Genomic DNA, 72,089 nt, shown 5'->3' with positions numbered 1-72,089 from the left:
CATGGAAATTTTCTTCTTTCATGATAAATTCCTCCATAGAGAGATAATTTTCTGGTGCCCTAGTTCCTTGTTTTTTTTTTTTCACTTTTACTCTTTCTTTAAAATAAATTTGTCAATTTGGTCAATTTTCGGTGCTCTTGTCATGTCCCCCCCCAATATTTTGCTATAGATCCACCTTTTTAATCAAGGGTCAGCTTATATCCGGTAGAGATATTATTGAGTCAAGTCAGCTAACGGCTTATTTCTCTGCTTTTGGGAAAACCACTGTTGCATTTAATTTTCTAGCGCCTTCTGATCCGGATTACAAGCCCTATTTGGGCCCGGCTTTTTGAAATAAACGAGAATTGAGCCCTTAAATGTGTTCAAAATATGTAGGTTTGGCTCTACCCTACAAGGCACTTCCTCGTCAGGTCCAGATGATATTCCTACTAAGGTTATCAAGTTGTACTTGCTATTGCCTCACCCTTACCCGAGCTTGTTGAGGCTCCTTCTGATTTTGGTATTTATTAAATAAAAAAACAAGTTCTTGAACTGCAAGTACGGAGTGACATTAAAACCTAAAACGAACAGAAATTATTTTGTATATGAAAGGAGTTGTCCCCTCCTCAACGCCCCGCTCTACGCTAAAGTTTGACTCTTTGTCACATCTCTACTTATTAAAAGAATTAAAAAACGTTAGCGTAAAGAGCGAGGCGTTGCGAGGGGACAACTCTCTTCGTATACGGAATAATTTCTGTTCGTCTTAAATTTTAATGTCGCTCTTTACTTTCAGTTGAAAAAACTTCTTCTTTATTAAATTTCTGAACGTTTTTGGTTTCATGCAAATTTTGATTTTCGCTCACCGTACATGAATAACTAAAATGAAATTTGCGTATTAATTTTTTTTTTTTTTGGGGGGGGGGATAAATGGCCTTCTCATAGTTTTGATCGGACGATTTTGATAAGAAAAAGGTTGTGGGAGGAGCCCTAGTTGCCCTCCAATTTTTGACTACTTAAAAAGGCAACTGGCACTTTTTATTTTTTACGAACGTTCTATTAGTAATAAATATAAGTAACTTACGAATTAACTTACGTAGCGAACTTTTATATTGATATGTTTTCATTGTGTATATAAGAGGGTTCGCCCCCTCATCAATACCTCGCTCTTTAATCTATAGCTTGAATTTTGTCCCACTTCTTTAAGAATGAACCCTTAATCACAAAGGCCATAGAATAAATAGTTGAAATTACTAAAAATACTTTAGCGTAAAAGTTCACGTTTAGTTCACAGTTCACATTTAGCAGTCAATGGATAAATTGTCTGACTGCTTTTGCCCGGATACAACGGTCGCTATGCTATGTTGTAGACTTATGTGCAACCAGCTGTTGGGGTGGCGCTTCGCGCCACCCCAACAGCTAGCCAACCCAACACCTAGTTGGTGGGGGCACTTTGCGTCCCCCCAAGCCCCTTCACGCGCGTAAGTTGTTAAGCGCCATATTAGTTACGCGCCATTGTAGTTGTATCCCTGTGTCCCACCTGTGAATATAGATATATATATATATATATATATATATATATATATATATATATATATATATATATATATATATATATATATATATATATATATATATATATATATATATATATATATATATATATATATATATATATATATATATATATATACTAGCTGTTGGGGTGGCGCTTTGCGCCACCCCAACACCTAGTTGGTGGGGGCGCTTCGCGCCCCCCCCAAGCCCCCCCGCACGCGTAAGTCGTTACGCGCCATATTAGTTACGCGCCATTGTAGTTGTGTCCCTATGTCCCACCTGTGAATATAGATATATATATATATATATATATATATATATATATATATATATATATATATATATATATATATATATATATATATATATATATATATATATATATATATATATATATATGTTTTTTAACTACGTAAAACTTGCGAATATACAACATTCTTTGCTGTCCCATTGTCTGTGCATATAAATAGATTGTCAGGTTTACCGACTCTTGAACATGCAACATATAATGGTCCATGGGAAAACAATCCGTATTCAGATCTATACCTCATGATTCTAATGATTGCCCTTGAGCTTTGTTGATGGTGATTGCTAATCGACCATTCCCTGAGTCGCCATCGTCATTTATATATCCCCCTGTGCACCCCGGCGTCCCCTTTGTAGTTATGTCCCTGTGTCCCGGTCGTCATTTATATTCCCTGTGTCCCGGTCGTCATTTGTGTCCCGGTGTTCCAGTCTGTGATTTCTCTTTGAGTGTCCCGGGCGTCATTTATATTCCTTGTGTCCCGGTGTCCCGGTCGTCATTTATATCCCCCTGTGCCCCCCGGCGTCCCCATTGTAGTTGTGTCCCTGTGTTCCGGTCGTCATTTATATTCCCTGTGTCCCGGTCGTCATTTGTATCCCGGTGTCCCGGTCTGTATATACATTCGTTTTTTAGTTTTGTTTTTCTCCTTTATTTTTTTCCTTTTTTCTTTTTTTTCTTTTTTAGTTTATTTAGATTTTTAGATTTTTTAGTTTTTTTATTAGTTTTTAGTTTTTTTGTAGTTTTTACCATTTTTTTAGTTTTTTAGTTTTTTTTTTTACTTATGTCCTGGTCGTCATTTATACTCCCTGTGTCCCGGTCGTCATTTGTGTCTCGGTGCTTTGTTGATTGCTAATTTATATTATATTTATATTTATATTTTTTATATTTATTAATATTTTTTAGTTTTCTTTTCCTCTTATTTTTCAGTTTTTTCCTTTTTTTTAGTTTTTTCTTTTTTAGTTTTTAGTTTTTTTTTGTTTTTTACCTTTTTTTAGTTTTTTTAGTTTTTTTAGTTTTTTAGCTTTTTTAGTTTTTTTATTAGTTTTTAGTTTTTTTTTTAGTTTTTGCCTTTTTTTAGTTTTTTCAGTTTTTTTTAGTTTTTAGTTTTTTACCTTTTTTTAGTTTTTTTTTAGTTTTTTAGCTTTTTTAGTTTTTTTTCTTTTTAGTTTTTTTTGTAGTTTTTACCTTTTTTAGTCTTTTTTCTTCTTTTGTATTAGTGTGAAATAATTCAGACGTCATATGCGGACAAACACGACGTCACTCGACAGACAGACAGACAGACATAACCCACAAACAACTTATTTTTATATATATTTATTCATATTTTTTAGTTTTCTTTTTCTCTTTTATTTTTCAGTTTTTTCCTTTTTTTTAGTTTTTTTCTTTTTTAGTTTTTATTTTTTTTTAGTTTTTTACCTTTTTTTAGTTTTTTTTTTAGTTTTTTTAGTTTTTTTGGCTTTTTTATTTTTTTATTAGTTTTTATTTTTTTTGTAGTTTTTGCCTTTTTTTATTTTTTTCAGTTTTTTTTTTTAGTTATTAGATTTTTACCTTTTTTTAGTTTTTTTTAGTTTTTTAGCTTTTTTAGTTTTTTTTTAGTTTTTAGTTTTTTTTTAGTTTTTAGTTTTTTTTTTTTAGTTTTTTTTAAATATATATATATATATATATATATATATATATATATATATATATATATATATATATATATATATATATATATATATATATGTTTTTAACTACGTAAAACTTGCGAATATACAATATTCTTTGCTGTCCCATTGTCTGTGCATATAAATAGATTGTCAGGTTTACCGACTCTTGAACATGCAACATATAATTGTCCATGGGGAAAACAATCCGTATTAATATCAATACCTTATTATTCTAATGATTGCCCTTGAGCTTCGTTGATGGTGATTTCCAATCGAACATTCCCTGTGTCCCGGTCGTCATTTATATTCCCTGTGTCCCGGTCGTTATTTGTGTCCCGGTGTCCCAGTCTGTAATTTCTCTTTGAGTGTCCCGTTCGTCATTTGCATTCCCGGTGTCACGGTCGTCATTTGTGTCCCGGTCTGTAATTTTGTCAGTCAACAAACATGACGTCAGTCGACAAACAACTTCATGACGGCATAATGCTCAATCTTTATAATGACGTCAGCCGACATACAAACATGACGTCAGTCAACAGACAGACAAACAACTCATTTTATAGATATATATAGATAATATCGTGATAATTGCTTGGATTAATTGTTAGAATATAATCTTGGATACAAAGGAGTGAGTTCTACGTTCGAGATAGTCCCTGAGGAATCCGGATGTGGGTTTTAGCCATGTCCTTTTAACGGTTTATGCAAACTGCACGCTCTAAACTAGCTTGAGTAAAAAATAAGTTTTTGCAAAGGTAGGCGACTTATATTATTTTGATAAAGTCAGAATAGGAAAGAAAGCAAGACCCAAACGCAACCGGAGAGAAGCTGAGTTATTGAATCCGGTTATGAATTCTAATAGTAATTCGGATACAAGTGTCAATGCGGACTGCCGGAAAACGACTGCAGAGAATATCATTAAAATCAAACAGTTCGTGGTAACGAACTGTAGTAAGGAGAGACCCGGCTCAATAGTAAACGAAACTCTAAAAAACGAAATTTCGATGCTAAGAGATATATCAAAAGAATCGGATTTTTATGCTGATTTTAAATATATAAGTTTTATCAAATTTAATCTTTGTTATCAAAAGTTACGAGCCTGAGAAAATTTGCCTTATTTTGGGAAATAGGGGGAAACACCCCCTAAATGTCATAGAATCTTAGCGAAATCACACCATCGCATTCAGCATATCAGAGAACCCTAGAGTAACGAACTGTAGTAAAGAGCGACCCGGCTCAATAGTAAACGAAACACTAAAAAACGGAATTTTGATGCTAAAATATACATCAAAAGAATTGTATTTTCATGCTGATTTTAAATATATAAATATTCATCAAATTTAGTCTTTGTCATCAAAAGTTACCAGCCTGAGAAAATTTGCCTTATTTTGGAAAATAGGGGATAACACCCCCTAAAAGTCATAGATCACACCATCGCATTAAGCGTATCAGAGAACTCTGTAGAAAAAATTTCAAGGTCCAATCTACAAAAATGTGGAATTTCATATTTTTGCCAGAAGACAAATCACGGGTGCATGTTTATTTGTTTGTTTTTTTTTTCCCAGGGGTCATCGTATCGACCAAGTAGTCCTAGAGCGTTGCAAGAGGGCTCATTCTAACGGAAATGAAAAGTTCTAGTGCTCTTTTTAAGTGACCAAAAAATTGGAGGGCACCTAGGCCCCCTCCCACGCTAATTTTTTCCCCAAAGTAAACGGATCAAAATTTTGAGATAGCCATTTTGTTTCGCATAGTCGAAAATCATAATAACTATGTCTTTGGGGATGACGTACCCCCCCACAGTCCCTGGGGGAGGGGCTGCAAGTTACAAACTTTGACCAATGTTTACATACAGTAATGGTTGCTGGGAAATGTACCGACGTTATCAGGGGGATTTTTTTGGTTTGGGTGTGGGGTTCAGAGGAGGGGGCTATATGGGAGGATCTTTCCTTGAAGGAATATTTCATGGGGGAAGAGAAATTCAATAAAAGGGCGCAGGATTTTCCAGCATTACTATTCAAAAAAAAATGAAAATTTAAACATGAAAAAGTTTTTTCAGTTGAAAGTAAGGAGAAGCATTAGAACTTAAAACGAACAGAGATTTTTACGCATATTATGGGTTCTAATAATACTTTAGCATAAAGAGCGAGGTATTTAGGAGGAGATAAATACTTCGCTCTTTATGCTAAAAATGTTTTAAGTAATTTCAACTATTTATTCTACGTCCTTTCTGATTCAGGGGTCATTCTTAAAGAATTGGGACAAAGCAAGATTTAGCATGAAGAACGAGGTATTAACAAGGGGACCAACCTTCTCATATATATAGTCAAAAATATAAGAATATAAAAGTTTGTTACTTAAGCTAATTCTTAAGTTATGTATATTTTGTACTAATAAAAACGTTCGTTAAAAATTAACAGATCTAGTTGCCTTTTTAAGTAACCAAAAAACTGGAGGGTAACTAGACCTCCTTCCCCACCCCTTATTTCTCAAAATCGTCTGATCAAAACTAAGAGAAAGCCATTTAGCCAAAAAAAGAATTAATATGCAAATTTCATTTTAATAATTCGTGTACGGAGAGCCAAAATCAGACATGCATTAATTCAAAAGCTTTCAGAAATTAAATAAAAAAATAAGTTTTTTGAAATTAAAGTAAGGAGCGACATTAAAACTTAAAACGAACAGAAATTACTCCGTATATGAAAGGGGCTTTTTCTCCTCGACACCCCGCTCCTTGTGCTAAAGTTTGATTCTTTCTCGCAACTCTACTTTAAAAAAAATAAAAAACTGTAGCGTAAAGAGCGGGGTGTCGAGGAGGAAAAGCCCCTTTCATATACGAAGAAATTTCTGTTCGTTTTAAGTTTTAATGTCGCTCTTTAATTTCATTTCAAAAAAACTTTGTTTTTTTATATTTAATTTTGCAAATGGTCCAATCTATTAATGTGAACTTGGAAACCCTAAAGCAGAGTGTACTTGAAATTCAGCATGACTTGGGTACAGTTAACAGTCGTGTTATGGTGCTAGAAAATAAAAACAGTGGAAAGGACAATGAAATTGCAACAGTGAAATCGAAAGAAATCGAAAGCTCTGCAAAGTTTTGTAAAGGCCCAGTCACAGCTGGGCTTTCGAGCCCAGCAAGAAATGCAATAAGGAAATGAATGTGGTTGTGTCCCAGTCTCTTGTTGACAAAATCGGGACAAGCTGCACAATTTGCTGTTTTGGGGCCTTAATGATGTCCCCTTGAATGAGGCTGCATCTCCGGTTTCCGAGGTGATTGTAGATGGTTTGTCACTCTCACCATTCACTGTGGCAACTGATAAGTTTCCACCATTCACTGTTCCAAGAATTTCGTTAAAATTAAGGTGGACAGTGTCCAAGCGCGTTTCTTGATTCTAAGCAATTCGAAAAAATTAAAAGGGAAAGAGTTTGGTGTTAATAAATCTCTTTTTATTAGGTTATCTTTATGGTTTCGTTACGGACAAACCAAATACGGCCTGTTTCTTTTTTTGTTTGTTTTTTTCTGAGATGGAAAGTGTCATTCTTTTGTTGTTTATTATATTCTATTTTGTTCTTGTTTAGTTATTTTTTTTTGTTCTTTTTTGTTTTTGTTTTGTTGTGGAGGTGATGCGATATTACTTTTTGTAAAATAGTATGAAGATGGTTGATGGTGATCGTGGCACCCCGGGCAACAGCCGTCTTAAAAATTTGGAAGTTTCATTTGTGGATTTTGGTAGTATGCTTACGGAGCAGCTCCACCGGAATTATGACAATGGGATTGCTGGTCAATATGTTTCTTGTAATTTAAAGTACCTATTTAAAGATGGTTTGTGGTCCAGGTATAGTGGTGGTGATTCTGAAGATCTCAGAATTTTCCACCTTAACTGCCAGGATTTGAATTCATCTTTTAATTTTTTAAGTGAGATATATGAACTTTCCGTTTTCCAGGTTATTTGTCTCACAGAAACATGGCTAAATGAGCAAAACTCTGCTCTCTTGGATATTCCAGGGTATACACTTTATCATAGGAATCGTCAATTTTGACAACATGGAGGAATTAGAGCTTATACACGGAGTGATATCGAGGTTTTGGTAAGAAGTGATGTAGTGCTGTATCACGAGATGTTATTTTAGCCACTTATCCTTCAGCTCAGGCTTAAGCCAAAAGATTTTTATGTTGTTGTACTATATAGACCACCATCTGGGTCTATACCGGCCTTTATGGATATTTTGGAGGAACAGTTTGATAAACTACCTACTGGTTTCCACATATTCTTCATGTTTGGGGGCTACAGCTTTGCATGTCATATCGTTTATTTCCCACTTTAATATTTGTACGCGTGTTACCACTTTAACGACAAAGCTACTTGATAATATTTTTTCAAGTTCTAACTTTTCAGATCCATGGGTTTTTGTTACTGATGTTTCTGACCATTTTGGAATTCCGGCAAGTTTTAAAGTTTGTTTCCCAAGGCAGCAAGGCCCTAGACTAAAAATGAGTATGTTACCTTTGCTCTACCAGAGTAACCTAGAAAAGTTTAAACAAGAGATTTCTAATGTTGATTGCAATTATATAGTTGACAATCTAGAAGATATTAATATAAGTTTTCAGAGATTTTATGATACATTGATCTCTGTTGCGAGTAAAATTTGTATAATGAATCGAACAAGGTCAAGGAGAAAGATACCTAAAAAGATAACAAGGTACAAGGTAAAGGCTGTCACCTAGTCTTCTGCGGTGCATAAATAAGAAAGACCAGTTATATAGGGATTCAATAAGGAATGAAAATGATCCAGTTTGCACTAGAATTTATAAAACTATAGAAATGCTCTTAATAAATTTTTGAGAAACGAGATAAAAAAATATTTTGAGTGTTAATTTAAAGATACTTGTGGTAACCCAGCTAAAACATGGAAAATTATTAAAAGTGTTATATCTTCAACAGATTCGGTTCTGCCTGATGAAGTTACTACAAATGATGGGTTAAAATCGAATTAGCCTGATATAATATTTAATGCCCTTTTGGAACATTTTGCAACTGTTAGGGCTCGATTTTTTCGTGCTACAGTAGCTTCTGATAATGATCCTCCACTTGAGACTTTTATGAGTACTTCTGTCGATGTATCAATGTATCTAAGACCTGTCACTCGTGATGAAATTCGTAAGATTATCTTTGAGATGAAAAGTCCTTCGACTGGGAGTGATTCCATTAACCTTCTTGTTTTAAAGACTGCGTTTCCAAGCATTTCACATATATTTACGTCCCTTATTAATACTTGTTTTAAGCAAGAAAAGTGGCCCAATATTCTTAAAATCCCTAGGTCAACTCCTGTGCTTAAGGGTGATAACAAGAATGATTTGAGGAATTATAGAGCAATTTCATTATTTCCTGTTGCTTCACGATTTTTAGTAAAAAGTATTAATATTAGAATTTATGAGTATTTGGAACGTCATAAACTTCTACATCCAAATGAATTTGGTTTCACGAAGGGTAGAACAACAGAAATGGTGATTTCATTTATTACTACTATGATTAATAATGCTGTTGATAAAAAGCTTAGGGTAGCGGGTATATTTTTGGACTTAATTAAGGCGTTTGACAGTGTTGACCATCGAATATTATTAAAAAAATGTGAATTTTATGGATTAAGGGGTGCCAGATTGGGTTTGCTTTGCAGTTATCTTCATAAAAAACAAGAGTATGTCAATGTACATTGATTTTTGTCTAGTAAAAAAAATTTTAATTGGGGGGTTCCCCAAGGATCCGCACTAGGTCCGACTCTGTTTTCAATTTTTATTAATGATCTGCCGCATGTTGTGAAAGCATCTGGGCATGCTCTGCCCAGAATTAACGACTTTGTTGACAACTGTCCGAGTAAGATCCAAGTTACTATGCCCTTATTTGGTGATGATACAAGCTTCGTGTGTGTTGCCCCTATGGAACAACTGCTCATGTCAATGATAAATGCAGAAATGAGCAAGATTTGTACATGGCTTAAAATAAACCACCTTGACCTGAATATAGATAAGTCAATTTTTTTCCTGATTCACTGTTACATTTTGTATTGCTCGTCAATTTGGCTTGGTACTTTTCCCTCGATAGTTTGTTCAATCTCTGTGGTCCAGAACAATACTATCCGAGTTTTTTGTGGTGTTGGGAACCAAGAATCTTTGAGGTCTGTGTATAGAGATTTAAATATAATGCCTACAGCTGGATTACGTGATTTTTATATATTAGTATTACAGTGAGAGCCTTCTTGATTGTCTTATAGGGATATTTTGTGAGAAGTCTGATGTTCATCACCATATTACTAAAATACGAGGTAATACTGAGGTTTCTCAAATAGTTTCATGTTGGTGTTCTTTTTCACTTATTGACAGAGCTTCAATACTTAGAAATAAATTGAGTATAGATATCAAGGAAATAGGTAGCTTTGGCCATTTAAGTCTGATTTATTTGTGAAGTTGCTCGGTCGGTATACTTTGGAAACCGATTAACTAAAATGAATTTTCCATAGGTTATTCATTTGTAATATTTATGTATTTTTTTGTTTGTAATTTTTTGTTGTCTTGGGGTCACGCAAGGTAATGTATTGCTTATGTTTCTTTTTTATTGTTTTTGATTTCGGTATATGGTCTCATTCTCCGTAATCTCTCTTTATTTTCCTTGAATTTAGCACCGCCTCGCAAGCTTCGCTTACGTTGTGCTATTGACTAAGAAATGTTTATTTTTGATAAAATTGTTCTAATACTACTACTACTAGTGAGGTATTGAGAAGGTGACGAACACCCTTATATACGTAATAATTTCTATTTGTTTTAAGTACTAATACTGCTCCTTACTTCCAGTTGAAAAAAAAACTTTTTCTTTTATTTATTTTCTCATTTTTTGTTTTGTTTAAATGATGTTAGAAAATCCTGCACTCCCTTCATGGAAATTCTCTTTCCTTATGACAAATTCCTCCATGGAAAGATCCTATAAAGTAACCCCCTTCCCTCAACCCTCCCCCCACCACAAAAAAAGATTCCTGAAAACGTCGGTACACTTTCCAAAAACCATTACTAAATGTAAATTGAATATCAGAAAACAAGTTTTTTTTTTACTGAAAGTAAGGAGTGACATTAAAACTTAAGACGAACAGAAATTACTTCGTATATGAAAGGGGCTGCATCCTCATCAACGCCCCGATCTTTACGCTAAAGTTCGACTCTTTTTCTCAATCCTACTTTACTAAACAGTAAAAATCGTTGTCATAAAGAGTGGGGCGTTGGGAAGGGAATAGCCCCTTTTATATACGAAGTAATTTCTGTTCGTTTTAAGTTTTAATGTCGCTCCTTACTTTCAGTTAAAAATCGTTGTTTTTTTATTTGATTTCCGAACGTTTTTGAATCAATGCATGTTTTAATTTTGGCTCTCCGTAGAGGAATAGTTAAAAAGAAATTTGCATATTCATTTTTTTTTGTCTAAATGGCTTTCTCATAGTTTTGATCGAATGATTTTTAGAAAAAAGGAGAGGGGAGGAAGCTTAGTTGCCCTCCAATTTTTTGGTTACTTAAAGAGGCAATTAAAACTTTTTTATTTTTTATGAATATTTTTAGTAGTAAAAGACATACGTAACTTATATATTAGCTTGCGTAACGAACTTTTGTATTCTAATATTTTTATTACATATATTAGGGGGTTTACCCCCCCCCCCCCCCGTCGGTACCTCGCTCTTTACACTAAAGCTTAAATTTTGTCCCAATTCATTAAGAATGCCCCTGAATCACAAAAGCCGTAGAATAAATAGTTGAAATTACTAAACATACTTAGCGTAAAGAGCGAGGTATTAGGAGGAAGTGAGCCCCTCGTAATCGTAATAATTTCTATATGTTTCAAGTTTTAATGCTGCTCCTTACTTCCAGTTGAAATAACTTTTTCGTATTTATTTTTTTATTGTTTTTTTTTTAATAATGCTAGAAAATTCTGCGCTCCCTTCATGGAAATTTTCTTCCCCAATGACAAATTCCTCAATGGAAAATTCCCACAACATCTCCCCCTCTTCTCAACCCCTCCCCCAACCAAAAATTCCCCTGAAAATGTTTGTACACTAGCACTGGTCAATGCTCGTAACTTGTAGCCCCTCCTACGGGGACTGTGGGGGAGTAAGTCGTCCCCAAAGACATAGTTATAAGGTTTTTCGACTACGCTGAATAAAATGGCTATCTCAGAATTTTGATTCGTTAACTTTGGGAAAATAATTAGCGTGGGAGGGGGCCTAGGAGCCCACCAATTTTTTTGAAAGGGCACTAGAACTTTCATTTCTGTTTGAATGAGCCCTCTCGCAACATTCTAGGACCACTTGGTCGAAAATATCACCCCTGGGGGAAAAAACAAAAAGAAAAACAAATAAACAAAAAAAAGGCATCCGTGATCTGCCCTCTGGCAAAAAATACAAAATTCCACATTTTTGTAGATAGGAGCTCGAAACTTCTAGAGTAGGGTTCTCGGATACGCTGAATCTGTTGGTGTGATTATTGTTAAAATTTTATGACTTTTATGGGGTGTTTCCCCATAAATAAGGCAAATTTTCTCAGGCTCGTAACTTTTGATGAGTAAGACTAAACTTGATGAAACTTATATATTTAAAATCAGCATTAAAATGCGATTTTTGATGTATCTATTGAAATCAAATTCCATTTTATTGAGTTTTGGTTGCTATTGAGCCGGGTCGCTCCTTACTATACTTCGTTACTACGAACTGTTTGACAATGGTCAAAGTTCATAACTTGCAGCCCCTCCCCTGGGCACTGTTGAGGATTAAATCGTCCCAAAAGACATATTTATTAGGTTTTTCGACTATGTTGAACAAAATGGCTATCTAAAAATTTTGATCTGGTGAATTTGGGAACAAATGAGCGTTGGAGGGAGCCTACGTGCCCTCGAATTTTTGGTCAATTAAAAAAGGTGCTAGAGCTTTTATTTTTCGTTAGAATGAGCACTCTCGTGACATTCTAGGACCACAGGGTCGATATGATCACCCCTGGGAAAAAAACAAACAAACATGCATCCGTGATCTGTCTTCTGGCAAAAAATACAAAATTCCACATTTTTTAGATAGGAGCTCAAAATTTCTACCAGAGGGTTCTCTGATACGTTGAACTTGATGGTGGGATTTTCGTTAAGATTCTATGACTTTTACATGTATTTCCCCCTATTTTCTAAAATAATGCAAATTCTCTCAGACTCGTAACTTTTGATGTGTAAGACTAAACTTGATGAAACTTACATTTTTAGAATCAACATTAAAATACAGTTCTTTTGATGTAACTATTGGTATCAAAATTCTGTTTTTTAGAGTTTTAGTTACTATTGAGACAAGTCACTCCTTACTACAGTTTGTTACCATGAACTGCTGGATAATTTTGAATCACTATTTGTAGTTGGATCCGTTCACGTTTGTTGATGTTTCAAGGAGACACTGATTAAAAATGGAACAACAGGCTTTACTACAAAGGTCCTTGTAAAATTTTGACGGTGAAACTTTTGAAAAGGAAGGCAATATTTACTTTAAAGTTAAACCTGATGAGATCGTCAAATGCAATATTGACAATTCAAATTCCAGAAGCAAATTTAAGGAAAACTTTTTTTATATGCTTAATCCAATACTTACTGTAAAAACTCGTTAAAATATTTTAGGGTCTTCATTATCTGCAAGGGGAGCTTTTTTTATTTTTACCAAGCTCACTAGTCCCACTTGAATATAAAACGTTAATTTTTAATTTTTAAAATTAACGTGTTTAATTTTCTGATAACAAGCGCTGGCATTACCAAGAACTCTTGCTAGAGTGACCAGTCTGAGTGGCTGTGTTCAGACAAACATGGAAATAGAATCTGAAAAAAAAACTTTCAGCAATACGGAAGATCTAAAGATACTTTCATCTATAGGGCTTGGGAAGAGACATAACCTTTTAGGCTTCGTTATTGGGAATCCTTTTGTTAAGTAATAACGATTTTCTATTTCTAAAGCCTACTTTTTTGTTCTTTGATCAGTTCGTCCTGGCTTACTTTTATTTTAGCTTAAAACCAAATGTTTTCCCAGTTCTTTGCTGTCTTACATATGCTAAGACCTCTAAAATCTGATTTGTCAAGATTGTATTTAATATTTGATCGGAATTAGCTTTTCCTCCAATTTGTTCTTCTTAGTTCATTTTATTTTTCAGTAGTATCACATCTGATATAAGTCTTTTGATTTGCCTTCTATAACTAAATTTGACTTCGTCCATGTTTTTGGTTTTCATGTTTTCGATCATTGAGATTCATTTTCCGTCTTTTCACTTTGGTGCTTCGTTACCCACCAAGCATTGATAACATCGTTAAAATATTACCAATTCTAATATCAATATTATTCAACCAATCACTTGGTTCTTTTTTAAAATTTTTTTAAACATTTTGTAAAAGAAGAGGGGGGATCGGTTTCTTCAAAGAAGTTTGTTGGGCACATTTTATATTTTATTGGGTAACTGAAGCAGTCTTTGTATGTTTACTTTTTTTGAAAATCTTATTTCTGGTAATTTTTTCAATTAAAGTAAGTATAATCACTATTGAGGAACATTCCTTATTGGCATTGCTGTCAAAATGTACTATCATTATTTAAGGCCTTTTCAGTATTAGATTATGCAACACGGCTTGAATTGTCAATGTATAAACCTGAAATTGGCTGGTAAATTACAGATTCGTGACTGTCACCAGTTAATCAAAGGATGTTAACCAATTGGCAACCAACTCGTTACGCTCTGACAGATCCTTGAACAACAAACGAAACAAAATCAACCAAACAGTTCGTGGTAACGAACTGTAGTAAGGAGCGACCCGGCTCAATAGTAAACGAAACTCTAAAAAAATTTTGATGCTAAAAGATACATCAAAAGAATCAAATTTTTATGCTGATTCTAAATATATAAGTTTAATCAAATTTAATCTTTGTTATCAAAAGTTACGAGTCTGAGAAAATTTGCCTTATTTTGGAAAATAGGGGGAAACACCCCCTAAATGTCATAGAATCTTAACGAAAATCATACCATCGCATTCAGCATATCAGAGAACCCTATAGCAAAATTTTGACTAAAGTTTGACTCTTGCCACAATTCTGCTTTTTAAAACAATTAAAAGCTTTATAGCGTAAAGAGCGAGGGATTGCGGAAGGGACAACCCATTTCATATACGGAGTAATTTCTGTTCGTTTTAATTTTTGATGTAGCACCTTACTTTCAGTTTAAAAAACTAGTTTTTTTTATTTAATTCATAAAGGGACGGCATTTTTGTTTTGATGCGATGAAAAATGTAGAGATGATTTTTAAGACATGTCCCTGTGTTTCATCCAAGAGTCCCACCGACACCTTCACCCCTTTATACGAGCCCTCATAAACATTAATTTTTGCCCCCTTGGAAAAATATCTGTGGAGGCAAATTTCCTTTTAAGACATGGATCATGATTTTTTTTTTTATGAGGTAACTTTTATTTTTTGTGACTTTTATTGTATTTTTTTCGGGGGGAGGGGGAAACAAAGAATAGCCCCTGAAAGCAGAACATATACATATTCTCAATTCATTTTTCCAGTCTTAACAAAGTCTTAAACCTCATACTAAAATGTTTTTTTTTATGCTCAAGATGGAGAACAGTAATTCTCCAAAACATTTTAGTTATGGTGATTTTAAAGGCTACCGTTTTCATTTCAATTCGAATTCATTCTTGGTGGGCTTGGGCTATTTTTCGAAAATGCAATGTATTGTTTAGGCGACAAACTTTTATGATTAAGGTCAGTCGACATGCTAGATTAATATAAATAAAGAAAAACCTTTCTGAAATGGCTTGGATGAAAATGAAAATAAACAATAAACAAGAGGTATTTAAGAATGTTTTGAAAGTATTTTTTCTAAAAAAGAAATTTTTGCCATGGTTTCCGGAATTTCAATATATTTTTTCGTAACAAACCTTCATCGTTAACGTCAATCGACATTATCAACATAAATAAATATATCAACATAAATATATCAACATAAATAAATAAAGAAAAACTATTTTGAAATGGCCCGTGTTAACATAAAAATAACAAAAAACAAGATATATTTAAGAATGTTAATCTTGAGACTTTATTGTCGCCGAAGTATGTATGTGTGATTGATATGTGACTGTACTGTAAATTGGTTTTATATATTATTCCTAAGTTTATATTTAGTACTAGCTGTTGGGGTGGCGCGAAGCGCCACCCCAACACCTAGTTGGTGGGGGCGCTTCGCGCCCCCCAAGCCCCTCCGTGCGTTTAAGTCATTACGCGCCATATTAATTACGCGCCATTGTAGTTGTGTCCCTATGTCCCACCTGTGAATCGACCATTCCCTGAGTCGCCATCGTCATTTATATATCCCCCTGTGCACCCCGGCGTCCCCTTTGTTGTTATGTCCCTGTGTCCCGGTCGTCGTCATTTATACTCCCTGTGTCCCGGTGCTTTGTTGATTGCTAATCGAACATTCCTTTTGTCCCGGTCGCTTTCTCTTTGAGTGTCGTCATTTATTTAGATTGTTTCTCCTTTATTTTTCAGTTTTTTTCCTTTTTTTAGTTTTTTTTTTCTTTTTTAGTTCTTTTAGTTTTTACCTTTTTTAGTTTTTTTTAGTTTTTTAGATGAAAATTTTTTTTAGTTTTTTTCCTTTTTTTCTTTTTAGTTTTTTATTGGTTTTTACCTTTTTTTTAGCTTTTTTAGTTTTTTTCGTTTTTTCTTTTTACTTTTTTTTTTAGTTTTTATCTTTTTTATTTTTTTTATTTTTATTCTTAATTTTATTAGTTTTCTTTTTCTCTTCTATTTTTCAGTTTTTTCCTTTTTTTTAAGTTTTTTTTTAGTTTTTAGTTTTTTTAGTTTTTTTTTCCTTTTTTTCTTTTTAGTTTTTTATTGGTTTTTACCTTTTTTTTAGCTTTTTTAGTTTTTTTCGTTTTTTCTTTTTACTTTTTTTTTAGTTTTTATCTTTTTTATTTTTTTTTATTTTATTCTTAATTTTATTCATTTATATATCCCCCTGTGCACCCCGGCGTCCCCTTTGTAGTTATGTCCCTGTGTCCCGGTCGTCGTCATTTATACTCCCTGTGTCCCGGTGCTTTGTTGATTGCTAATCGAACATTCCTTTTGTCTCGGTCGCTTTCTCTTTGAGTGTCGTCATTTATTTAGATTGTTTCTCCTTTATTTTTCAGTTTTTTTCCTTTTTTTAGTTTTTTTTCTTTTTTAGTTCTTTTAGTTTTTACCTTTTTTAGTTTTTTTTAGTTTTTTAGATGAAAATTTTTTTTAGTTTTTTTCCTTTTTTTCTTTTTAGTTTTTTATTGGTTTTTACCTTTTTTGTAGCTTTTTTAGTTTTTTTCGTTTTTTCTTTTTACTTTTTTTTTAGTTTTTATCTTTTTTATTTTTTTTTATTTTTATTCTTAATTTTATTAGTTTTCTTTTTCTCTTCTATTTTTCAGTTTTTTCCTTTTTTTTAAGTTTTTTTTTTAGTTTTTAGTTTTTTTAGTTTTTTTTCCCTTTTTTCTTTTTAGTTTTTTATTGGTTTTTACCTTTTTTTTAGCTTTTTTAGTTTTTTTCGTTTTTTCTTTTTACTTTTTTTTTAGTTTTTATCTTTTTTATTTTTTTTTTATTTTATTCTTAATTTTATTAGTTTTCTTTTTCTCTTCTATTTTTCAGTTTTTTCCTTTTTTTAAGTTTTTTTTTTAGTTTTTAGTTTTTTTAGTTTTTTAGTTTTTTTAGTTTTTTTAGTTTTTTTAGTTTTTTAGCTTTTTTATTTTTTTTATTAGTTTTTAGTTTTTTTTGTAGTTTTTGCCTTTTTTTAGTTTTTTCAGTTTTTTTTTTTAGTTTTTAGTTTTTTACCTTTTTTGTGGATCGTCACCTGATCCACAGATCCACAGATCCACAGATCCACAGACAACTTATTTTTATATATATAGATTGCATACGGGGCAAAGCTTTTTGAGGTATCATGGATTCTCTTTCACCGCACAAAATTGGATACTGAATCTATGCAAATTGCACATCATTGATGATGCAACATCAATGACAACATCAAAGTCGATGATGCAATATCGATGATGCAATATCAAGGATGATATCAAAGACGCCAAAATAGAATCATTTGAAGCCTCACAATCTATCGGAGTAAGAGAATCATTATCATTGATAAGCATTAATTTTTGGGAAATAACTTTAAACCCAAAGCAAAAACAAACCTTTTACTTCAGTCTGAATTAGTTTATTGGGTTAGTGAGTGCTTAGGCGTTCATTGTGGGACAGATAGTTTCACATCAAATGGTCAGGACTAATGTTTTGAAAATAGCTAAGAAATTAAGAGTTCCGCTTTAATAAAAATTAGGCTTCAACTTTCTATACAAAAATATAAAATATTTCAAAGAATGCTCACAACTAAAGTAAATTTAACAAAAAAATATTTAACATTATGGAAGTTGATTATTTTCTTGTGTTACTATAGGTGTATTATTTACATTGTTCATCCTAGATTCTACTTCATCGCTTTCTCCTTCAGCCTTGTAATTCCAGGATTGTTCAGAGCCGGATCCAAACATAAGGAAGAAAATCGAGTCTGCTGCTAACACACTGCCAGCCATAATAAAGACGGCCGACCAGGCTTCAAGGGTTTGCTGCAAAATAAAGGTAAAATCAGGATAAAAACTGAAAAGTAGTAAAAAGGAGAAATAACAAACAAGGCGAATCGTGCACGTTGTCCTTCTGAAGGAAATTTTTTTCCAAATCCAATTAAAAAACATTTGGCACCAAAGTTTGCAAAACAATAGCAAAATTAAAAAACGAATAAGCATAGCTGAAAAATTAGGACTAAAGCAAAACACTAGAAAATTATTAGCAAGGCTCTATCTCTACCTCCACCCCTACCTCTAGTTGTTATTTATGGCGGAAAAATCTGGTAAGGTCCTTACATCCAAATAAAGTCTAGGATTTTAAATCAAGATACAAAAAGAATTGAGCCAAATTTTAAAAGCTGTGAAACATTGCATCAAACAAAAATTACTACTAAAAATAATTACAGTCCAAGATATTTAAACGTGAAAACAGTTAGATCCCCGGTGCTTTTACATGGTTCTTATTGAGGTTAAGTACTTGGTAACACAAATAGTATATAACTCCCAAGTTGAACACGTGAAAGTAAAATTCCTGTAAGAGTTTTATCAATAGTAGATGTTAAAGTGTCGAGTACCATGTTTAAACCGTTCTATCTTCAAATTAAATCGATGTGGAGCTTCCAATACCACGCATTTGTAATATTTGCGTATTTTTTAGACAGACCCACATTTGGTATCTATAATTAGGTGTTTGCAACAAATTACATTCATAGAACTATCTGTAAACTCTTAGATTCATTGCAAACTTAAGCTATTTGAAAACTTTGCATGCTGACCAATGGTCTGCGTAGCATAGGCATTGACCTTTCGACTCCCTGCCTTCGGTCGGGAGTGTATTGCACAGTTAAAGGTAGAACCATCTGACCCTTCTCGTGTTTTCCTCCATATTTCATCACATTCATCAGAATGCCATTCATTCTGAATGCGACTATGGGCCTGGACAAGGCTCGAATGTGACCCAAGTAAGTAAGTAAGTAAGTACATTTCATCACATATCCATTTCGAGCTAGGTCAGCTCTCGGCTGAGCTTACAAAGTCATACGGCTGACCCCTGTTCCAAACCAAATAACCGCCAACACCAGGACTCGAACCCCCGCCCTCAAGGACAATGGATTTCGCGTGTAATCTTTGGTTATAAACCACTATAACATTCTAAAAACTTACAGATTCAAAGTTCTTGGATATATAAAAGCACACAAGCGCACTTTTAACTACGGACTAAAAACCAAAAATCAAAATCAAAATATTACAAAGGAGTAAAGTAGAAACAGACTTACATTTTCATCTGTCATGAATCCTACCAGGACTGGGCCCAGCCAGGAAACCAGCATAGATACACCATTTGTTATTCCAAACAGAGTCCCTATGGGAAAAATGTTATCATAAAATAGATCAATAAACATTACTAATTATATTGTTAGCTGAGTAATTTTAAGAGCCAATAAGAAATGTATAGAAGAAAAGCCGAATATCCTCCCATCTAAAGCTTTTTCTAAGCATATACCAATAACCAAATTTGAACTTTTCATGACCTGACCAATAAACCAATGAATCTAAGAAATGTCTTGGTTGGAAAAGAGAGTTTCAAGGCTTTACATAAAACAGATAAGGCAAGATACCTGCAGACTTCTTTTATTACAAACTCTATTTTTGATTGTATAATAAGTTACTAAAAGATGCAAAAACAATCCTGGGTTAGTACTAATATGCCATCTACCTAACAGGCTACATACAAACATAAAAAAATATAGATTCTATTCAATCGAAAAGGAATTCTATTCAAGTTACTTAAAAAAAGGAAAAGAACAAACAGAAGAAAGGAAGAAATGCCAAAATAGATATTGCAAGGCCTAAAATAGGTAGCATATTACGGAAAAACAAAATATATAAAATTCATTGATCAAAATTCATTGAACTAACATGTGGCCATACAACGATAATAAAAATGGAAATCATCCGTGAACAGAACAAGAAAAAAACAAATACGTGAAAGCATCTTAATGACAGCAAGTGCAAAAAAAATTGAATAAAAATTGCTTTAGCAATAATATTTTTTTTAACATTTCATACTAATCAGAGATTAATAAACTAAGTTAAAGAGGTGACTAAACCTGTTCATTTTGTGAATAAACTAGACATTCAAAAGCACTTAAATTTTGCAGGAGTATGAAATTATGTCTAGTGACTTGTAGACATGCTAATCAGCTAACCGAACAAAAATTAATATTAATGAAAGGTTTCTCTTAAATTATATATATTTTTAATTGAAAATTAAATCCTAGAGGAAAAACCGGTCGAGTAGTTTTATTTCACTGTCAAAAACCAGCAGAAAAGGTGATAAGTAAAAAGAGTTTCAGTCGTTTTTATAGTTTTCTTAAAGCATCAATGGCAGATAAACAGTATTTTAACCGTTTGTATTGGTTAAATAGTAAGTTACATAGACAATTATACCTCAACAAAATAGAAAAGGTTCGGAGTTCATTTTCTAATGAAAGTGAGCTTCTTATTTAGTTACACAGTTTGATGCAGTAGTTGGGTTAACTTGTAAAAAAGGAGCGTTGAAAAAATCTAAACAAAATCAGAAAGCAAACGATACCAAATAGCAAAGACTGCCATAAGAGCTTCATAATTTTGAAACAGTTGAAAGAAAACTTTATAAAAAACTGTAATTTTCCGCTTTAAGTATTTTCTCGAAAAGGGTCAAATGGCTGAAATTTATTTTTATATTCCAGGCACTTTAAGGGAATAATACCCCAGGTCAGAAGGCAACCCGCTTGTAAAATTCTGAACAATAAGCTCAGGTCTAAAAGGCAAAAATAAATGATAGGAGACCAAATTACCTGAGAAACTGGGTGCTATATCAATGTGGTTAATGAGCCAGCCACCGTAATTTCCAGCTTCAACAACTTGTGATAACATCAGCATTGCAATAATTAATTGAATGTTACATCCAGCGCCTGCCATTACAAAGAGGCATAGTGCTGGTCCTAAATGACCTAAAAAGAAAATAAGTTTTAACATTTTTTTGACGTAGAAAAAGACATCCTCGCTGGATGAAGTTACGTATCCAGTTTACTCATTCTTTAAAATTATAAATATATTTCCGACCTCTATACCAATAGTGAGTTTTATGTAAGTTACTAAAGACCCCCTTCCAAAAAAAAGTAAACTGAGCGACAGCTATATACTCAGCCTTAAAGCAAAAATTATTTATTGAAAAATACAACAGGTGGTAATACCTACGAAAAGTAAACCGTCTTTGAGCAGAAAGAAAAAAATTTGTAAAGCTTTCTTCCATACTCTGAGGAAATCTCTAGTGCTAGAACTAATAGTAAAGCTAGAGAACTAATTTTTACTATTCTGCAAAACTGAAACTGCAAAACTTTTTACTAAAACTGCATTTTTAAGTGGAGCGATTGGTAGCACTAGCTTCTTGCACTGAGGCTAACCTTGACGAGAATGCGGTGAAATTGTTCGCGGGAAGGATACCCAAAACAAGCCAAGTTTGTACGTTTAGGCTATAGAAGGGAAATTGGACGGACAGATTGCTGAGACGAGAAATAATTACACTCACAATCCTGCAAACGCAAGAACCTAAACGAAAATCAATATTCAACAAACTTTTGATAACAAATAAATAAACTTGAAACTTAAACTAGGTAATATCAACCCAATTACCAATTAGAGTCCATATCTTTCGTACTGCAACTGTGGACAGCCATTTCTTCTTTTTGCATAAATCGGCGAGTGGATACAATATCAAAGTAGAAACCCATGATAAGAAATATGGTAGAGCCAGGATGACAGCATTCTAAAATATAAATTAAGTAAGCAAAGAACGAACTAAAAGGCAAGGCCTTTATCGTTGTTTTCGGATTTTTGACAAAATATAAATAGAGTTTTGTGCTGAATAAGGTTTTGATTAAATTCTTTTTATGAGCAGAAACATCAGCCCCAGACAGATATCCTCTTATATTGGGTCGTTGCTTCAGAAAATGAACAATCTTATCAAATGAACGATGATTATATCTATGTTTGTTTGGGCCCCAGGAATGTAAATGTTGTATTTTTTCTGTATATTATTGTTGTTGTTTTGCAAAATACGATTGATGAAAAATACTAAGAGTTTTAAGGAGTGAAAACAAATTTCTTCAATGTTTCAATCCATCTAGATTGTTTTTTGCATCGTAAAATGACAGCGCGGTAATTTTCAGAATATAGAATATCGGAAGAGATATCGGAAGAGATATTCTGTATATCTCTGTATCGATGTTGTATATAGAGATATTCTATATACAATATAGAAGATCAGAATATTGGAAGAGACTGTTTCCGATAAAAATTTACAGATATGCATGCATACAATTATTGTAGTAATGCACTTAGCAAAATGTATCAACGCAGTGATGACTAAATATGTAGAAAACGAGGGGTTTTGAGATTCTTATGACACTAATATACTCTGGGATTATCATTTTGTCAAAGATCTTATTTTTTTGGTGTCTCAACCTATTCTGGGGTATAAGCTATTTGGTAGAACTATTTTAGGAATATAGTCTTTGAATATCCTGGAGACACTTCCAAGTCAAATAAACTAGTAAGTAATATCAGTACTAGGAGGCATCCAGCCTCGAAATTTGGAAAATATCCAAAAAAATGTACCACAATGACGTTGTACGTAGACCGGGATTCTCAATCTGTTTTGGGCCATGCCCCACTTAGGCATTTCTACCTGATACCTTTCCCATAATTTTTAAATTTTTCTAATTGAAAATTTTAAGTGTATTCACTTGAAGAAAGCTTCAAAAGACATTATGTACAAATATTATAGGTAATGTATAATATAGTTATGTATAATGTATAATATAGGTATAATATATAATAATGTATAATATAGTTTTGTTTATGAACAAAAGGTAATTCGTTCGGGCCGTCCTCTTGGTGTATTTTATACTAGTTAAAACATATCCCGAATACAATACGCTTTATACAATGCATGGTGTCATTACAAAACTATCAAGTGGGTTTTTGCTCTTTTAATGTACATGAATGTAGACATTTTTTTTACCATTGAGGCTTTAAATTATAGGCAAAAAAAGGCTGAATGTCCTGCCCACGGCCCACCAAAATGTTGTCATGCACTACCTGTGGGGCCTGAACCCCACATTGATATTCACGGATATAGACCCATCGAGTCAAAATTGGATTTGTTGTGAAGTATTTAGAAAAGATAATAACTTAATAACTTTCGAAGTAAAAATCTTAAGATATATAGTAAAAGGCTAACTAGAAGGACATCCTTAGTTTTGACCAATATTAGTACTCCAAATGAGTATATCCATCCGATCCTTGTCGTCTGTGTCTATTCCAAGTACTTCCTTTCTGAACTCTAATAGTGATTATATCATAAACAAGAGGTAAGAGCTCATATGACACTTGTGACGAGGTTGGAAGAGCCAAGAGCTCATATGCTCACCAGAGGCTTAATGCCGGTTGGGATTTAAAATAAAAGCTCTGCGACACGAGGTCCTTCTAAATATAAAAAATCATTAAGATCTGATATCCCATTAGTAAGTTAAAAATATCTCAGTTTTTAATTTTTCCTCTCCTTTCAGCATCCCAGATGGTCGAATCGGGGAAACAAGTCAATTTGTGCATGTCCTTAACACGCTTACCAATTTTCACTAATGGACTCTGGAATTATCATTTTGTCTAACATTTTGTCATCTCATCCTATTCTCTGGTATAAGCTATTTGGTAGAACTATCTTAAGAATATAGTCCTTGACTATCCTGGAAGCACTTCCAAGTCAAATAAACGAGTAAGTAATATTAATGCTAGGATGCATCCTGCCTCAATGTTTAGATGATTACTTTTGAACACCTTATCATTAAGATTTATGCCTAAAATTATCAATTAATAAAGCATGTTGAGAAATAAAAACATTTTGCTGAACCTTGCACATAGATAAAATCCTTACTGTTTTTGTTACTTAAGATGGCTAAAATTGGAAGAATATCAAAAAATGTAGCAATATGACGTTGTATCTAGACTGGGGATTCCCAATCCGTTTTGGGTCATGCCCCACTTAGGCATTTCTATCTGATACCTCTCTCGTAATAATTAAATCTTGTTAATGAAAATTTTACTTGTATTCACTTGAAGAAAGCTTCATGGGATATTAACTTGGTATTTTATTTGGGCCTACCTCTTGGCATATTTAACGCTAATTAAAATATATTCCAAATACAACACGTTTTATACAATGCTTGGTTTCATTACAAAACTATCAAGTGGGTTTTGCTCTTATAATGTAAACGAATGTAGACATTTTTCTACCATTAAGGCTTTAAAGTATTGTCAGCCAAAGGCTGAACGTCCCGCCCACGGTCCACAAAATTTTGCCATGCGGTACCTGTGGGGCCTGAACCCCACATTGGGAATCACTGATATAGACCCATCGAGTCAAAATCGAATTCATTCACTATTCATGCGCAAATGAGGATTTTTTTTTATTATAATGTTTTTAAATCAAGGAAAACCCGTTTGTCTTTCTTATGGTATTTTGACGATTTCCCGTATTAAATTTTTCCTTAACATTTTTTTTTGTACAAGATTTCTATTTTCTGTAAAATTGAATTTTTATATTCAAGCTCAGCATAAACAATTATATGTTGATGGATTTGTTCTAGTCCAAAGTTCGTATTCTCTGAGTTTTGGTTAGAGGAAGGGCATCTTGAATCTCCAGTCTCTGATAACTGCATTTTGATATTTTCCTATATTTTTAGAATTGTCACAAACTAGCGCTTTGCTGAAATTACAAGTGACTATTAAAGAAACGCGATGCTCTCTCAAGATCCAAATATATTATGTCGATGTTGCACAAAACAGACAAATTTGAACCCAAGGTCGTAATAGCAAGGTCCAATGTCTTAATACCTTATTTTGTTTTCAGGTAAAAATGAAGACGGTCCTTTTGTATGGAGTCAGCCAATTCAAGCGTTGATCAGCACCAGCTTTCTCTGGGGTTATATTACAACCAATATTCCAGGTGGTAGATTAGCAGAAGTGGTTGGTACAAAGTATCTTCTTACCGGTTCGATGCTGTTAACATCAGTTTTGACCGTTCTTGTACCTCCTGCGGCCTATCTTGGATGGCAATATGTTGTCTTTATTCGAGTTTTGATGGGGATTGCCCTGGTAAGTGTGCTTTTCTTAGGAATTATTTTTTAACCCTAGCAGACAAAAACACAGGGGAGGGGCTCCAATATTCCTTGCCAAATTTCTTAATTTTATTTAACTTTTGGTGACTTCTTTTTCCAATTTTAAATTGAAATATTTTTCATTGCTGACCTTTCAATTTTACAATTTGTCGTCTTTCAAATCAATGTGAATTGTATTCCAATGGCAAAGTATGATCTACAATCTCAACAATCTAATTCACTCTGTCTATCAATATATAGTCAAAAGCGTCATGTCGATTTGCCGGTTGTATTACAGCTTAGATACCAATAAAGTTATGGAAACTCGATTTTTTTTTGGGACACAGTGCGCGGTAGCAATGCTAGCGGCTGGAGATAGGAAACTTGCAGTCTGAATCTAAGAGTCGGAGCAATTGAACTGACCACGTATGCAACAAAACAAAATTCCTTTCCCGCCTATGGTGTTGTAGTACGATCTACGTGTCGGAGCGTGGGCTTGGAGGAGGTGCCAAGCTCAGAGCTCTGTACCAAAAGCTTCTCATGGGCAAGATAGGAGTTATCATAACTGTATTGGTATTTAAGCTGAAGGTTGTATGTATTTTAGGTATCCCGTAGTAGTGCACCCAAGGAGATTTTTAGGGAGAGAGTTTTGGCTCAAGCTTCATCATACTGAATAATAAAATAGGAAATTTTGGCTCTGCAGATAATGACTGCAGACATCCTCTTTCGTTTAACTTTGTACGGAAAATTTTAGTCATATACTGTCAATCAATCATTAGCAATAAAGCATTTTTAACTAGAAAAAAATTACCTGTATTTTTATATGTTCATTATCTTTCTGATAATGATCAGCATTGGCATTTCAGAAATAAGAAATCGGTCAATCTTTTGGTACTTTGGAAATGCTTGTTAGGCTATATTTTAGACCAGGCTATACTTTATAATTACGAATTGAGGATACAAGGAAATATATAGCATGAGCTTTAAAACTGAGCAATTGGGCATAAAAAAAACGCACGTCATAGAGAGTTATGGCTGTAGCTCCCTCATACTGAATAATAATACAGGAAATTTTTGGCTGTGTAGATACTGGCTGTAGAAATCCCCTTTCGTTTACCTTTGCACGAAAAGTTTTAGTGATATATTGTCGATAAATTATTAGCAATAAAACGTTTTTTACGATCATTCCTACCATCATCTATGTTGAATTTTATTATGGGTGGTAAGGTGATTAGGGAAGGAAGGGTGGGTTCGGGAGGTAAGGGTGGGCATGGGGTAAGGTGGGGTCAGGAGGAGTGAAAGGGGGAAGGGACAGTTGTATATTAATGTTTAAGAGATATTGGATTTGTTATTATAGGTAAGTAGATATGTGGACTTTCGCACGAATACAGACCCTCATAGGTTTTCCTCAGCGCGAAAGCGTTGTGTTTTATTTATCTATTTGTGAATGTTGAAATAAAAGACTTGAACTTGAAAACTTGATCAAACTTGCTATTTTAGAATTAAGAAATTGGTCTTGATCATTTTGTTTTAATCTTTTTTCACTTTGAAATGCACATTAGGGGAGTTAAAACCTGTCAATGCCACACATATAAACCAGTAAATATATATCTGTAATTACAAATTAAGGATAAGGAAATGCTCAATATGAGCTTAAAAACTAAACAATTGCTGAGACAAGCACACGTCTTAGTGAGTTGGCCAATAGTTTCTGCATTTTTCACCAAAAGCACTTATTTGTTTTTACAGGGTCCATCATTCCCGTCTATGCACCCAATGATAGCAAAATGGATCCCACCTACAGAGCGAAGCACCATTTCAGCGCTGGTTTATGGAGGTAATTATTCTTATATGTTCCACACAGAATAATTTTCTTTTCAGTTTGTATAATTAGAGCTTTCTCAGGAACGCTTTATGAGCCTTCTAAGCTTATTTTTTGTTTATTTTGCCAAGTAAATGGTAAATAGTATAGGTATATCTATCTTTTTGACTATATTTTAATATCTCAGAAATGCCAACAAATCTTATCCCAAAATAGAACATGTTTGTCATGGACTACTGTTCCTTGAACTCATGTACTTTCAAAATCTTGCTTTTTTTTGTCTTACCTACAATATCTTGGACGAATGAAATTTATTTAAATTTGTCTTTTTTTACCTGTTTTGGACTTAACACTACTTTCATAAATTTGTGCGGATATGCCTATAATTACATATTTTAGAAAGTAAGACACAGCGTAAGATCTACTTTCTCATTTTCCTGTTATCTGATCAAAATATTTCAAGATAGGCTGGGATAACCTTTAAAGTGTAATTGAAAAATTATAACTGAAACTAATTTGATTCTTTCTACCAATATCTGAATTAAACTACAGAGCTGGACGATGTGAACAGTAAATATTAATTAATAAAAAAATTAGTGGACTTTGCATCATAACATACGAAACTAAAATGTTACTTCTAAAAAGAATTATCACTCGATGGCTTTTTGCCAAAACCACTGTTTTGTAATATATCATAAAATGCCACCAGTAGAACAGTTTTTTACTATTTTGATTTGCTTAAAAACGTTTAATTAAAGTGCAAATGACTTAATTAAACTATAGTTAAAATTCAAATTTCAATTGATACCACAAAATAAACCCTTTCCTTATTTTTCGAAAAACATTCTTAAATTCGACATTTTGTAGATAGGGATATGTAAATTTCGCAATAAGATCCCTTTTCTAAGGATATTTTGCCAAAACCACTGTTTGCCAAAAACTTTTTGCCAAAACCACTGTTCTGTAATATATCATAAAATGCCACCAGTAGAACAGTTTTTTACTATTTTGATTTGCGTAAAAACGTTTAATTAAAGTGCAAATGACTTAATTAAACTATAGTTAAAATTCAAATTTCAATTGAAACCACAAAAAGACCATACAAAATAAACCCTTTCCTTATTTTTCGAAAAACATTCTTAAATTCGACATTTTGTAGATAGGGATATGTGCCAAATTGTGCCATTGTGCCAAAACCACTGTTCTGTGATATATGATAAAATGCCACCAGTAGAACAGTTTTTTACTATTTTGATTTGCGTAAAAACGTTTAATTAAAGTGCAAATGACTTAATTAAACTATAGTTAAAATTCAAATTTCAATTGAAACCACAAAAAGACCATACAAAATAAACCCTTTCCTTATTTTTCGAAAAACATTCTTAAATTCGACATTTTGTAGATAGGGATATGTGCCAAATTGTGCCATTGTGCCAAAACCACTGTTCTGTGATATATGATAAAATGCCACCAGTAGAACAGTTTTTTACTATTTTGATTTGCGTAAAAACGTTTAATTAAAGTGCAAATGACTTAATTAAACTATAGTTAAAATTCAAATTTCAATTGAAACCACAAAAAGACCATACAAAATAAACCCTTTCCTTATTTTTCGAAAAACATTCTTAAATTCGACATTTTGTAGATAGGGATATGTGCCAAATTGTGCCATTGTGCCAAAACCACTGTTCTGTGATATATGATAAAATGCCACCAGTAGAACAGTTTTTTACTATTTTGATTTGCTTAAAAACGTTTAATTAAAGTTCAAATGACTTAATTAAACTATAGTTAAAATTCAAATTTCAATTGAAACCACAAAAAGACCATACAAAATAAACCCTTTCCTTATTTTTCGAAAAACATTCTTAAATTCGACATTTTGTAGATAGGGATATGTGCCAAATTGTGCCATTGTGCCAAAACCACTGTTCTGTGATATATGATAAAATGCCACCAGTAGAACAGTTTTTTACTATTTTGATTTGCTTAAAAACGTTTAATTAAAGTTCAAATGACTTAATTAAACTATAGTTAAAATTCAAATTTCAATTGATACCACAAAAAGACCACAAAAAATAAACCCTTTCCTTATTTTTCGAAAAACATTCTTAAATTCGACATTTTGTAGATAGGGATATGTAAATTTCGCAATAAGATCCCTTTTCTAAGGATGTAAACTTTTGATGGATTGATTTGAATTCTTTTTTGGAACATTTTAAATATCGATTCTTTTAGTTTCTCGGTCTCGTTCTGCCAATCAGAGTATCATTACTATATGCTACTACAGGTTTATATCCACAGTACCCCTCTTCAAAAGTTGATCCTTTATTTTATGCTAAATATAATGGAAACACAAAGATGAATAAAATAAACTTGGTTAATACTTTTCATTCACGATACTGTAACTTGCATTAGCGTTTTGCTGGTTATTGCTAAGTGTCACTGGTTTGTTTTCTTCTCCGAGGGAAACTTTGGGTTCCCGTCAATGAATTTTGTACCGCGAGCTTTGACTTTATTCTTTTTATAGGTGCTGAGCTTGGTACGGTGTCAGGTCTTCTGCTAACCGGTTTTATTATTGAGAATATTGGATGGGAAGCTGTGTTTTATATTGAAGGCTGTTTTGGTGTCGTTTGGGCCGTATTCTGGCTGTTGATAGTTCATGACAATCCTGAAGAACATCCAAGAATAAGTGAGAAGGAGAAAACATATATAAAAACACAAATTGCAAAAGATGCACATGTGTCAAATAAGGTAAATAGTCTTTTAAAATTTTACAAACTTCTAAAAAAAAATTAAAATCAAAATAATGTGATGAGGAACTACATTTTATTAAACGGAAATATCATAAATCCTCATTTATAAACTCATTTTTGTCTTTACTTTTCGGTTAAAGATTTGAAGCACTCCTAATAGAAATCCCATACGAAAAAGGAAGAATAAATGAACCAGATGAGGGGGCGAAAATTTTATTTTATTGCTGAAATAATAGTTAATTTTGGACACTGATGCAAAAAATTACAGCTCATTTTATAAAGCCATTGTTTAAAAAAGGTTAAACGTTTATTTAAAGATTTGGATTAAAGCTTGAGATACATTTTCGCCACATCCAGGGTAACACAGGGTTTGGCATTAAAAAGGAATATAAATTAAATTAAAAACATAACAGGCTTCAAATGCATCATCTCGAAACAGAAATATGTTCCATATGAGGGTGGCTGAATCTTTCTTAGCTTCCCCCTTTTCACGTTAACATTGTGAATTTTAAACGTTTTCGAAAAATCTAGAACAAGGGCAATTAAAAATTTTTTTTCACAGTATCTGTGGAAGAGCCTATTTGTGTACATTGGTTAACAATAGCTTTCAAAGTGGAATAAAACTTTTTTTAGAGTATCTCAGGTAGAGCTTATTTGTGTACAAACAATAGCTTTCGTTCAAAATTTAAAAAGTAAATTGCATTTAAACCCTTATTTAAGCATCCGTATGCTATTAAAAGTTTTCATGTCATACTTTACTTTCATTTGTTTTTTAATATTGGTAGATAAATCTTATATGTTGCAAGTCACATAAATATAAGACCTGTGCTGGTAATGTAAGGGATAGCTTTTTTGGTATGTCTATGTCTCAGGAATAATTGATTTTAGTGAAAGTATGTTTTCTAACGTATTTTCTTTGTGGCCAAATTTTGTTGAAAATCTTGCATCTGATCTACTTTAACTTATTTTTTTAATTATATAAATTCTGATATTACTTGCTTCGAATACTCAATTGGAAAAGAACATTTAACCCTATCTTCAAACATTTTTGATAGAAGTATTTGCAGCCTGGCCTGTAATGCCCTAAATTGAAATAAAATGTTTTTCTAGGCCTTGCCAATACCCTGGAAATCCATTTTGACATCGATGCCCTTCTATTCAATTTTGATAGCTAATATTGGTCACAATTGGGGATTCCTCATCCTTCTAGTGGATTTGCCAATATACCTAAGGACTATCTTTGGCTTTGACATCAAAAGTGTAAGTTTCTTTCTATTTTCTTCTCCACTGCTCCTCATAAAACAAAAATGAGTGACTGGTGTTCACAGTCACTTTATATTGCTTTTAATGATGTAATCACTTTAGTAGATTTCAAGAAGAAACTACTTAGAATAGACACAGATGACAGGGGTTGGTTGAATATACTCATTTGGAGTACTACTATTGGTCAAAGCTAGGAATATCCTTCTAGCTACTCTTTCACTGTATATCTTAAGATTTTTTACTTCAAAAGTCATTAAGACACTATCTTCTCCAAATACTTCTCAACAAATTCGATTTTGACTCGATGGGTCTATATCAGTGATTCCCAATGTGGGTTTCAGGCCCCACAGGTACCCCATGGCAAAATTTTGTGGACCGTGGGCAGGACGTTCAGCCTTGGGCTGACAATACTTTAAAGCCTTAATGGTAGAAAAATGTCTACATTCGTTTACATTATAAGAGCAAAACCCACTTGATAGTTTTGTAATGAAACCAAGCATTGTATAAAACGTGTTGTATTTGGAATATATTTTAATTAGCGTTAAATATGCCAAGAGGTAGGCCCAAATAAAATACCAAGTTAATATCCCATGAAGCTTTCTTCAAGTGAATACAAGTAAAATTTTCAATAACAAGATTTAATTATTACGAGAGAGGTATCAGATAGAAATGCCTAAGTGGGGCATGACCCAAAACGGATTGGGAATCCCCAGTCTAGATACAACGTCATATTGCTACATTTTTTGATATTCTTCTAATTTTAGCCACATTAAGTAACAAAAACAGTAAGGATTTTATCTATGTGCAAGGTTCAGCAAAATGTTTTTATTTCTCAACATGCTTTATTAATGGATAATTTTAGGCATAAATCTTAATGATAAGGTGTTCAAAAGTAATCATCTAAACATTGAGGCAGGATGCCTCCTAGCATTAATATTACTTACTCGTTTATTTGACTTGGAAGTGCTTCCAGGATAGTCAAGGACTATATTCTTAAGATAGTTCTACCAAATAGCTTATACCAGAGAATAGGATGAGATGACAAAATGTTGGACAAAATGATAATTCCAGAGTCTATTAGTGAAAATTGGTAAGCGTGTTAGGGACATGCACAAATTGACTTGTTTCCCCGATTCCACCATCTGGGATGCTGAAGGGAGAGGAAAAATTTAAAACTGATATATTTTTAGCTTACTAATGGGATATCAGATCTTAATGATTTTTTATATTTAGAAGGACCTCGTGTCGCAGAGCTTTTATTTTAAATCCCAACCGGTATTAAGCCTCTGGTGAGCATATGAGCTCTTGGCTCTTCCAACCTCGTCACAAGTGTCATATGAGCTCTTACCTCTTGTTTATGATATAATCACTATTAGAGTTCAGAAAGGAAGTACTTGGAATAGACACAGACGACAAGGATCGGATGGATATACTCATTTGGAGTACTAATATTGGTCAAAACTAAGGATGTCCTTCTAGTTAGCCTTTTACTATATATCTTAAGATTTTTACTTCGAAAGTTATTAAGTTATTATCTTTTCTAAATACTTCACAACAAATCCAATTTTGACTCGATGGGTCTATATCCGTGAATATCAATGTGGGGTTCAGGCCCCACAGGTAGTGCATGACAACATTTTGGTGGGCCGTGGGCAGGACATTCAGCCTTTTTTTGCCTATAATTTAAAGCCTCAATGGTAAAAAAAATGTCTACATTCATGTACATTAAAAGAGCAAAAACCCACTTTATAACTTTGTAATGACACCATGCATTGTATAAAGCGTATTGTATTCGGGATATGTTTTAACTAGTATAAAATACACCAAGAGGACGGCCCGAACGAATTACCTTTTGGTCATAAACAAAACTATATTATACATTATTATATATTATACCTATATTATATACTAGCTGTTGGGGTGGCGCTTCGCGCCACCCCAACACCTAGTTGGTGGGGGCGCTTCGCCCCCCCCCCCAATCCCCCCCGCGCGCGTAAGTCGTTACGCGCCATATTAGTTACGCGCCATTGTAGTTGTGTCCCTATGTCCCACCTGTGAATCGACCATTCCCTGAGTCGCCATCGTCATTTATATATCCCCCTGTGCACCCCGGCGTCCCCTTTGTAGTTGTGTCCCGGTCGTCGTCATTTATACTCCCTGTGTCCCGGTGCTTTGTTGATTGCTAATCAAACATTCCTTTTGTCCCGGTCGCTTTCTCTTTGAGTGTCGTCATTTATTTAGATTGTTTCTCCTTTATTTTTCAGTTTTTTTTCCTTTTTTTAGTTTTTTTTCTTTTTTAGTTCTTTTAGTTTTTACCTTTTTTAGTTTTTTTTAGTTTTTTAGATGAACATTTTTTTTAGTTTTTTTCCTTTTTTTCTTTTTAGTTTTTTATTGGTTTTTACCTTTTTTTTAGCTTTTTTAGTTTTTTTCGTTTTTTCTTTTTACTTTTTTTTTTAGTTTTTATCTTTTTTATTTTTTAATTTTTATTCTTAATTTTATTAGTTTTCTTTTTCTCTTCGATTTTTCAGTTTTTTCCTTTTTTTTAAGTTTTTTTTTTAGTTTTTAGTTTTTTTAGTTTTTTTTTTCCTTTTTTTCTTTTTAGTTTTTTATTGGTTTTTACCTTTTTTTTTAGCTTTTTTAGTTTTTTTCGTTTTTTCTTTTTACTTTTTTTTTTAGTTTTTATCTTTTTTATTTTTTTTTATTTTATTCTTAATTTTATTCATTTATATATCCCCCTGTGCACCCCGGCGTCCCCTTTGTAGTTATGTCCCTGTGTCCCGGTCGTCGTCATTTATACTCCCTGTGTCCCGGTGCTTTGTTGATTGCTAATCGAACATTCATTTTGTCTCGGTCGCTTTCTCTTTGAGTGTCGTCATTTATTTAGATTGTTTCTCCTTCATTTTTCAGTTTTTTTCCTTTTTTTAGTTTTTTTTCTTTTTTAGTTCTTTTAGTTTTTACCTTTTTTAGTTTTTTTAGTTTTTTAGATGAAAATTTTTTTTAGTTTTTTTCCTTTTTTTCTTTTTAGTTTTTTATTGGTTTTTACCTTTTTTTTTAGCTTTTTTAGTTTTTTTCGTTTTTTCTTTTTACTTTTTTTTTAGTTTTTATCTTTTTTTATTTTTATTCTTAATTTTATTAGTTTTCTTTTTCTCTTCTATTTTTCAGTTTTTTCCTTTTTTTTAAGTTTTTTTTTTTAGTTTTTATTTTTTTAGTTTTTTTTTCCTTTTTTTCTTTTTAGTTTTTTATTGGTTTTTACCTTTTTTTTAGCTTTTTTAGTTTTTTTCGTTTTTTCTTTTTACTTTTTTTTTTAGTTTTTATCTTTTTTATTTTTTTTTATTTTATTCTTAATTTATTAGTTTTCTTTTTCTCTTCTATTTTTCAGTTTTTTCCTTTTTTTAAGTTTTTTTTTTAGTTTTTAGTTTTTTTAGTTTTTTAGTTTTTTTAGTTTTTTTAGTTTTTTAGCTTTTTTATTTTTTTTATTAGTTTTTAGTTTTTTTTGTAGTTTTTGCCTTTTTTTAGTTTTTTCAGTTTTTTTTTTAGTTTTTAGTTTTTTACCTTTTTTGTGGATCGTCACCTGATCCACAGATCCACAGAATTATATATATAGATATTCATTTATATATCCCCCTGTGCACCCCGGCGTCCCCTTTGTAGTTATGTCCCTGTGTCCCGGTCGTCGTCATTTATACTCCCTGTGTCCCGGTGCTTTGTTGATTGCTAATCGAACATTCCTTTTGTCTCGGTCGCTTTCTCTTTGAGTGTCGTCATTTATTTAGATTGTTTCTCCTTTATTTTTCAGTTTTTTTCCTTTTTTTAGTTTTTTTTCTTTTTTAGTTCTTTTAGTTTTTACCTTTTTTAGTTTTTTTTAGTTTTTTAGATGAAATTTTTTTTTAGTTTTTTTCCTTTTTTTCTTTTTAGTTTTTTATTGGTTTTTACCTTTTTTTTTAGCTTTTTTAGTTTTTTCTTTTTACTTTTTTTTTAGTTTTTATCTTTTTTATTTTTTTTTATTTTTATTCTTAATTTTATTAGTTTTCTTTTTCTCTTCTATTTTTCAGTTTTTTCCTTTTTTTTAAGTTTTTTTTTTAGTTTTTAGTTTTTTTAGTTTTTTTTTCCTTTTTTTCTTTTTAGTTTTTGATTGGTTTTTACCTTTTTTTTTAGCTTTTTTAGTTTTTTTCGTTTTTTCTTTTTACTTTTTTTTTAGTTTTTATCTTTTTTATTTTTTTTTATTTTATTCTTAATTTTATTAGTTTTCTTTTTCTCTTCTATTTTTCAGTTTTTTCCTTTTTTTAAGTTTTTTTTTTAGTTTTTAGTTTTTTTAGTTTTTTAGTTTTTTTAGTTTTTTTAGTTTTTTAGCTTTTTTATTTTTTTTATTAGTTTTTAGTTTTTTTTGTAGTTTTTGCCTTTTTTTAGTTTTTTCAGTTTTTTTTTTTAGTTTTTAGTTTTTTACCTTTTTTGTGGATCGTCACCTGATCCACAGATCCACAGATCCACAGATCCACAGACAACTTATTTTTATATATATAGATTATACATAACTATATTATACATTACCTATAATATTTGTACATAATGTCTTTTGAAGCTTTCTTCAAGTGAATACACTTAAAATTTTCAATTAGAAAAATTTAAAAATTATGGGAAAGGTATCAGGTAGAAATGCCTAAGTGGGGCATGGCCCAAAACAGATTGAGAATCCCGGTCTACGTACAACGTCATTGTGGTACATTTTTTTGGATATTTTCCAAATTTCGAGGCTGGATGCCTCCTAGTACTGATATTACTTACTAGTTTATTTGACTTGGAAGTGTCTCCAGGATATTCAAAGACTATATTCCTAAAATAGTTCTACCAAATAGCTTATACCCCAGAATAGGTTGAGACACCAAAAAAATAAGATCTTTGACAAAATGATAATCCCAGAGTATATTAGTGTCATAAGAATCTCAAAACCCCTCGTTTTCTACATATTTAGTCATCACTGCGTTGATACATTTTGCTAAGTGCATTACTACAATAATTGTATGCATGCATATCTGTAAATTTTTATCGGAAATAGTCTCTTCCAATATTCTGATGTTCTATATTGTATATAGAATATCTCTATATACAACATCGATACAGAGATATACAGAATATCTCTTCCGATATCTCTTCCGATATTCTATATTCTGAAAATTACCGCGCTGCCATTTTACGATGCAAAAAGCAATCTAGATGGATTGAAACATTGAAGAAATTTGTTTTCACTCCTTAAAACTCTTAGTATTTTTCATCAATCGTATTTTGCAAAACAACAACAATAATATACAGAAAAAATACAACATTTACATTCCTGGGGCCCAAACAAACATAGATATAATCATCGTTCATTTGATAAGATTGTTCATTTTCTGAAGCAACGACCCAATCTAAGAGGATATCTGTCTGGGGCTGATGTTTCTGCTCATAAAAAGAATTTAATCAAAACCTTATTCAGCACAAAACTCTATTTATATTTTGTCAAAAAAATCCGAAAACAACGATAAAGGCCTTGCCTTTTAGTTCGTTCTTTGCTTACTTAATTTATATTTTAGAATGCTGTCATCCTGGCTCTACCATATTTCTTGTCATGGATTTCTACTTTGATATTGTGTCCACTCGCCGATTTATGCAAAAAGAGGAAATGGCTGTCCACCGTTGCAGTACGAAAGATATGGACTCTAATTGGTAATTGGGTTGATATTACCTAGTTTAAGTTTCAAGTTTATTTATTTGTTATCAAAAGTTTGTTGAATATTGATTTTCGTTTAGGTTCTTGCGTTTGCAGGATTGTGAGTGTAATTATTTCTCGTCTCAGCAATCTGTCCGTCCAATTTCCCTTCTATAGCCTAAACGTACAAACTTGGCTTGTTTTGGGTATCCTTCCCGCGAACAATTTCACCGTATTCTCGTCAAGGTTAGCCTCAGTGCAAGAAGCTAGTACTACCCATCGCTCCACTTAAAAATGCAGTTTTAGTAAAAAGTTTTGCAGTTTCAGTTTTGCAGTATAGTAAAAATTAGTTCTCTAGCTTTACTGTTAGTTCTAGTACTAGAGATTTCCTCAGAGTATGGAAGAAAGCTTTACAAATTATTTTTCTTTCTGCTCAAAGACGGTTTACTTTTCGTAGGTATTACCACCTGTTGTATTTTTCAATAAATAATTTTTGCTTTAAGGCTGAGTATATAGCTGTCGCTCAGTTTACTTTTTTTTGGAAGGGGGTCTTTAGTAACTTACATAAAACTCACTATTGGTATAGAGGTCGGAAATATATTTATAATTTTGAAGAATGAGCAAACTGGATACGTAACTTCATCCAGCGAGGATGTCTTTTTCTACGTCAAAAAAATGTTAAAACTTATTTTCTTTTTAGGTCATTTAGGACCAGCACTATGCCTCTTTGTAATGGCAGGCGCTGGATGTAACATTCAATTAATTATTGCAATGCTGATGTTATCACAAGTTGTTGAAGCTGGAAATTACGGTGGCTGGCTCATTAACCACATTGATATAGCACCCAGTTTCTCAGGTAATTTGGTCTCCTATCATTTATTTTTGCCTTTTAGACCTGAGCTTATTGTTCAGAATTTTACAAGCGGGTTGCCTTCTGACCTGAGGTATTATTCCCTTAAAGTGCCTGGAATATAAAAATAAATTTCAGCCATTTGAACCTTTTCGAGAAAATACTTAAAGCGGAAAATTACAGTTTTTTATAAAGTTTTCTTTCAACTGTTTCAAAATTATGAAGCTCTTATGGCAGTCTTTGCTATTTGGTATCGTTTGCTTTCTGATTTTGTTTAGATTTTTTCAACGCTCCTTTTTTACAAGTTAACCCTACAACTGCATCAAACTGTGTAACTAAATAAGAAGCTCACTTTCATTAGAAAATGAACTCCGAACCTATTCTATTTTGTTGAGGTATAATTGTCTATGTAACTTACTATTTAACCAATACAAACGGTTAAAATACTGTTTATCTGCCATTGATGCTCTAAGAAAACTATAAAAACGACTGAAACTCTTTTTACTTATCACCTTTTCTGCTGGTTTTTGACAGTGAAATAAAACTACTCGACCGGTTTTTCCTCTAGGATTTAATTTTCAATTAAAAATATATATAATTTAAGAGAAACCTTTCATTAATATTAATTTTTGTTCGGTTAGCTGATTAGCATGTCTACAAGTCACAAGACATAATTTCATACTCCTGCAAAATTTAAGTGCTTTTGAATGTCTAGTTTATTCACAAAATGAACAGGTTTAGTCACCTCTTTAACTTAGTTTATTAATCTCTGATTAGTATGAAATGTTAAAAAAAATATTATTGCTAAAGCAATTTTTATTCAATTTTTTTTTGCACTTGCTGTCATTAAGATGCTTTCACGTATTTGTTTTTTTCTTGTTCTGTTCACGGATGATTTCCATTTTTATTATCGTTGTATGGCCACATGTTAGTTCAATGAATTTTATATATTTTGTTTTTCCGTAATATGCTACCTATTTTTGGCCTTGTAATATCTATTTTGGCATTTCTTCCTTTCTTCTGTTTGTTCTTTTCCTTTTTTTAAGTAGCTTGAATAGAATTCCTTTTCGATTGAATAGAATCTATATTTTTTATGTTTGTATGTAGCCTGTTAGGTAGATGGCATATTAGTACTAACCCAGGATTGTTTTTGCATCTTTTAGTAACTTATTATACGATCAAAAATAGAGTTTGTAATAAAAGAAGTCTGCAGGTATCTTGCCTTATCCATTTTATGTAAAGCCTTGAAACTCTCTTTTCCAACAAAGACATTTCTTAGATTCATTGGTTTATTGGTCAGGTCATGAAAAGTTCAAATTTGGTTATTGGTATATGCTTAGAAAAAGCTTTAGATGGGAGGATATTCGGCTTTTCTTCTTTACATTTCTTATTGGCTCTTAAAATTACTCAGCTAACAATATAATTACTAATGTTTGTTTATCTATTTTATGATAACATTTTTCCCATAGTGACTCTGTTTGGAATAACAAATGGTGTATCTATGCTGGTTTCCTGGCTGGGCCCAGTCCTGGTAGGATTCATGACAGATGAAAATGTAAGTCTGTTTCTACTTTACTCCTTTGTAATATTTTGATTTTGATTTTTGGTTTTTAGTCCGTAGTTAAAAGTGCGCTTGTGTGCTTTTATATATCCAAGAACTTTGAAGCTGTAAGTTTTTAGAATTTTATAGTGGTTTATAACCAAAGATTACACGTGAAATCAATTGTCCTTGAGGGCGGGGGTTCGAGTCCTGGTGTTGGCGGTTATTTGGTTTGGAACAGGGGTAAGCCGTATGACTTTGTAAGCTCAGCCGAGAGCTGACCTAGCTCAAAATGGATATGTGATGAAATGTACTTACTTACTTACTTACTTGGGTCGCATTCGAGCTTTGTCCAGGCCCATTGTGGCATTCAGAATTTGTCGACATGCGTCTCTCCATTGCTGATGAATGTGATGAAATATGGAGGAAAACACGAGAAGGGTCAGATGGTTCTACCTTTAACTGTGCAATACACTCCCGACCGAAGGCAGGGAGTCAAAAGGTCAATGCCTATGCTACGCAGACCATTGGTCAGCATGCAAAGTTTTCAAATAGCTTAAGTTTGCAATGAATCTAAGAGTTTACAGATAGTTCTATGAATGTAATTTGTTGCAAACACCACATTATAGATACCAAATGTGGGTCTGTCTCAAAAATACGCAAATACTACAAATGCGTGGTATTGGAAGCTCCATATCGATTTAATTTGAAGATAGAACGGTTTAAACATGGTACTCGACACTTTAACATCTACTATTGATAAAACTCTTACAGGAATTTTAATTTCACATGTTCAACTTGGGAGTTATACACTATTTGTGTTACCAAGTACTTAACCTCAATAAGAACCATGTAAAAGCACCGGGGATCTAACTGTTTTCAGGCTTAAATATTTTGGACTGTAATTATTTTTAGTAGTAATTTTTGTTTGATACAATGTTTCACAGCTTTTAAAATTTGGCTCAATTCTTTTTGTATCCTGATTTAAAATCCTAGACTTTATTTGGATGTAAGGACCTTACCAGATTTTTCCGCCATAAATAACAACTAGAGGTAGGGGTGGAGGTAGAGATAGAGCCTTGCTAATAATTTTCTAGTGTTTTGCTTTAGTCCTAATTTTTCAGCTATGGTTATTGGTTTTTTAATTTTGCTATTGTTTTGCAAACTTTGGTGCCAAATGTTTTTTAATTGGATTTGGAAAAAAATTTCCTTCTGAAAGACAACGTGCACGATTCGCCTTGTTTGTTATTTTTCCTTTTTACTACTTTTCAGTTTTTATCCTGATTTTACCTTTATTTTGCAGCAAACCCTTGAAGCTTGGTCGGCGGTCTTTATTATGGCTGGCAGTGTGTTAGCAGCAGACTCGATTTTCTTCCTTATGTTTGGATCCGGCTCTGAACAATCCTGGAATTACAAGGCTGAAGGAGAAAGCGATGAAGTAGAATCTAGGATGAACAATGTAAATAATACACCTATAGTAACACAAGAAAATAATCAACTTCCATAATGTTAAATATTTTTTGTTAAATTTACTTTAGTTATGAGTATTCTTTGAAATATTTTATATTTTTGTATAGAAAGTTGAAGCCTAATTTTTATTAAAGCGGAACTCTTAATTTCTTAGCTATTTTCAAAACATTAGTCCTGACCATTTGATGTGAAACCATCTGTCCCACAATGAAGGCCTAAGCACTCACCAACACAATAAACTAATTCAGACTGAAGTAAAAGGTTTGTTTTTGCTTTGGGTTTAAAGTTATTTCCCATAAATTAATGCTTATCAATGATAATGATTCTCTTACTCCGATAGATTGTGAGGCTTCAAATGATTCTATTTTGGCGTCTTTGATATCATCATTGATATTGCATCATCGATATTGCATCATCGACTTTGATGTTGTCATTGATGTTGCATCATCAATGATGTGCAATTTGCATAGATTCAGTATCCAATTTTGTGCGGTGAAAGAGAATCCATGATACCTCAGAAAGCTTTGCCCCGTATGTAATACTAAATATAAACTTAGGAATAATATATAAAACCAATTTACAGTACAGTCACATATCAATCACACATACATACTTCGGCGACAATAAAGTCTCAAGATTAACATTCTTAAATATATCTTGTTTTTTGTTTATTTTCATGTTAACACGGGCCATTCTAAAATAGTTTTTCTTTATTTATTTATGTTGATATATTTATTTATGTTGATAATGTCGATTGACGTTAACGATGAAGGTTTGTTACGAAAAAATATATTGAAATTCCGGAAACCATGGCAAAAATTTCTTTTTTAGAAAAAATACTTTCAAAACATTCTTAAATACCTCTTGTTTATTGTTTATTTTCATTTTCATCCAAGCCATTTCAGAAAGGTTTTTCTTTATTTATATTAATCTAGCATGTCGACTGACCTTAATGATAAAAGTTTGTCGCCTAAACAATACATTGCATTTTCGAAAAATAGCCCAAGCCCACCAAGAATGAATTCGAATTGAAATGAAAACGGTAGCCTTTAAAATCACCATGACTAAAATGTTTTGGAGAATTACTGTTCTCTATCTTGAGCATAAAAAAAAACATTTTAGTATGAGGTTTAAGACTTTGTTAAGACTGGAAAAATGAATTGAGAATATGTATATGTACTGCTTTCAGGGGCTATTCTTTGTTTCCCCCTCCCCCCGAAAAAATACAATAAAAGTCACATAAAATAAAAGTTACCTCATAAAAAAATCATGATCCATGTCTTAAAAGGAAATTTGCCTCCACAGATATTTTTCCAAGGGGGCAAAAATTAATGTGTATGAGGGCTCGTATATAGGGCTGAAGGTGTCGGTGGGACTCTTGGATGAAACACAGGGACATGTCTTAAAAATCATCTCTACATTTTTCATCGCATCAAAACAAAAATGCCGTCCCTTTATGAACTAAATAAAAAAAAACTAGTTTTTTAAACTGAAAGCAAGGAGCGACATTAAAAATTAAAACGAACAGAAATTACTCCGTATATGAAATGGGTTGTCCCCTCTGCAATCCCTCACTCTTTACGCTATAAAGCTTTTGATTGTTTTAAAAAGCAGAATTGTGGCAAGAGTCAAACTTTAGTCAAAATTTTGCTATAGGGTTCTCTGATATGCTGAATGCGATGGTGTGATTTTCGTTAAGATTCTATGACATTTAGGGGGTGTTTCCCCCTATTTTCCAAAATAAGGCAAATTTTCTCAGGCTCGTAACTTTTGATAACAAAGATTAAATTTGATGAAACTTATATATTTAGAATCAGCATAAAAATTTGATTCTTTTGATGTATCTTTTAGCATCAAAATTCCGTTTTTTAGAGTTTCGTTTACTATTGAGCCGGGTCACTCCTTACTACAGTTCGTTACCACGAACTGTTTGGTTGATTTTGTTTCGTTTGTTGTTCAAGGATCTGTCAGAGCGTAACGAGTTGGTTGCCAATTGGTTAACATCCTTTGATTAACTGGTGACAGTCACGAATCTGTAATTTACCAGCCAATTTCAGGTTTATACATTGACAATTCAAGCCGTGTTGCATAATCTAATACTGAAAAGGCCTTAAATAATGATAGTACATTTTGACAGCAATGCCAATGAGGAATGTTCCTCAATAGTGATTATACTTACTTTAATTGAAAAAATTACCAGAAATAAGATTTTCAAAAAAAGTAAACATACAAAGACTGCTTCAGTTACCCAATAAAATATAAAATGTGCCCAAAAAACTTCTTTGAAGAAACTGATCCCCCCTCTTGTTTTACAAAATGTAAAAATTTTTTTTTAAAAGAACCAAGTGATTGGTTGAATAATATTGATATTAGAATTGGTAATATTTTAACGATGTTATCAATGCTTGGTGGGTAACGAAACACCAAAGTGAAAAGACGGAAAATGAATCTCAATGATCGAAAAGATGAAAACCAAAAACATGGACGAAGTCAAATTTAGCTATAGAAGGCAAATCAAAAGATTTATATCAGACGTGATACTACTGAAAAATAAAATGACACAACCAAGAAGAACAAATTGGAGGAAAAGCTAATTCCGATCAAATATTAAATACAATCTTGACAAATCAGATTTTAGAGGTCTTAGCATATGTAAGACAGCAAAGAACTGGGAAAACATTTGGTTTTAAGCTAAAATAAAAGCAAGCCAGGACGAACTGATCAAAGAACAAAAAAGTAGACTTTAGAAATAGAAAATCGTTATTACTTAACAAAATGATTCCCAATAACGAAGCCTAAAAGGTTATGTCTCTTCCCAAGCCCTATAGATGAAAGTATCTATAGATCTTCCGTATTGCTGAAAGTTTTTTTTTCAGATTCTATTTCCGTGTTTGTCAGAACACAGCCACTCAGACTGGTCACACTAGCAAGAGTTCTTGCTAATGCCAGCGCTTGTTATCAGAAAATTAAACACGAGCAAGTTTTATATTCAAGTGGGACTAGTGAGCTTGGTAAAAATAAAAAAAGCTCCCCTTGCAGATAATGAAGACCCTAAAATATTTTAACGAGTTTTTACAGTAAGTATTGGATTAAGCATATAAAAAAAGTTTTCCTTAAATTTGCTTCTGGAATTTGAATTGTCAATATTGCATTTGACGATCTCATCAGGTTTAACTTTAAAGTAAATATTGCCTTCCTTTTCAAAAGTTTCACCGTCAAAATTTCACAAGGACCTTTGTAGTAAATCCTGTTATTCCATTTTTAATCAGTGTCTCCTTGAAACATCAACAAACGTGAACGAATCCAACTACAAATAGTGATTCAAAATTATCCAACAGTTCATGGTAACAAACTGTAGTAAGGAGTGACTTGTCTCAATAGTAACTAAAACTCTAAAAAACAGAATTTTGATACCAATAGTTACATCAAAAGAACTGTATTTTAATGTTGATTTTAAAAATGTAAGTTTCATCAAGTTTAGTCTTACACATCAAAAGTTACGAGTCTGAGAGAATTTGCCTTATTTTAGAAAATAGGGGGAAATACCTGTAAAAGTCATAGAATCTAAACGAAAATCCCACCATCACGTTCAACGTATCAGAGAACCCTCTGGTAGAAATGGTAGAAAAGAATCTAAACGAAAATCCCACCATCACGTTCAACGTATCAGAGAACCCTCTGTTAGAAATTTTGAGCTCCTATCTAAAAAATGTGGAATTTTGTATTTTTTGCCAGAAGACAGATCACGGATGCGTTTTTGTTTGTTTTTTTCCTAGGGGTGATCATATCGACCCCGTGGTCCTATAATGTAACGAGAGTGCTCATTCTAACGAAAAATAAAAGCTCTAGTTTTAATTGACCGAAAATTCGAGGGCACGTAGGCTCCCTCCAACGCTCATTTGTTCCCAAATTCACCAGATCAAAATTTTGAGATAGCCATTTTGTTCAACATAGTCGAAAAACCTAATAAATATGTCTTTTGGGACGATTTAATCCTCAACAGTGCCCAGGGGAGGGGCTGCAAGTTATGAACTTTGACCATTGTCAAACAGTTCGTGGTAACGAAGTGTAGTAAGGAGCGACCCGGCTCAATAGCAACCAAAACTCAATAAAATGGAATTTGATTTCAATAGATACATCAAAAATTGCATTTTAATGCTGATTTTAAATATATAAGTTTCATCAAGTTTAGTCTTACTCATCAAAAGTTACGAGCCTGAGCAAATTTGCCTTATTTATGGGGAAACAAATTTTTTCAACTGGAAGTAAGGAGCAGCATTAAAACTTAAAACGAACAGAAATTATTACGATTATGAGGGGCTCACTTCCTCCTAATACCTCGCTCTTTACGCTAAAGTATGTTTAGTAATTTCAACTATTTATTCTACGGCTTTTGTGATTCAGGGGCATTCCTAATGAATTGGGACAAAATTTAAGCTTTAGTGTAAAGAGCGAGGTACCGACGGGGGGGGGGGGAATCCCCTAATATATGTAATAAAAATATTAGAATACAAAAGTTCCTTACGTAAGCTAATATATAAGTTACGTATGTCTTTTACTACTAAAAACATTCATAAAAAATAAAAAGTTCTAATTGCCTCTTTAAGTAACCAAAAAATTGGAGGGCAACTAGGCTTCCTCCCCTCTCTTTTTTTTCTAAAAATCATTCGATCAAAACTATGAGAAAGCCATTTAGACAAAAAAATGAATATGCAAATTTCTTTTTAGCTATTCCTCTACGGAGAGCCAAAATTAAAACATGAATTGATTCAAAAACGTTCAGAAATCAAATAAAAAAACAAGGTTTTTTAACTGAAAGTAAGGAGCGACATTAAAACTTAAAACGAGCAGAAATTTTGTAATTTTAGCAAGAGGAGAAGATCCTTCATTCCAAAGCTATCTCGGAAATGAAGAATAAGATGTATCATTTACTTTGATTCAATATATGAAAAATAGAATAATAAATATCATATATGATAGGAAAGGTTCTGCAGTGAGTGGTATAATGTCTCTGAGAAGTATTTAAAAAAATCTCTTTCCAGTAATACTACCGAAATTGTCTATTATAGTAAGTAAATTATTTGTAAGTAATTATTTGTAATTATTCTATTATAGAGGGTGAACAGCTTTATATTTTTTTTTTAATGGCGGGGTAGATTATTATACCTTACTATTTTTTGTATCAATATTTTTAAACCATTTTAATTCTAATATATTTTTTAGAACTTTAACCCTCCCCAGATTTTAGATTAAATTTACAACAATTTCCACTACCTGCGAAGCATAATTGATGAAGTTCCTGTAAGTTACTGGTATTTCTTTGTTCCCAATTTATCGGAGCAACCTATAACGTGCCCCTCCCTTAAAAAAAATAATCCTGGATCCGCCCCAGATCTATCTTACATCTATTTATAGCTCAAGGCTTTGATTTCACCGAAAATCCTATCCTACTATGGTATATCAGATAAATACATTAAAGTGATTAATGTTATGTACGGGGACAACAGAGGTTACGGTAGGAAATAAGGTTAGTAGCTGGTTTCGAATTAATCAGGAGTTAAGCAGGGTTGTGTCCTATCCCCATTTATTTGGATCATTTTGATAGACTATACAATAAGGAAAACGGAAAGGGCTATCGGAGAACATAAAATCAAATAGGAAAGTAGAACTATCAAAGGCTTACATTGTCCCGATGATTTAAGGATCCTAGATGAAAATATTAGACAAAAGAATGATTCTTTTGGGGTTTTACGAGCTCAGGATCCAAGAATAGGTTTGAAATTTAACATTAATAAGATTAAGTGGTTTAGACAGGCAATAAATGAAGAAAAAGATGATTCTGGGCCATGAGAAAGACCGACCAAGTGGATAGCCTCACACAGGTGGGTAGCACTATTAATAAAGATGATGAAAGCAGTGAAGATGTTAAAAGCAGAATAGCCAAAGCCCAAGGAGTTTCTTTCAAAATCAAAATAGTTTTGAAGAATAGGAAGATAAGTCTGCGAAGATAAGAACGCGAGACAAGTCCGTCAAGCATGGCCCTGAAACGTGGGAACTTCCGACGGAGGAGGATTCGTTGGGTTTTATTACAGCAAATCGTCTACAGATTCTTTAGGACATCCCTCCGACTGATTATATTTCAAATAGTGAGCTGTACAAAAAATCTGATACTATTCTACTTTCTAAAACTATAATGAGACAAAATTGGGATATATAGGACACGTCCTGCGGACAAAGGAAACACACTGCCAAATATTGTCCTTTTAAGCCAACCATCTAGGGCTAAACAAAAAGCAAGCCATCCCCCAACAGGCTGAGAGGAGGTCCTACGAAAAGATTTAAAGAAAATTAGGAGTTCTTGGAGGGTGTAGAGAGGGAAGCTTTAAATAGATTAGGATGAAGGAGGAACGTCCGCCACTTTGTTGGCCTCAGGTAGATATAACACTTTTAATAATTTTCCATGTTTTAGCTGGGTTACCACAAGTATCTTTAAATTAACACTCAAAATATTTTTTCATCGCGTTTCTCAAAAATTTATTAAGAGCATCTCTATAGTTTTTATAAATTCTAGTGCGAACTGGATCATTTTCATTCCTTATTGAATCCCTATATAACTGGTCTTTCTTATTTATGCACCGCAGAAGACTAGGTGACAGCCTTTACCTTGTATCTTGTTATCTTTTTAGGTATCTTTTTCCTTGACCTTGTCCGATTCATTATACAAGTTTTACTCGAAACAGAGATCAATGTATCATAAAATCTCTGAAAACTTATATTAATATCTTCTAGATTGTCAACTATAGAATTGCAATCAACATTAGAAATCTCTTGTTTAAACTTTTCTAGGTTACTCTGGTAGAGCAAAGGTAACATACTCATTTTTAGTCTAGGGCCTTGCTGCCTTGAGAAACAAACTTAAAAACTTGCCGAAATTCCAAAATGGTCAGAAACATCAGTAACAAAAACCCATGGATCTGAAAAGTTAGAACTAGAAAAAATATTATCAAGTAGCTTTGCCGTTAAAGTGGTAACACGCGTACAAATATTAAAGTGGGAAATAAACGATATGACATGCAAAGCTGTATGAAGTCCATAGGAGTATTCGAATTCATATCATTAAGGTCAATATTAAAGCCCCCAAACATGAAGAATAGGTGCAAACCAGTAGGTAGTTTATCCAACTGTTCCTCCAAAATATCCATAAAGGCCGGTATAGACCCAGATGGTGGTCTATATAGTACAACAACATAAAAATCTTTTGGCTTAAGCCTGAGCTGAAGGATAAGTGGCTCAAATAACATCTCGTGATACAGCACTAGATCACTTCTTACCAAAACCTCGATATCGCTCCGTGTATAAGCTCTAATTCCTCCATGTTGTCAAAATTGACGATTCCTTTGATAAAGTGTATACCCTGGAATATCCAAGAGAGCAGAGTTATGCTCATTTAGCCATGTTTCTGTGAGACAAATAACCTGAAAAACGGAAAGTTCGTATATCTCACTTAAAAATTAAAAGATGAATTCAAACCCTGGCAGTTAAGGTGGAAAATTCTGAGATCTTCAGAATCACCACCACTATACCTGGACCACAAACCATCTTTAAATAGGTACTTTAAATTACAAGAAATATATTGACCAGCAATCCCATTGTCATAATTCCGGTGGAGCTGCTCCGTAAGCATACTACCAAAATCCACAAATGAAGCTTCCAAATTTTTAAGACGGCTGTTACCTGGGGTGCCACGATCACCATCAACCATCTTCATACTATTTTAAAAAAAAGTAATATCGCATCACCTTCACAACAAAAGAAAAACAAAAAAGAACAAAAAAACAACTAAACAAGAACAAAATAGAATATAATAAACAACAAAAGAATGACACTTTCCATCTCAGAAAAAAACAAACATAAAAAAGAAACAGGCTGTATTTGGTTTGTCCGTAACGAATCCATAAAGATAACCTAATAAAAAGAGATTTATAAACACCGAACTCTTTCCCTTTTAATTTTTTCGAATTGCTTAGAATCAAGAAACGCGCTTGGACACTGTCCACCTTAATTTTAACGAAATTCTTGGAACAGTGAATGGTGGCAACTTATCAGTTGCCACAGTTAATGGTGAGAGTGACAAACCATCTACAATCACCTCGGAAACCCGAGATGCAGCCTCATTCAAGGGGACATCATTAAGGCCCCAAAACAGCAAATTGTGCAGCTTTTCCCGATTTTGTCAACAAGAGCACATTCATTTCCTTATTGTATTTCTTGCTGGGCTCAAAAGCCCAGCTGTGACTGGGCTTTTACAAAACTTTGCAGAGTTAGAACTTTCGATTTCACTGTTGCAATTTCATTGTCCGTTTCACTGTTTTTATTTTCTAGCACCATAACACGACTGTTAACTGTACCCAAGTCATGCTGAATTTCAAGTACACTCTGCTTTAGGGTTTCCAAGTTCACATTAATAGATTGGACCATTTGCAAAATTAAATATAAAAGAACAAGTATTTTGAAATGAAATTAAAGAGCTACATTAAAACTTAAAACGAACAGAAATTACTTCGTATATGAAATGGGCTTTTCCTCCTCGACACCCCGCTCTTTACGCTAAAGTTTTTTTTTTTTTTTTTTAAAGTAGAGTTCCGAGAAAGAATCAAACTTTAGCGCAAGGAGCGGGGTGTCGAGGAGAAAAAGCCCCTTTCATATACGGAGTAATTTCTGTTCGTTTTAAGTTTTAATGTCGCTCCTTACTTTCATTTCAAAAAACCAATTTTTTTATTTAATTTCTGAAAGTTTTTGAATTAATGCATGTCTGATTTTGGCTCTCCGTACACAAATTATTAAAATGAAATTTGCATATTAATTCTTTTTTTGGCTAAATGGCTTTCTCTTAGTTTTGATCAGACGATTTTGAGAAATAAGGGGTGGGGAAGGAGGCCTAGTTACCCTCCAATTTTTTGGTTACTTAAAAAGGCAAATAGATCTGTTAATTTTTAACCAACGTTTTATTAGTACAAAATATACATAACTTAAGAATTAGCTTAAGTAACAAACTTTTATATTCTTATATTTTTGATTATATATATGAGGGGGTTGGTCCCCTTGTTAATACCTCGTTCTTCATGCTAAATCTTGCTTTGTCCCAATTCTTTAAGAATAACCCCTGAATCAGAAAGGCCGTAGAATAAATAGTTGAAATTACTTAAAACATTTTTAGCATAAAGAGCGAAGTATTTATCTCCTCCTAAATACCTCGCTCTTTATGCTAAAGTATTATTAGAACCCATAATATGCGTAAAAATCTCTCTTCGTTTTAAGTTTTAATGCTTCTCCTTACTTTCAACTGAAAAAACTTTTTCATGTTTATATTTTCATTTTTTTTTAATAGTAATGCTGGAAAATCCTGCGCCCTTTTACTGAATTTCTCTTCCCCAATGAAATATTCCTTCAAGGAAAGATCCTCCCATATAGCCCCCTCCTCTGAACCCCACACCCAAACCAAAAAAATCCCCCTGATAACGTCGGTACATTTCCCAGTAACCATTACTGTATGTAAACATTGGTCAAAGTTTGTAACTTGCAGCCCCTCCCCCAGGGACTGTGGGGGGTACGTCATCCCCAAAGACATAGTTATTATGATTTTCGACTATGCGAAACAAAATGGCTATCTCAAAATTTTGATCCGTTGACTTTGGGGAAAAAATGAGCGTGGGAGGGGGCCTAGTTGTTCTCCAATTTTTTGGTCACTTAAAAAGGGCACTAGAACTTTTCATTTCCGTTAGAATGAGCCCTCTTGCAACGCTCTAGGACTACTTGGTCGATACGATGACCCCTGGGAAAAAAACAAAAACATGCACCCGTGATTTGTCTTCTGGCAAAAAATACGAAATTCCACATTTTTGTAGATTGGACCTTGAATTTTTTTCTACAGAGTTCTCTGATACGCTTAATGCGATGGTGTGATCTATGACTTTTAGGGGGTGTTATCCCCTATTTTCCAAAATAAGGCAAATTTTCTCAGGCTGGTAACTTTTGATGCCAAAGACTAAATTTGATGAAACTTGTATATTTAAAATCAGCATAAAAATCTGATTCTTTTGATATATCTCTTAGCATCGAAATTCCGTTTTTTAGAGTTTCGTTTACTATTGAGCCGGGTCTCTCCTTACTACAGTTTGTTACCACGAACTGTTTGATTTTAATGATATTCTCTGCAGTCGTTTTCTGGCAGTCCGCATTGACACTTGTATCCGAATTACTATTAGAATTCATAACCGGATTCAATAACTCAGCTTCTCTCCGGTTGCGTTTGGCTTTCTTTCCTATTCTGACTTTATCAAAATAATATAAGTCACCTACCTTTGCAAAAACTTATTTTTTACCCACGCTAGTTTAGAGCGTGCAGTTTGCATAAACCGTTAAAAGGACATGGCTAAAACCCACATCCGGATTCCTCAGGGACTATCTCGAACGTAGAACTCACTCCTTTGTATCCAAGATTATATTGTAACAATTAATCCAAGCAATTATCACGATATTATCTATATATACAAAAATGAGTTGTTTGTCTGTCTGTTGACTGACGTCATGTTTGTGTGTCGACTGACGTCATGTTTGTCAACTGACGTCTTTATAAAGATTGAGCATTATGCCGTCATGAAGTTGTTTGTCGACTGACGTCATGTTTATTGACTGACAAAATTACAAACCGGGACACAAATGACGACCGTGACACCGGGAATACAAATGACGAACGGGACACTCAAAGAGAAATTACAGACTGGGACACCGGGACACAAATAACGACCGGGACACAGGGAATATAAATGACGACCGAGACACAGGGAATGTTCGATTGGAAATCACCATCAACAAAGCTCAAGGGCAATCATTAGAATAATAAGGTATTGATATTAATACGGATTGTTTTCCCCATGGACAATTATATGTTGCATGTTCAAGAGTCGGTAAACCTGACAATCTATTTATATGCACAGACAATGGGACAGCAAAGAATATTGTATAATCGCAAGTTTTACGTAGTTGAAAACATACATATATATATATATATATATATATATATATATATATATATATATATATATATATATATATATATATATATATATATATATATATATATATATATATTCACAGGTGGGACACAGGGATACAACTACAATGGCGCGTAACTAATATGGCGCTTAACGACTTACGCGCGTGAAGGGGCTTGGGGGGACGCAAAGTGCCCCCACCAACTGGGTGTTGGGTTGGCTAGCTGTTGGGGTGGTGCGAAGCGCCACCCCAACAGCTAGTTGCACATAAGTCTACAACATAGCATAGCGACCGTTGTATCCGGGCAAAAGCAGTCAGACAATTTATCCATTGACTGCTAAATGTGAACTGTGAACTAAATGTGAACTTTTACGCTAAAGTATTTTTAGTAATTTCAACTATTTATTCTATGGCCTTTGTGATTAAGGGTTCATTCTTAAAGAAGTGGGACAAAATTCAAGCTATAGATTAAAGAGCGAGGTATTGATGAGGGGGCGAACCCTCTTATATACACAATGAAAACATATCAATATAAAAGTTCGCTACGTAAGTTAATTCGTAAGTTACTTATAGTTATTACTAATAGAACGTTCGTAAAAAATAAAAAGTGCCAGTTGCCTTTTTAAGTAGTCAAAAATTGGAGGGCAACTAGGGCTCCTCCCACAACCTTTTTCTTTTCAAAATCGTCCGATCAAAACTATGAGAAGGCCATTTATCCCCTCCCCCCCAAAAAAAATTAATATGCAAATTTCATTTTAGTTATTCATGTACGGTGAGCGAAAATCAAAATTTGCATGAAACCAAAAACGTTCAGAAATTTAATAAAGAAGAAGTTTTTTCAACTGAAAGTAAAGAGCGACAATAAAATTTAAAACGAACAGAAATTATTCCGTATACGAAGAGAGTTGTCCCCTCCCAACGCCTCGCTCTTTACGCTAACTTTTTTAATTCTTTTAATAAGTAGAGATCAAGGAGGCACACTCGTGCCTCTATAAAGAGGCGAACCACGATAATGTTAAGCGATCTTCGGTTCCAGTGGTTGTAGAGGGATGGGGAGGGATGCATTTCGTAGCCCGAGCTCCAACTAAGAAACCTGCCAAATTTCATCCCCCTCCAACTTTTCCTTCATGGGGAAAATCTGGCCGAAAGTTTCGACCCGTCAACCCCAGCCCCCCTTTAACGTTGTCCGATCAGGACAACAAGTTAAGGTCCCCTAGGGCCCAGGAGATTATCCGCGAAATTTGAGCTCGATCCGATAACTCCTTCCCTGTTTTCCAGAAACCACGCATATCCACTTAAAGTTCATGTTCTTTTTTTTTCGACGCCTACAGGTCACAGCCGACATCGGATCTGGGTGTAGGAAGACTCATTCGATGCGGAATTCTCCGAGTAAGTGCCCTTGAAAGTTTCGTAGGAAAATCTTAACCCCCCGAAAGTTTCGACCCCCCAACTCCATCCCACCCCTTTAACGTTGTCCGATCGGGCTGAAATTCACAAGTTAAGGTCCCCTACGGCCCAGGAGATTATCCGCGAAATTTCAGCTCGATCCGATAACTCCTTCCCTGTTTTCCAGAAACCACGCATTAGCTACTTAATTAACCCATTTCTCCATAAGAGCCCATGTTAATTTGAAATTTTTAAAAGTTATTTAAAAGTTATTTTTACATGCAAGTGGTTAGCTCAGTCGGTAGAGCGTGGGACTTTTAATCCTCGGGTCAAGGGTTCAAGTCCCTAACGGGCGGTTTTTTTTTCACAAGATCAAAATAAAAGTGTATAATTTTGATAACACCTGGACAGCTTATCATTTGAGAGATAACAGAATATTAGCTTCTTATAAGCAAAAGAAACATTTCGGTCATTCTATCTAATTTTTTTCTATTTTATACAATGATAAATTACATCCACCATGGATTGTAGAAAAACGTACAGAAATAATATGAAAAAACTTCGTTTTCTTAAAGAGTTAAAGAGGCTGCGTCCCCAAGTCGAACCTTAAAACGTACAGGAATTAGGAGAGGTAGTTGGGGGGCTGCCGCCCCCCCAAACCCCCCGCTTTTAAAGACTCTTTTGTACAGGTTTTTTGTTGTGGGGGCTGCCGCCCCCTGTCCCCCCGCTCTTGGCTTCGGAAAGGCCCTCTTTTAATTAACAAAAAATTGAAATGAATGAATAATGGAATAACTTCGAAAAATGTTAAACACAAGAGGACAGGAGAACCATTGCGCCGAAACTAGTAATTAGTAAGAATGAAGTCCCCCCACAACAAAAAACTTGTACAAAAGTCTTTAAAAGCGGGGGGGTTTGGGGGGCGGCAGCCCCCCGACTGCCCCTCCTAATTCCTGTACGTTTTAAGGTTCGACTTTGGGACGCAGCCTCTTTAACTCTTTAAGAAAACGAAGTTTTTTTCATATTTTGTGACAAAGAGTCAAACTTTAGCGTAAAGAGCGGGGCGTTGAGGAGGGGACAACTCCTTTCATATACAGAATAATTTCTGTTCGTTTTAGGTTTTAATGTCACTCCGTACTTGCAGTTCAAGAACTTGTTTTTTTATTTAATAAATACCAAAATCAGAGGGAGCCTCAACAAGCTCGGGTAAGGGTGAGGCAATAGCAGCTAGAACTTGATAACCTTAGTAGGAATATCATCTGGACCTGACGAGGAAGTGCCTTGTAGGGCAGAGCCAAACCTACATATTTTGAACACATTTAAGGGCTCAATTCTCGTTTATTTCAAAAAGCCGGGCCCAAATAGGGCTTGTAATCCGGATCAGAAGGCGCTAGAAAATTAAATGCAACAGTGGTTTTCCCAAAAGCAGAGAAATAAGCCGCTAGCTGACTTGACTCAATAATATCTCTACCGGATATAAGCTGACCCTTGATTAAAAAGGTGGATCTAGAGCAAAATATTGGGGGGGGGACATGACAAGAGCACCGAAAATTGACCAAATTGACAAATTTATTTTAAAGAAAGAGTAAAAGCGAAAAAAAACAAGGAACTAGGGCACCAGAAAATTATCTCTCTATGGAGGAATTTATCATGAAAGAAGAAAATTTCCATTAAGGGGCCGAAGTATTTTCTAGCATTATTTAAAGCACAATGAGGAAATAAATCAAAAAAGTTTTTTTCAGTTGGAAGTAAGGAGGAGCATAAAAAGCTAAGACGAACAGATACTATTACGCATATAAGGGGGCTCGTCTCCTCCACAATACCTCACTCTTTACTCTAAAATATTTTTAGTAATTTCAACTATTTATTCTACGGCCTTTGCGATTCAGGGGCATTCTTAAAGAATTTGGACAAAATTCAAGCTTTAGTTTAAAGAGCGAGGGATTGACGAGGGGGTAAACCCCTTCATATACGTAATAAAAATATACAAATATAGAAGTTTGTTACGAAAGTTAATTCGTAAGTTATGTGTATTTATTACTAATAAAAACGCTCGTAAAAAAAAAGTTCTAGTTGCCTTTTAAGTAGCCAAAAATTGGACTGGGCCTCCTCCCCCACTCCTTTTTCTTACCAAAATCGTCCAATCAGAACTATGAGAAAGCTATTTGGCAAAAAAAGAAAATTATTTGCAAATTTCGTTTTAATTATTCATGTGCGGTGAGCCAAAATCATATAAAACTTAAGACGAACAGAAATTATCCGTATATGAAAGGGGTCGTCCCCCCTCAACGCCTCATTCTTTACGTTAAAGTTTTTTATTGTTTTAAAAAGTAGAGTTGAGGGAAAGAGTCAAGCTTTAGCGTAAAGAGCGAGGCGTCGAGGAGGGGATAACCCCTTTCATATACGGAATAATTCCTGTTCCTTTTAAGTTTTAATGTCGCTCCTTACTTTCAGTTGAAAAAAAACGTCTTTTTTTTTATTGGAAAAAAAGCCAAGACAGATAGTCAGAATGAGAGGTGAAGCTGGCATAAGCCCTTTTCAGGATTGTATAAAAATGAAAGTCATTTTCACTTGTTGATGCATAGTCAATCATCCATCCTACAGCAGAGCTAAGATAGACAGTCATAGAACTAAGAGATGAGCCAGATTTTTGGCTTGGCTCATGACGGACAATATTCGCTAAAGCCGCTCAGTTAGAAGTAGTTCAACTAAGATATTTTAAGAGAATGTTAGGCTTGAAGGATTCATTTAGTTCAGTGGTATTGAAAGGAGATTTGGGGCTTTTCACTTTAAGGAGTGGTAGATTGGTTAAAATGGTGAAATATTGGGAGAAAATAATTAGACTACCTAGAGTTCGGCTTCTTAAGTCAGCGTATTCGGAGAGTTTGAAGGACGGTAGACGAAATTCGTGGGCAAATCAGGTCAAGAAAATACTGGACATTTCGGGCCTTTCAGAGATGTGGAATGAAGGTAAAGTACCGGTGGATGGAATCGTTTCAGTATGGAAGGAAGTTCAGCGAGTCCTAAACGACCAAGAAATCCAAGAGTGGCAAACTCATAAGGGCCAATCGGTGTCTTTGAGGTTTTACTCCCAAGCTAAAGAGTGTTGGGGAGAGGAAGTTTATTTTAAATTTGGGTTGAGTAGGGAGGACTTGAAGAATTTGTTGTTGCTAAGAGGAGTTTAAATTTAGGTATCAGAAGAAAATATTTGGGAAAGTTCAGGCAGGAGGCAGGCCCCTACTTTTGCCCTATGTGTGGTGGGAGGAATTAAAATTTAGTTCATTTTGTATCCGAGTGTGAAGAGCTGTCGGAGCGAATGGCTGAGAGGAATGGATATGCTATTAAACAGTTGTGTAAGTTTCTTCGGTTAGGGATTAAGCATAGGGGATCATGTTTGAGGAGTTAGCTTGGTAAAAGTTTATTTACGGGTGTTTCTGAATTCATAAAGTGTTTGAAAGTTTGTTTGCTTGTTTAAATTGTTTTTCAAGGTGTTTGCTTGTTTAAGTTGTTTGTAATTAGGTGCTTGTTTAATGTGTTTGTTATGGCCTGCAAACTTTTTTTGCAAATAAATCTTATCTTGTCTATCGACTGGAATAGCATGGGAAACGGGGTACTAATTTTGCTTGAACTCACAGGCAAACAAGCGACACCTAATAGGCTTGCCCGCTTAGAGTCTCAGGCGGACTACCGTATTTTAGGATGGACACCTGAACGACTCGTCCCCTGGACGGGCAGCTGAACGGGGAGATTTATAGTTATCCAAGTGTTTTTTTTCTTAGTTATCAATTCTTTCACGCATATTGACCAAAATGGCCATCCCAAAATTTTTCTCGGACAATTTTGGAGAAAAAGAGGCGTGAGAGGGGGGCTAGTTACCCTCCAGTATTTTAGGTCACTTAAAAGCACTGTGTCCCACAGTGCTTAAATTAAAACTAACTTTAAACTAAATTAAATTAAAACTAACTTTAAAAAAATCTAACTCCAGACGTTTAAATGTGACAGCTCTGAGCAACAGCTGTCAATCTAGATAACTTCGAAGACCACACTGCCTTTCCATGACGAAAGTAAAACAGTTCAAAATAGGGATGATACCTTTTTATTGACAGTGAATAGATATAAAATTATTTAACTGGATATTTCGAACACATACACAGTGTTCATCATCAGCAGTAAAACTGACAGTGTTCAGTAAAATCAGCAGTTTTACTGCTGATGATGAACACTGTATATGTGTTCGAAATATCCAGTTAAATAATTTTATATCTATTCACTGTCAATAAAAAGGTATCATCCCTATTTTGAACTGTTTTACTTTAGCTGTCAATCTAATCCTTATTTTAAAAGCTACAACCAGAGGAATAAAATCAGACCGAAAACAAGGTGTGGCAGAAACTCAAAAATTACCAAAACAACGAAGGTAATATGAAGAGCTTGAACATACAAAAGCAGGTGGCTCAAACACAATTAAAAGAGTCCTAAGTAACCATGAAAAAGTAAATGAAGAATATGCAAACCATGGAAAGATTTTCCCACGCAACCTCCTCCCACCCCGACGCAAAAAAATCCCTCTGACAAAGTCTGTACACTTCATAATGACCATTACAATATGTAAACAATAGTCAAAGCTTGTAACTTGCAGCCTCTCCCCCGGGGACTGTGGGGGATTAAGTCGTCCTAAAAGAGTTAGTTATTAGATTTTCGTCTAAATTGAACAGAATCACTATCTCATAATTTTGATCCGGTGACTTCGGGAAAAATTGTGCGTTGGAGTGGGCCAAGGCGCCCTTCAATTTTTTGGTCACATAAAAAGGGCACTAGAACTTTTAATTTTCGTTAGAATGAGTCCTGTCGTAAAATTCTAAGACCACTGGATAACAGTAGTGTTCTCTGATACGCTGAATCTGATGGTGTCACTATCGTGAAGATTCTATGACTTTTAGGGGATGTTTCCCTATTTTCTAAAATAAGTTAAATTTACCCAGGCTCGTAACTTTTGACGGGTAGAACTTAACTTGATGAAGTTTATATGTTTAAAATCAGCATTAAAATGCAATTCTTACAGTTCGTTACCACGAACTGTTTGTAAACATGAATGGTGGTAAAGCCAGTTTAAAATCCTCGAAACAAGAACAATATCGCTTTTTTTGCAACTCTAGATTCTTCACCAAAAAAAAAAGCTTAAGTAGCATCATAAATTCTGGCTCGGTGAAAATACCCTCTCGCAAATAAATACCCCTTTGAAAATTCCCCTCACCTGTAAAAGTGAGCCAACAAAGGGAAACTAAAAAGAATTAAAAGAACAAAGAAAACAGGTTATTTCGGTATATTCTACCTATTTTCCAAAAAAAACAGGTAGAATATACGGAGTAGAGTATCCTATAGTATATTTTTTTACACATTTACTTACTGAAACTGTTTTTGCATTTAATTTGTTGAGTTATCATTACTGGGTAACCTAAAGGCTAAAGAAATACAAAAAAAAAAAGAAAATATAATTTAACGGCAACTGTGGAAGAAATGACTCGTAATGAAAGTGCACAATACTGGCTAAGCCAGTACAAGTAATTAAGTCCTGTGGACTTATTCTGGCACTGATTTTCGTTGTACACGATACCGGTTCAGCACTTGGGATATAAAACGTGTTCATTACGTATGCATCCAAGGTCGTATTGAGGAGTTGTGTTAGGAGGTTCGACCCCCCTCCCCCCTTGAACGTTTGCCCGACTCGTCCAAACGTAATAAAATGCATATAAACGCATTTTTTCTGTATTTTTAAAAACTTTTTTCCCCCTTCAAAAAAATAAATAAAATAAATACGACTATAGGCACATCAGAAGTTTTTTTTTGTCCAACATACTTTTAAGGGGCATCCTTTTAAAAATTTCAATTTAAATAACCTGGATTCAAATTGCAATCCGGAACCAAATAAATTTTCAAAAGACAGAACTTATTTGTTTCAAATCACTACGCCAATTGTTTTGTTTAACCTTCATTTTACCCTTCTAGGTTAAATGTACTTTGATCCCCCAAAATATGAATAAAATAATTTGAATAAATAACGATTTAGAAATAAATAGCCCACTGCAAGATATTCTAGAACCTTAAATTTAATCTGTATTCAATTTATAAAGATATTCAAAAATATCTTCTTTTCTTCATTCTTTTTATTTTTCTAGATTTTCCTTTGGCTGCTAAATTTTACAAGTGGGGTGTTTTCCAGGGGGAAACTGTCTTAGAGGGGACCCCCCCATGGGGGGGATAACAAAGGGTTCCAACGAGGAATTAATTTGAGACAGAGATATTTTTTCTAAATGAATATTTGGCCTGTATATCTTAGAGCCGTTATCAGCAAAGGAAACATTATTTGTTAATTGTCTATTCAATGACCCTTTAAATCAACTTAAGAAAGCCTTAAGTGAAACCACTCGGGAACCCCTGACCTTATTGTTTAGGAAGTCACATGTTAATTATGTTTTTTCTTAGTTAATTATAAGCGCTAAATATGAAATGTCAGTAATTGCTGATTATATCTACTAAAACGTCAAAAAAAAACGTCAAATTAAGAGCTTAACATACAATGCTGGGTGTTCGGAGCCTCTCTATTATGGAGTATAATTTGAAAATAACACAACTATACGAGCCATAAAACATATATACCACAACCATAACTCAACTAACGAAAGAACTGCTAAGAGATAAAACAACTATAAAGCGAAAACAGGTGAAAACTAACGGGAAAATAAACGAGCTAAGAGGTGGAAGGGCCCAGAGAAAAAATATAATCCTTTTTCAATTTTGAGCCTAACTTCCGCAAAGGAGTAATAATGTCAGAAGCCCCGAAATACCGAATTATTTTCTTTTCAAACAGTTCGTGGTAAGGAACTGTAGTAAGGGGCGACCCGGCTCAATAGTAAACGAAATTCTAAAAAACGGAATTTTGATGCTAAAAGATACATCAAAAGAATTGAATTTTTACGCTGATTCTAAATATATAAGTTTCAATTAATTTAATCTTTGTCATCAAAAGTTACGAGCCTGAGAAAATTTGTCCTATTTTGGAAAAAAGGGGGAAACATCCCCTAAAAGTCATAGAATCTTAACGAAAATCACACTATCGCATTCGGTATATCAGAGAACTCTATAGCAAAAATTTCAAGCTCCTATCTAAAAAATGTGGAATTTTGTATTTCTTGCCAGAAGACAAATCACGGGTGCGTGTTTATTTGTTTTTTTTTTTTGTTTTTTTTCCCAGGGGTCATCTTATCGACCAAGTGGTCCTAGAATGTCGCGAGAGGGCTCATTCTAACGGAAATGAAAAGTTCTAGTGTCCTTTTTAAGTGACCAAAAAAATTGGAGGGCAAATAGGCCCCCTCCCATGCTCATTTTTTCCCAAAAGTCAACAGATTAAAATTTTAAGATAGCCATTTTGTTCAGCATAGTCGAAAACCATAATAACTATGTCTTTGGGAATGACTTACTCCCCCACAATCCCTGAGGGAGGGGCTGCAAGTTACAAACTTTGACCAATGTTTACATATAGTAATGGTTATTGGGAAGTGTACAGACGTTTTCATGGGGATTTTTTGGTTTGGGGGGTGGGGTTGATGGGAGAGGGCTTTGTGGGAGGATCTTTCCTTTGAGGAATATGTCATGGGGGAAGAAAAATTCAATGAAAAGGGCGCAGTATTTTCTAGCATTACTATAAAAAAACAATGAAAAAATAAATATGAAAACGTTTTTTCAAATGAAAGTAAGGAATAGCATTGAAATTTAAAACGAACAGAGATTATTACGCATATGAGGGGTTCTAAAAATACTTTAGCATAAAGAGCGAGGTATTTAGGAGGAGATAAATACCTCGCTCTTTATGCTAAAATATTTTTAGTGATTTCAACTATTTATTCTACGGCCTTTTTGATTCAGGGGTCATTCTTAAAGAATTGGGACAAAACTTACGATTTAGTGTAAAGAGCGAGGTATTAACGAGGGTACAAACCCCCTCGTACACATAATAAAAATATAAGAATATAAAAGTTTGTTACGTAAGTTATTTCTTAAGTTACGTATATTTTTTACTAATAAAAACGTTCGTTGAATATTAAAAGTTCTAGTAGCCTTTTTAAGTAACCGAAAAATTGGAGGGCAGCTAGGCCTCCTTCCCCGCCCCTTATTTCTCGAAATCCTCTGATCAAAACTAAGAGAAAGCCATTTAGCCCAAAAAAAAATTAATATACTAATTTCATTTCAATAATTTATGTGCGGAGAGCCAAAATCAAACATGCATTAATTCAAAAACGTTCAGAAATTAAATAAAAAAAAACTAGTTTTTTTAATTGAAAGTAAGGAGCGACATTAAAACTTAAAACGAACAGAAATTACTCCGTATATGAAATGGGTTGTCCCCTCCGCAGTCCCACGCTCTTTACGCTAAAGTTTTTAATTGTTTTAAAAAGTAGAATTGTGGCAAAGAGTCAAACTTTAGCGTAAAGAGCGAGGGACTGCGGAGGGGACAACCCATTTCATATACGGAGTAATTTCTGTTTGTGTTAAGTTTTAATGTCGCTCCTAACTTTCAGTTAAAAAAACTAATTTTTTTTAATTTAATATATCATAAAATGCCACCAGTAGAACAGTTTTTTACTATTTTGATTTGCGTAAAAACGTTTAATTAAAGTGCAAATGACTTAATTAAACTATAGTTAAAATTCAAATTTCAATTGATACCACAAAAAGACCACAAAAAATAAACCCTTTCCTTATTTTTCGAAAAACATTCTTAAATTCGACATTTTGTAGATAGGGATATGTAAATTTCGCAATAAGATCCCTTTTCTAAGGATATAAACTTTTGACGGATTGATTTGAATTCTTTTTTGGAACATTTTAAATATCGATTCTTTTAGTTTCTTGGTCTCGTTCTGCCAATCAGAGTATCAGTACTATATGCTACCACAGGTTTATATCCACAGTACCCCTCTACAAAAGTTGATCCTTTATTTTATGCTAAATATAATGGTAACACAAAGATGAATAAAATAAACTTGGTTAATACTTTTCATTCACGATACTGTAACTTGCATTAGCGTTTTGCTGGTTATTGCTAAGTGTCACTGGTTTGTTTTCTTCTCCGAGGGAAACTTTGGGTTCCCGTCAATGAATTTTGTACCGCGAGCTTTGACTTTATTCTTTTTATAGGTGCTGAGCTTGGTACGGTGTCAGGTCTTCTGCTAACCGGTTTTATTATTGAGAATATTGGATGGGAAGCTGTGTTTTATATTGAAGGCTGTTTTGGTGTCGTTTGGGCCGTATTCTGGCTGTTGATAGTTCATGACAATCCTGAAGAACATCCAAGAATAAGTGAGAAGGAGAAAACATATATAAAAACACAAATTGCAAAAGATGCACATGTGTCAAATAAGGTAAATAGTCTTTTAAAATTTTACAAACTTCTAAAAAAAAATTAAAATCAAAATAATGTGATGAGGAACTACATTTTATTAAACGGAAATATCATAAATCCTCATTTATAAACTCATTTTTGTCTTTACTTTTCGGTTAAAGATTTGAAGCACTCCTAATAGAAATCCCATACGAAAAAGGAAGAATAAATGAACCAGATGAGGAGGCGAAAATTTTATTTTATTGCTGAAATAATAGTTAATTTTGGACACTGATGCAAAAAATTACAGCTCATTTTATAAAGCCATTGTTTAACAAAGGTTAAACGTTTATTTAAAGATTTGGATTAGAGCTTGAGATAGCTTTTCGCCACATCCAGGGTAACACAGGGTTTGGCATTAAAAAGGAATATAAATTAAATTAAAAACATAACAGGCTTCAAATGCATCATCTCGAAACAGAAATATGTTCCATATGAGGGTGGCTGAATCTTTCTTAGCTTCCCCCTTTTCACGTTAACATTGTGAAATTTAAACGTTTTCGAAAAATCTAGAACAAGGGCAATTAAAAAATTTTTTTCACAGTATCTGTGGAAGAGCCTATTTGTGTACATTGGTTAACAATAGCTTTCAAAGTGGAATAAAACTTTTTTTAGAGTATCTCAGGTAGAGCTTATTTGTGTACAAACAATAGCTTTCGTTCAAAATTTAAAAAGTAAATTGCATTTAAACCCTTATTTAAGCATCCGTATGCTATTAAAAGTTTTCATGTCATACTTAACTTTCATTTGTTTTTTAATATTGGTAGATAAATCTTATATGTTGCAAGTCACATAAATATAAGACCTGTGCTGGTAATGTAAGGGATAGCTTTTTTGGTATGTCTATGTCTCAGGAATAATTGATTTTAGTGAAAGTATATTTTCTAACGTATTTTCTTTGTGGCCAAATTTTGTTGAAAATCTTGCATCTGATCTACTTTAACTTATTTTTTTAATTATATAAATTCTGAACATTTAACCCTATCTTCAAACATTTTTGATAGAAGTATTTGCAGCATGGCCTGTAATGCCCTAAATTGAAATAAAACGTTTTTCTAGGCCTTGCCAATACCCTGGAAATCCATTTTGACATCGATGCCCTTCTATTCAATTTTGATAGCTAATATTGGTCACAATTGGGGATTCCTCATCCTTCTAGTGGATTTGCCAATATACCTAAGGACTATCTTTGGCTTTGACATCAAAAGTGTAAGTTTCTTTCTATTTTCTTCTCCACTGCTCCTCATAAAACAAAAATGAGTGACTGGTGTTCACAGTCACTTTATATTGCTTTTAATGATGTAATCACTTTAGTAGATTTCAGGAAGAAACTACTTAGAATAGACACAGATGACAGGGGATGGATGGATATACTCATTTGGAGTACTACTATTGGTCAATGCTAGGAATATCCTTCTAGCTACTCTTTCACTGTATATCTTAAGATTTTTTACTTCAAAAGTCATTAAGACACTATCTTCTCCAAATACTTCTCAACAAATTCGATTTTGACTCGATGGGTCTATATCAGTGATTCCCAATGTGGGGTTCAGGCCCCACAGGTACCGCATGGCAAAATTTTGTGGACCGTGGGCGGGACGTTCAGCCTTTGGCTGACAATACTTTAAAGCCTTAATGGTAGAAAAATGTCTACATTCGTTTACATTATAAGAGCAAAACCCACTTGATAGTTTTGTAATGAAACCAAGCATTGTATAAAACGTGTTGTATTTGGAATATATTTTAATTAGCGTTAAATATGCCAAGAGGTGGGCCCAAATAAAATACCAAGTTAATATCCCATGAAGCTTTCTTCAAGTGAATACAAGTAAAATTTTCATTAACAAGATTTAATTATTACGAGAGAGGTATCAGATAGAAATGCCTAAGTGGGGCATGACCCAAAACGGATTGGGAATCCCCAGTCTAGATACAACGTCATATTGCTACATTTTTTGATATTCTTCTAATTTTAGCCACATTAAGTAACAAAAACAGTAAGGATTTTATCTATGTGCAAGGTTCAGCAAAATGTCTTTATTTCTCAACATGCTTTACTAATGGATAATTTTAGGCATAAATCTTAATGATAAGGTGTTCAAAAGTTATCATCTAAACATTGAGGCAGGATGCCTCCTAGCATTAATATTACTTACTCGTTTATTTGACTTGGAAGTGCTTCCAGGATAGTTAAGGACTATATTCTTAAGATAGTTCTACCAAATAGCTTATACCAGAGAATAGGATGAGATGACAAAATGTTAGACAAAATGATAATTCCAGAGTCCATTAGTGAAAATTGGTAAGCGTGTTAAGGACATGCACAAATTGACTTGTTTCCCCGATTCGACCATCTGGGATGCTGAAAGGAGAGGAAAAATTAAAAACTGAGATATTTTTAACTTACTAATGGGATATCAGATCTTAATGATTTTTTATATTTAGAAGGACCTCGTGTCGCAGAGCTTTTATTTTAAATCCCAACCGGCATTAAGCCTCTGGTGAGCATATGAGCTCTTGGCTCTTCCAACCTCGTCACAAGTGTCATATGAGCTCTTACCTCTTGTTTATGATATAATCACTATTAGAGTTCAGAAAGGAAGTACTTGGAATAGACACAGACGACAAGGATTGGATGGATATACTCATTTGGAGTACTAATATTGGTCAAAACTAAGGATGTCCTTCTAGTTAGCCTTTTACTATATATCTTAAGATTTTTACTTCGAAAGTTATTAAGTTATTATCTTTTCTAAATACTTCACAACAAATCCAATTTTGACTCGATGGGTCTATATCCGTGAATATCAATGTGGGGTTCAGGCCCCACAGGTAGTGCATGACAATATATTTGGTGGGCCGTGGGCAGGACATTCAGCCTTTTTTTGCCTATAATTTAAAGCCTCAATGGTAAAAAAAAATGTCTACATTCATGTACATTAAAAGAGCAAAAACCCACTTTATAGTTTTGTAATGACACCATAAAGCGTATTGTATTCGGGATATGTTTTAACTAGTATAAAATACACCAAGAGGACGGCCCGAACGAATTACCTTTTGTTCATAAACAAAACTATATTATACATTATTATATATTATACCTATATTATACATTATACATAACTATATTATACATTACCTATAATATTTGTACATAATGTCTTTTGAAGCTTTCTTCAAGTGAATACACTTAAAATTTTCAATTAGAAAAATTTAAAAATTATGGGAAAGGTATCAGGTAGAAATGCCTAAGTGGGGCATGGCCCAAAACAGATTGAGAATCCCGGTCTACGTACAACGTCATTGTGGTACATTTTTTGGATATTTTCCAAATTTCGAGGCTGGATGCCTCCTAGTACTGATATTACTTACTAGTTTATTTGACTTGGAAGTGTCTCCAGGATATTCAAGGACTATATTCCTAAAATAGTTCTACCAAATAGCTTATATACCAGAATAGGTTGAGACACCAAAAAAATAAAATCTTTGACAAAATGATAATCCCAGAGTATATTAGTGTCATAAGAATCTTAAAACCCCTCGTTTTCTACATATTTAGTCATCACTGCGTTGATACATTTTGCTAAGTGCATTACTACAATAATTGTATGCATGCATATCTGTAAATTTTTATCGGAAATAGTCTCTTCCAATATTCTGATGTTCTATATTGTATATAGAATATCTCTATATACAACATCGATACAGAGATATACAGAATATCTCTTCCGATATTCTATATTCTGAAAATTACCGCGCTGCCATTTTACGATGCAAAAAGCAATCTAGATGGATTGAAACATTGAAGAAATTTGTTTTCACTCCTTAAAACTCTTAGTATTTTTCATCAATCGTATTTTGCAAAACAACAACAATAATATACAGAAAAAATACAACATTTACATTCCTGGGGCCCAAACAAACATAGATATAATCATCGTTGATAAGATAAGATTGTTCATTTTCTGAAGCAACGACCCAATCTAAGAGGATATCTGTCTGGGGCTGATGTTTCTGCTCATAAAAAGAATTTAATCAAAACCTTATTCAGCACAAAACTCTATTTATATTTTTTCAAAAATCCGAAAACAACGATAAAGGCCTTGCCTTTTAGTTCGTTCTTTACTTACTTAATTTATATTTCAGAATGCTGTCATCCTGGCTCTACCATATTTCTTATCATGGGTTTCTACTTTGATATTGTGTCCACTCGCCGATTTATGCAAAAACAGGAAATGGCTGTCCACAGTTGAAGTACGAAAGATATGGACTCTAATTGGTAATTGGGTTGATATTACCTAGTTAAAGTTTCAAGTTTATTTATTTGTTATCAAAAGTTTGTTGAATATTGATTTTCGTTTAGGTTCTTGCGTTTGCAGGATTGTGAGTGTAATTATTTCTCGTCTCAGCAATCTGTCCGTCCAATTTCCCTTCTATAGCCTAAACGTACAAACTTGGCTTGTTTTGGGTATCCTTCCCGCGAACAATTTCACCGTATTCTCGTCAAGGTTAGCCTCAGTGCAAGAAGCTAGTACTACCCATCGCTCCACTTAAAAATGCAGTTTTAGTAAAAAGTTTTGCAGTTTCAGTTTTGCAGTATAGTAAAAATTAGTTCTCTAGCTTTACTATTAGTTCTAGCACTAGAGATTTCCTCAGAGTATGGAACAAAAGCTTTACAAATTTTTTTCTTTCTGCTCAAAGACGGTTTACTTTTCGTAGGTATTACCACCTGTTGTATTTTTCAATAAATAATTTTTGCTTTAAGGCTGAGTATATAGCTGTCGCTCAGTTTACTTTTTTTTGGAAGGGGGTCTTTAGTAACTTACATAAAAATCACTATTGGTATGGAGGTCGGAAATATATTTATAATTTTGAAGAATGAGCAAACTGGATACGTAACTTCATCCAGCGAGGATGTCTTTTTCTACGTCAAAAAAATGTTAAAACTTATTTTCTTTTTAGGTCATTTAGGACCAGCACTATGCCTCTTTGTAATGGCAGGCGCTGGATGTAACATTCAATTAATTATTGCAATGCTGATGTTATCACAAGTTGTTGAAGTTGGAAATTACGGTGGCTGGCTCATTAACCACATTGATATAGCACCCAGTTTCTCAGGTAATTTGGTCTCCTATCATTTATTTTTGCCTTTTAGACCTGAGCTTATTGTTCAGAATTTTACAAGCGGGTTGCCTTCTGACCTGGGGTATTATTCCCTTAAAGTGCCTGGAATATAAAAATAAATTTCAGCCATTTGACCCTTTTCGAGAAAATACTTAAAGCGGAAAATTACAGTTTTTTATAAAGTTTTCTTTCAACTGTTTCAAAATTATGAAGCTCTTATGGCAGTCTTTGCTATTTGGTATCGTTTGCTTTCTGATTTTGTTTAGATTTTTTCAACGCTCCTTTTTTACAAGTTAACCCAACTACTGCATCAAACTGTGTAACTAAATAAGAAGCTCACTTTCATTAGAAAATGAACTCCGAACCTTTTCTATTTTGTTGAGGTATAATTGTCTATGTAACTTACTATTTAACCAATACAAACGGTTAAAATACTGTTTATCTGCCATTGATGCTTTAAGAAAACTATAAAAACGACTGAAACTCTTTTTACTTATCACCTTTTCTGCTGGTTTTTGACAGTGAAATAAAACTACTCGACCGGTTTTTCCTCTAGGATTTAATTTTCAATTAAAAATATATATAATTTAAGAGAAACCTTTCATTAATATTAATTTTTGTTCGGTTAGCTGATTAGCATGTCTACAAGTCACTAGACATAATTTCATACTCCTGCAAAATTTAAGTGCTTTTGAATGTCTAGTTTATTCACAAAATGAACAGGTTTAGTCACCTCTTTAACTTGGTTTATTAATCTCTGATTAGTATGAAATGCTAAAAAAAATATTATTGCTAAAGCAATTTTTATTCAATTTTTTTTTGCACTTGCTGTCTTTAAGATGCTTTCACGTATTTGTTTTTTTCTTGTTCTGTTCACGGATGATTTCCATTTTTATTATCGTTGTATGGTCACATGTTAGTTCAATGAATTTTATATATTTTGTTTTTCCGTAATATGCTACCTATTTTTGGCCTTGTAATATCTATTTTGGCATTTCTTCCTTTCTTCTGTTTGTTCTTTTCCTTTTTTTAAGTAGCTTGAATAGAATTCCTTTTCGATTGAATAGAATCTATATTTTTTATGTTTGTATGTAGCCTGTTAGGTAGATGGCATATTAGTACTAACCCAGGATTGTTTTTGCATCTTTTAGTAACTTATTATACAATCAAAAATAGAGTTTGTAATAAAAGAAGTCTGCAGGTATCTTGCCTTATCTGTTTTATGTAAAGCCTTGAAACTCTCTTTTCCAACCAAGACATTTCTTAGATTCATTGGTTTATTGGTCAGGTCATGAAAAGTTCAAATTTGGTTATTGGTATATGCTTAGAAAAAGCTTTAGATGGGAGGATATTCGGCTTTTCTTCTATACATTTCTTATTGGCTCTTAAAATTACTCAGCTAACAATATAATTAGTAATGTTTATTGATCTATTTTATGATAACATTTTTCCCATAGGGACTCTGTTTGGAATAACAAATGGTGTATCTATGCTGGTTTCCTGGCTGGGCCCAGTCCTGGTAGGATTCATGACAGATGAAAATGTAAGTCTGTTTCTACTTTACTCCTTTGTAATATTTTGATTTTGATTTTTGGTTTTTAGTCCGTAGTTAAAAGTGCGCTTGTGTGCTTTTATATATCCAAGAACTTTGAATCTGTAAGTTTTTAGAATGTTATAGTGGTTTATAACCAAAGATTACACGCGAAATCCATTGTCCTTGAGGGCGGGGGTTCGAGTCCTGGTGTTGGCGGTTATTTGGTTTGGAACAGGGGTCAGCCGTATGACTTTGTAAGCTCAGCCGAGAGCTGACCTAGCTCGAAATGGATATGTGATGAAATGTACTTACTTACTTACTTACTTGGGTCACATTCGAGCCTTGTCCAGGCCCATAGTCGCATTCAGAATGAATGGCATTCTGATGAATGTGATGAAATATGGAGGAAAACACGAGAAGGGTCAGATGGTTCTACCTTTAACTGTGCAATACACTCCCGACCGAAGGCAGGGAGTCAAAAGGTCAATGCCTATGCTACGCAGACCATTGGTCAGCATGCAAAGTTTTCAAATAGCTTAAGTTTGCAATGAATCTAAGAGTTTACAGATAGTTCTATGAATGTAATTTGTTGCAAACACCACATTATAGATACCAAATGTGGGTCTGTCTCAAAAATACGCAAATACTACAAATGCGTGGTATTGGAAGCTCCACATCGATTTAATTTGAAGATAGAACGGTTTAAACATGGTACTCGACACTTTAACATCTACTATTGATAAAACTCTTACAGGAATTTTACTTTCACGTGTTCAACTTGGGAGTTATATACTATTTGTGTTACCAAGTACTTAACCTCAATAAGAACCATGTAAAAGCACCGGGGATCTAACTGTTTTCACGTTTAAATATCTTGGACTGTAATTATTTTTAGTAGTAATTTTTGTTTGATGCAATGTTTCACAGCTTTTAAAATTTGGCTCAATTCTTTTTGTATCTTGATTTTAAATCCTAGACTTTATTTGGATGTAAGGACCTTACCAGATTTTTCCGCCATAAATAACAACTAGAGGTAGGGGTGGAGGTAGAGATAGAGCCTTGCTAATAATTTTCTAGTGTTTTGCTTTAGTCCTAATTTTTCAGCTATGCTTATTCGTTTTTTAATTTTGCTATTGTTTTGCAAACTTTGGTGCCAAATGTTTTTTAATTGGATTTGGAAAAAAATTTCCTTCTGAAAGACAACGTGCACGATTCGCCTTGTTTGTTATTTCTCCTTTTTACTACTTTTCAGTTTTTATCCTGATTTTACCTTTATTTTGCAGCAAATCCTTGAAGCCTGGTCGGCGGTCTTTATTATGGCTGGCAGTGTGTTAGCAGCAGACTCGATTTTCTTCCTTATATTTGGATCCGGCTCTGAACAATCCTGGAATTACAAGGCTGAAGGAGAAATCGATGAAGTAGAATCTAGGATGAACAATGTAAATAACACACCTATAGTAACACAAGAAAATAATCAACTTCCATAATGTTAAATATTTTTTCGTTAAATTTACTTTAGTTGTGAGCATTCTTTGAAATATTTTATATTTTTGTATAGAAAGTTGAAGCCTAATTTTTATTAAAGCGGAACTCTTAATTTCTTAGCTATTTTCAAAACATTAGTCCTGACCATTTGATGTGAAACCATCTGTCCCACAATGAAGGCCTAAGCACTCACCAACACAATAAACTAATTCAGACTGAAGTAAAAGGTTTGTTTTTGCTTTGGGTTTAAAGTTATTTCCCATAAATAAATGCTTATCAATGATAATGATTCTCTTACTCCGATAGATTGTGAGGCTTCAAATGATTCTATTTTGGCGTCTTTGATATCATCATTGATATTGCATCATCGATATTGCATCATCGACTTTGATGTTGCATCATCAATGATGTGCAATTTGCATAGATTCAGTATCCAATTTTGTGCGGTGAAAGAGAATCCATGATACCTCAAAAAGCTTTGCCCCGTATGTAATACTAAATATAAACTTAGGAATAATATATAAAACCAATTTACAGTACAGTCACATATCAATCACACATACATACTTCGGCGACAGTAAAGTCTCAAGATTAACATTCTTAAATATATCTTGTTTTTTGTTATTTTTATGTTAACACGGGCCATTTCAAAATAGTTTTTCTTTATTTATTGATGTTGATATATTAATGTTGATATATTTATTTATGTTGATAATGTCGATTGACGTTAACGATGAAGGTTTGTTACGAAAAAATATATTGAAATTCCGGAAACCATGGCAAAAATTTCTTTTTTAGAAAAAATACTTTCAAAACATTCTTAAATACCTCTTGTTTATTGTTTATTTTCATTTTCATCCAAGCCATTTCAGAAAGGTTTTTCTTTATTTATATTAATCTAGCATGTCGACTGACCTTAATGATAAAAGTTTGTCGCCTAAACAATACATTGCATTTTCGAAAAATAGCCCAAGCCCACCAAGAATGAATTCGAATTGAAATGAAAACGGTAGCCTTTGAAATCACCATAACTAAAATGTTTTGGAGAATTACTGTTCTCCATCTTGAGCATAAAAAAAACATTTTAGTATGAGGTTTAAGACTTTGTTAAGACTGGAAAAATGAATTGAGAATATGTATATGTACTGCTTTCAGGGGCTATTCTTTGTTTCCCCCTCCCCCCGAAAAAAATACAATAAAAGTCACAAAAAATAAAAGTTACCTCATAAAAAAAAAAATCATGATCCATGTCTTAAAAGGAAATTTGCCTCCACAGATATTTTTCTAAGGGGGCAAAAATTAATGTGTATGAGGGCTCGTATAAAGGGGTGAA

General features: G+C 33.5%; 3 protein-coding genes across 3 annotated transcripts; 2 read left to right on the top strand and 1 right to left on the bottom strand.

The window, feature by feature from the left end:
• Positions 1-17,946: 17,946 nt before the first annotated feature.
• Positions 17,947-24,628, bottom strand: LOC136039652 (sialin-like). The gene is made up of 5 exons (XM_065723555.1): positions 24,563-24,628; positions 21,826-21,958; positions 20,988-21,143; positions 19,425-19,510; positions 17,947-18,150 (listed from the first exon to the last, which is right to left on the bottom strand). The coding sequence occupies exons 1-5, from the start codon at positions 24,626-24,628 to the stop codon at positions 17,947-17,949; spliced, it is 645 nt and encodes a 214-aa protein (XP_065579627.1).
• A 473-nt stretch (positions 24,629-25,101) lies between these two features.
• Positions 25,102-40,882, top strand: LOC136039032 (sialin-like). Its single transcript, XM_065722532.1, has 8 exons — positions 25,102-25,347; positions 27,099-27,186; positions 29,702-29,925; positions 31,038-31,187; positions 36,761-36,893; positions 37,577-37,732; positions 39,196-39,281; positions 40,570-40,882. The coding sequence occupies exons 1-8, from the start codon at positions 25,249-25,251 to the stop codon at positions 40,771-40,773; spliced, it is 1,140 nt and encodes a 379-aa protein (XP_065578604.1). The 5' UTR covers positions 25,102-25,248; the 3' UTR covers positions 40,774-40,882.
• A 15,608-nt stretch (positions 40,883-56,490) lies between these two features.
• Positions 56,491-70,852, top strand: LOC136039651 (sialin-like). The gene is made up of 7 exons (XM_065723554.1): positions 56,491-56,527; positions 62,370-62,593; positions 63,673-63,822; positions 66,760-66,892; positions 67,576-67,731; positions 69,195-69,280; positions 70,555-70,852. Exons 1-7 carry the CDS (start codon positions 56,491-56,493, stop codon positions 70,756-70,758), a joined length of 990 nt encoding a protein of 329 aa, XP_065579626.1. The 3' UTR covers positions 70,759-70,852.
• The last annotated feature ends 1,237 nt before the right edge of the window (positions 70,853-72,089 follow it).

The sequence above is a fragment of the Artemia franciscana genome, chromosome 19 (genome assembly GCF_032884065.1).
Source record: "Artemia franciscana chromosome 19, ASM3288406v1, whole genome shotgun sequence".
NCBI lineage: Eukaryota > Metazoa > Arthropoda > Branchiopoda > Anostraca > Artemiidae > Artemia > Artemia franciscana.
Note: the sequence above shows the minus strand (reverse complement) of the source record. Positions and strands in the feature narration are given on the sequence as shown.

Excerpts from the sequence above, each read along its gene's own strand:
- LOC136039652 (XM_065723555.1), bottom strand. The coding sequence starts at position 24,628 with ATGAATTCGATTTTGACTCGATGGGTCTATATCAGTGATTCCCAATGT. Across the intron at positions 21,959-24,562 it reads GTGGGGTTCAGGCCCCACAG|AATGCTGTCATCCTGGCTCT; the intron begins GTACCGCATGGC and ends TTTATATTTTAG. Across the intron at positions 19,511-20,987 it reads TATAGCACCCAGTTTCTCAG|GGACTCTGTTTGGAATAACA; the intron begins GTAATTTGGTCT and ends TTTTTCCCATAG.
- LOC136039032 (XM_065722532.1), top strand. The coding sequence starts at position 25,249 with ATGCTGTTAACATCAGTTTTGACCGTTCTTGTACCTCCTGCGGCCTAT. Across the intron at positions 27,187-29,701 it reads TTCAGCGCTGGTTTATGGAG|GTGCTGAGCTTGGTACGGTG; the intron begins GTAATTATTCTT and ends TTCTTTTTATAG. Across the intron at positions 36,894-37,576 it reads AAAGATATGGACTCTAATTG|GTCATTTAGGACCAGCACTA; the intron begins GTAATTGGGTTG and ends TTTTCTTTTTAG.
- LOC136039651 (XM_065723554.1), top strand. The coding sequence starts at position 56,491 with ATGGCTGAGAGGAATGGATATGCTATTAAACAGTTGT. Across the intron at positions 56,528-62,369 it reads ATATGCTATTAAACAGTTGT|GTGCTGAGCTTGGTACGGTG; the intron begins GTAAGTTTCTTC and ends TTCTTTTTATAG. Across the intron at positions 66,893-67,575 it reads AAAGATATGGACTCTAATTG|GTCATTTAGGACCAGCACTA; the intron begins GTAATTGGGTTG and ends TTTTCTTTTTAG.